The sequence below is a fragment of the Camelus dromedarius genome, unplaced genomic scaffold, assembly GCF_036321535.1.
Source record: "Camelus dromedarius isolate mCamDro1 unplaced genomic scaffold, mCamDro1.pat HAP1_SCAFFOLD_140, whole genome shotgun sequence".
Classification (NCBI taxonomy): Eukaryota; Metazoa; Chordata; class Mammalia; order Artiodactyla; family Camelidae; genus Camelus; species Camelus dromedarius.
The window spans coordinates 938,712-1,010,800 of NW_026989773.1; positions in this window are offsets into that span (position 1 = coordinate 938,712).

The following is a 72,089-nucleotide window of genomic DNA, read 5'->3' on the forward strand; positions in this document are numbered from 1 at the left end:
TTCATCTAGCACCAAGGGAACGTGTTGCAGGGGATACTTTTTCTCTGCTTTCTCAGTCTGTTTCCTAGTGCCGGTTTGAAGTTCCTTCAGTTTTCACTGTAAAACCGAGTTGGAGCTAGTACCTCCCCATATATACGTATGGAATGAAGTTTGCAACTGAAAACAAACTTTGTGTTCCCAACAAGCTAGGTGAAGGTCTGCTTTCACACACACTTATCTCTCGGAACTGAGCAAGTGGAGAGACGTTCGTTCATCTATCACCAAGGGAACGGGTTGCAGGAGACACTTTTTCTCTGCTTTCTCAGTCTGTTTCATAGTGCCGGTATGAAGTTCCTGCAGTTTTCACTGTAAAACCGAGTTGGAGCTAGTACCTCCACATATATATGTATGGAATGGAGTTTGCAACTGAAAACAAACTTTGTGTTCCCAACAAGCTAGGTGAAGGACGGCTTTCAAACACACATATCTCTCGGAACTGAGCTAGTGGAGTGACGTTCGTTCATCTAGCACCAAGGGAACGGGTTTCAGGAGACACTTTTTCTCTGCTTTCTCAGTCTGTTTCCTAGTGCCGTTTTGAAGTTCCTGCAGTTTTCACTGTAAAACCGAGTTGGAGCTAGTACCTCCCCATATATATGTATGGAATGGAGTTTGCAACTGAAAAAATACTTTGTGTTCCCAACAAGCTAGGTGAAGGATGGCTTTCACACACACTTATCTCTCGGAACTGAGCAAGTGGAGAGACGTTCGTTCATCTAGCACCAAGGGAACGGGTTGCAGGAGACACTTTTTCTCTGCTTTCTCAGTCTGTTTCCTAGTGCCGGTTTGAAGTTCCTTCAGTTTTCACTGTAAAACCGAGTTGGAGCTAGTACCTCCCCATATATATGTATGGAATGGAGTTTGCAACTGAAAAGAAACTTTGTGTTCCCAACAAGCTAGGTGAAGGACGGCTTTCACACACACTTATCTCTCAGAACTGAGCAAGTGGAGAGACGTTCGTTCATCTAGCACCAATGGAACGGGTTGCAGGAGACACTTTTTCTCTGCTTTCTCAGTCTGTTTCCTAGTGCCGGTTTGAAGTTCCTGCAGTTTTCACTGTAAAACCGAGTTGGAGCTTGTACCTCCCCATATATATGTATGGAATGGAGTTTGCAACTGAAAAGAAACTTTGTGTTCCCAACAAGCTAGGTGAAGGACGGCTTTCACACACAATTATCTCTCAGAACTGAGCAAGTGGAGAGACGTTCGTTCATCTAGCATCAAGGGAACGGGTTGCAGGAGACACTTTTTCTCTGCTTTCTTAGTCTGTTTCCTAGTGCCGGTTTGAAGTTCCTGCAGTTTTCACTGTAAAACCGAGTTGGAGCTAGTACCTCCCCATATATATGTATGGAATGGAGTTTGCAACTGAAAAGAAACTTTGTGTTCCCAACAAGCTAGTTGAAGGACGGCTTTCACACACACTTATCTCTCGGAACTGAGCAAGTGGAGAGACTTTCGTTCATCTAGCACCAAGGGAACGGGTTGCAGGAGATACTTTTTCTCTGCTTTCTCAGTCTGTTTCCTAGTGCCGGTTTAAAGTTCCTTCAGTTTTCACTGTAAAACCGAGTTGGAGCTAGTACCTCCCCATATATATGTATGGAATGGAGTTTGCAACTGAAAACAAACTTTGTGTTCCCAACAAGCTAGGTGAAGAACGGCTTTCAAACACACTTATCTCTCGGAACTGAGCAAGTGGAGTGACGTTCGTTCATCTAGCACCAAGGGAACGGGTTGCAGGAGACACTTTTTCTCTGCTTTCTCAGTCTGTTTCCTAGTGCCGGTTTGACGATCCCGCAGTTTTCACTGTCAAACCGAGTTGGAGCTAGTACGTCCCCATATATATGTGTGGAATGGAGTTTGCAACTGAAAAGAAACTTTGTGTTTCCAACAAGCTAGGTGAAGGACGGCTTTCACACACACTTATCTCTCAGAACTGAGCAAGTAGAGAGACGTTCGTTCATCTAGCACCAAGGGAACGGGTTGCAGGGGACACTTTTTCTCTGCTTTCTCAGTCTGTTTCCTAGTGCCGGTTTGAAGTTCCCGCAGTTTTCACTGTCAAACCGAGTTGGAGCTAGTACCTCCCCATTTATATGTATGGAATGGATTTTGCAACTGAAAACAAACTTTGTTTTCCCAACAAGCTAGGTGAAGGACGGCTTTCAAACACACTTATCTCTCGGAACTGAGCAAGTGGAGTGATGTTCGTTCATTTACCACCAAGGGAACGGGTTGCAGGAGACACTTTTTCTCTGTTTCTCAGTCTGTTTCCTAGTGCCGGTTTGAAGTTCCTGCAGTTCTCACTGTAAACCCGAGTTGGAGCTAGTACCTCCCCATATATATGTATGGAATGGAGTTTGCAACTGAAAACAAACTTTATGTTCCCAACAAGATAGGTGAAGGACGGCTTTCAAACACACGTATCTCTCGGAACTGAGCAAGTGGAGTGACTTTCGTTCATCTAGCACCAAGGGAACGTGTTGCATAAGACACTTTTTCTCTGCTTTCTCAGTCTGTTCCCTAGTGCCGGTTTGAAGTTCCTGCAGTTTTCACTGTAAAACCGATTTGGAGCTAGTACCTCCCCATATATATGTATGGAATGGAGTTTGCAACTGAAAAGAAACTTTGTGTTCCCAAAAAGCTAGTTGAAGGACGGCTTTCACACACACTTATCTCTCGGAACTGAGCAAGTGGAGAGACATTCGTTCATCTAGCACCAAGGGAACGTGTTGCAGGGGATACTTTTTCTCTGCTTTCTCAGTCTGTTTCCTAGTGCCGTTTTGAAGTTCCTGCAGTTTTCACAGTAAAACCGAGTTGGAGCTAGTACCTCCCCATATATATGTATGGAATGGAGTTTGCAACTGAAAAAATACTTTGTGTTCCCAACAAGCTAGGTGAAGGATGGCTTTCACACACACTTATATCTCGGAACTGAGCAAGTAGAGAGACGTTCGTTCATCTAGCACCAAGGGTACGGGTTGCAGGAGATACTTTTTCTCTGCTTTCTCAGTCTGTTTCCTAGTGCCGTTTTGAAGTTCCTGCAGTTTTCACAGTAAAACCGAGTTGGAGCTAGTACCTCCCCATATATATGTATGGAATGGAGTTTGCAACTGAAAAAATACTTTGTGTTCCCAACAAGCTAGGTGAAGGATGGTTTTCACACACACTTATCTCTCGGAACTGAGCAAGTGGAGAGACGTTCTTTCATCTAGCACCAAGGGAACGGGTTGCAGGAGACACTTTTTCTCTGCTTTCTCAGTCTGTTTCCTAGTGCCGGTTTGAAGTTCCCGCAGTTTTCACTGTAAAAACGAGTTGGAGCTAGTACCTCCCCATATATATGTATGGAATGGAGTTTGCAACTGAAAAGAAACTTTGTGTTCCCAACAAGCTAGGTGAAGGACGGCTTTCACCCACACTTATCTCTCAGAACTAAGCGAGTGGAGAGACTTTCATTCATCTATCACCAAGGGAACGGGTTGCTTGAGACACTTATTCTCTGCTTTCTCAGTCTGTTTCCTAGTGCCGGTTTGAAGTTCCCGCAGTTTTCACTGTCAAACCGAGTTGGAGCTAGTACCTCCCAATTTATATGTATGGAATGGAGTTTGCAACTGAAAACAAACTTTGTGTTCCCAACAAGCTAGGTGAAGGACGGCTTTCACACACACTTATCTCTCGGAACTGAGCAAGTGGAGAGACTTTCGTTCATCTACCACCAAGGGAACGGGTTGCAGGAGACACTTTTTCTCTGCTTTCTCAGTCTGTTTCCTAGTGCCGGTTTGAAGTTCCTGCAGTTTTCACTGTAAAACCGAGTTAGAGCAAGTACCTCCCCATATATATGTATGGAATGGAGTTTGCAACTGAAAAGAAACTTTGTGTTCCCAACAAGCTAGGTGAAGTACGGCTTTCACACACACTTATCTCTCGGAACTGAGCAAGTGGGGAGACGTTCGTTCATCTAGCACCAAGGGAACGGGTTGCAGGAGACACTTTTTCTCTGCTTTCTCAGTCTGTTTCCTAGTGCCGGTTTGAAGTTCCCGCAGTTTTCACTGTAAAAACGAGTTGGAGCTAGTACCTCCCCATATATATGTATGGAATGGAGTTTGCAACTGAAAAGAAACTTTGTGTTCCCAACAAGCTAGGTGAAGGACGGCTTTCACCCACACTTATCTCTCAGAACTAAGCGAGTGGAGAGACTTTCATTCATCTATCACCAAGGGAACGGGTTGCTGGAGACACTTATTCTGTGCTTTCTCAGTCTGTTTCCTAGTGCCGGTTTGAAGTTCCCGCAGTTTTCACTGTCAAACCGAGTTGGAGCTAGTACCTCCCAATTTATATGTATGGAATGGAGTTTGCAACTGAAAACAAACTTTGTGTTCCCAACAAGCTAGGTGAAGGACGGCTTTCACACACACTTATCTCTCGGAACTGAGCAAGTGGAGAGACTTTCGTTCATCTACCACCAAGGGAACGGGTTGCAGGAGACACATTTTCTCTGCTTTCTCAGTCTGTTTCCTAGTGCCGGTTTGAAGTTCCTGCAGTTTTCACTGTAAAACCGAGTTAGAGCAAGTACCTCCCCATATATATGTATGGAATGGAGTTTGCAACTGAAAAGAAACTTTGTGTTCCCAACAAGCTAGGTGAAGTACGGCTTTCACACACACTTATCTCTCGGAACTGAGCAAGTGGGGAGACGTTCGTTCATCTAGCACCAAGGGAACGGGTTGCAGGAGACACTTTTTCTCTGCTTTCTCAGTCTGTTTCCTAGTGCCGGTTTGAAGTTCCTGCAGTTTTCACTGTAAAACCGAGTTGGAGCTAGTACCTCCCCATATATATGTATGGAATGGAGTTTGCAACTGAAAAGAAACTTTGTGTTCCCAACAAGCTAGGTGAAGGACGGCTTTCACACACACTTATCTCTCAGAACTGAGCATGTGGAGAGACGTTCGTTCATCTAGCACCAAGTGAACGGGTTGCAGGAGATACTTTTTCTCTGCTTTCTCAGTCTGTTTCCTAGTGCCGGTTTGAAGTTCCTTCAGTTTTCACTGTAAAACCGAGTTGGAGCTAGTACCTCCCCATATATATGTATGGAATGGAGTTTGCAACTTAAAACAAACTTTGTGTTCCCAACAAGCTAGGTGAAGGACGGCTTTCAAACACACTTATCTCTCGGAACTGAGCAAGTGGAGTGACGTTCGTTCATCTAGCACCAAGGGAACGGGTTGCAGGAGACACTATTTCTCTGCTTTCTCAGTCTGTTTCCTAGTGCCGGTTTGAAGTTCCTGCAGTTTTCACTGTAAAACCGAGTTTGAGCTAGTACCTCCCCATATATATGTATGGAATGGAGTTTGCAACTGAAAAAAAACTTTGTGTTCCCAACAAGCTAGGTGAAGGACGGCTTTCACACACACTTATCTCTCGGAACTGAGCAAGGGGAGAGACGTTCGTTCATCTAGCACCAAGGGAACGGGTTGTAGGAAACACTTTTTGTCTGCTTTCTCAGTCTGTTTCCTAGTGCCGGTTTGAAGTTCCTGCAGTTTTCACTGTAAACCCGAGTTTGAGCTAGTACGTCCCCATATATATGTATGGAATGGAGTTTGCAACTGAAAACAAACTTTGTGTTCCCAACAAGCTAGGTGAAGGGCGGCTTTCACACACAATTATCTCTCGGAAGTGAGCAAGTGGAGTGACGTTCGTTCATCTATCACCAAGTGAACGGGTTGCAGGAGACACTTTTTCTCTGCTTTCTCAGTCTGTTTCCTAGTGCCGGTTTGAAGTTCCTGCAGTTTTCACTGTAAAACCGAGTTGGAGCTAGTACGTCCCCATATATATATTTGGAATGGAGTTTGCAACTGAAAAGAAACTTTGTGTTCCCAACAAGCTAGGTGAAGGACGGCTTTCACACACACTTATCTCTCAGAACTGAGCAAGTAGAGAGACGTTCGTTCATCTAGCACCAATGGAACGGGTTGCAGGAGACACCTTTTCTCTGCTTTCTCAGTCTGTTTCCTAGTGCCGGTTTGAAGTTCCTGCAGTTTTCACTGTAAAACCGATTTGGAGCTAGTACCTACCCATATATATGTATGGAAAGGTGTTTGCAACTGAAAAGAAACTTTGTGTTCCCAACAAGCTAGGTGAAGGACGGTTTTCACACACACTTATCTCTCAGAACTGAGCAAGTGGTGAGACTTTCATTCATCTAGCACCAAGGGAACGTGTTGCAGGAGACACTTATTCTCTGCTTTCTCAGTCTGTTTCCTAGTGCCGGTTTGAAGATCCCGCAGTTTTCACTGTCAAACCGAGTTTTAGCTAGTACCTCCCCATATATATGTATGGAATGGAGTTTGCAACTGAAAAGAAACTTTGTGTTCCCAACAATCTAGGTGAAGGACGGCTTTCACACACACTTATCTCTCAGAACTGAGCAAGTTTAGAGACGTTCGTTCATATAGCACCAATGGAACGGGTTGCAGGAGACACTTTTTCTCTGCTTTCTCAGTCTGTTTCCTAGTGCCGGTTTGAAGTTCCTGCAGTTTTCACTGTAAAACCGAGTTGGAGCTAGTACCTCCCCATATATATGTATGGAATGGAGTTTGCAACTGAAAACAAACTTTGTGTTCCCAACAAGCTAGGTGAAGGACGGCTTTCAAACACACTTATCTCTCGGTACTGAGCAAGTGGAGTGACGTTCGTTCATCTAGCACCAAGGGAACGGGTTGCAGGAGACACTTTTCCTCTGCTTTCTCAGTCTGTTTCCTAGTGCCGGTTTGAAGTTCCCGCAGTTTTCACTGTCAAACCGAGTTGGAGCTAGTACGTCCCCATATATATGTATGGAATGGAGTTTGCAACTGAAAAGAAACTTTGTGTTCCCAACAAGCTAGGTGAAGGACGGCTTTCACACACACTTATCTCTCAGAACTGAGCAAGTGGAGAGACGTTCGTTCATCTAGCACCAAGGGAAAAGGTTGCAGGAGACACTTTTTCTCTGCTTTCTCAGTCTGTTTCCTAGTGCCGGTTTGAAGTTCCCGCAGTTTTCACTGTAAAACCGAGTTGGAGCTAGTACCTCCCCATATATATGTTTGGAATGGAGTTTGCAACTGAAAAGAAACTTTGTGTTCCCAACAAGCTAGGTGAAGGACGGCTTTCACCCACACTTATCTCTCAGAACTGAGCGAGTGGAGAGACTTTCATTCATCTATCACCAAGGGAACGGGTTGCAGGAGACACTTTTTCTCTGCTTTCTCAGTCTGTTTCCTAGTGCCGGTTTGAAGTTCCCGCACTTTTCACTGTCAAACCGAGTTGGAGCTAGTACGTCCCCATATATATGTATGGAATGGAGTTTGCAACTGAAAAGAAACTTTGTGTTCCCAACAAGCTAGGTGAAGGACGGCTTTCACACACACTTATCTCTCAGAACTGAGCATGTGGAGAGACGTTCGTTCATCTAGCACCCAGTGAACGGGTTGCAGGAGATACTTTTTCTCTGCTTTCTCAGTCTGTTTCCTAGTGCCGGTTTGAAGTTCCTTCAGTTTTCACTGTAAAACCGAGTTGGAGCTAGTACCTCCCCATATATATATATTGAATGGAGTTTGCAACTGAAAACAAACTTTGTGTTCCCAACAAGCTAGGTGAAGGACGGCTTTCAAACACACTTATCTCTCGGAACTGAGCAAGTGGAGTGACGTTCGTTCATCTAGCACCAAGGGAACGGGTTGCAGGAGACACTATTTCTCTGCTTTCTCAGTCTGTTTCCTAGTGCCGGTTTGAAGTTCCTGCAGTTTTCACTGTAAAACCGAGTTTGAGCTAGTACCTCCCCATATATATGTATGGAATGGAGTTTGCAACTGAAAAAAAACTTTGTGTTCCCAACAAGCTAGGTGAAGGACGGCTTTCACACACACTTATCTCTCGGAACTGAGCAAGGGGAGAGACGTTCGTTCATCTAGCACCAAGGGAACGGGTTGTAGGAGACACTTTTTGTCTGCTTTCTCAGTCTGTTTCCTAGTGCCGGTTTGAAGTTCCTGCAGTTTTCACTGTAAAACCGAGTTGGAGCTAGTACCTCCCCATATATATGTATGGAATGGAGTTTGCAACTGAAAAGAAACTTTGTGTTCCCAACAAGCTAGGTGAAGGACGGCTTTCACACACACTTATCTCCCAGAACTTAGCAAGTGGAGAGATTTTCGTTCATCTAGCACCAATGGAACGGGTTGCAGGAGACACTTTTCCTCTGCTTTCTCAGTCTGTTTCCTAGTGCCGGTTTGATGTTCCTGCAGTTTTCACTGTAAAACCGGTTTGGAGCTAGTACCTCCCCATATATATGTATGGAATGGAGTTTGCAACTGAAAAGAAACTTTGTGTTCCCAACAAGCTAGGTGAAGGACGGCTTTCACACACACTTATCTCTCAGAACTGAGCAAGTGGAGAGACGTTCTTTCATCTAGCACGAAGGGAACGGGTTGCAGGAGACACTTTTTCTCTGCTTTCTCAGTCTGTTTCCTAGTGCCGGTTTGAAGTTCCCGCAGTTTTCACTGTAAAACCGAGTTGGAGCTAGTACCTCCCCATATATATGTATGGAATGGAGTTTGCAACTGAAAAGAAACTTTGTGTTCCCAACAAGCTAGGTGAAGGACGGCTTTCACCACACTTATCTCTCAGAACTAAGCGAGTGGAGAGACATTCATTCATCTATCACCAAGGGAACGGGTTGCTGGAGACACTTATACTCTGCTTTCTCAGTCTGTTTCCTAGTGCCGGTTTGAAGTTCCCGCAGTTTTCACTGTCAAACAGAGTTGGAGCTAGTACGTCCCCATAAATATGTATGGAATGGAGTTTGCAACTGAAAAGAAACTTTGTGTTCCCAACAAGCTAGGTGAAGGGCGGCTTTCACACACAATTATCTCTCGGAAGTGAGCAAGTGGAGTGACGTTCGTTCATCTATCACCAAGTGAACGGGTTGCAGGAGACACTTTTTCTCTGCTTTCTCAGTCTGTTTCCTAGTGCCGGTTTGAAGTTCCTGCAGTTTTCACTGTAAAACCGAGTTGGAGCTAGTACGTCCCCTTATATATGTTTGGAATGGAGTTTGCAACTGAAAAGAAACTTTGTGTTCCCAACAAGCTAGGTGAAGGACGGCTTTCACACACACTTATCTCTCAGAACTGAGCAAGTAGAGAGACGTTCGTTCATCTAGCACCAATGGAACGGGTTGCAGGAGACACCTTTTCTCTGCTTTCTCAGTCTGTTTCCTAGTGCCGGTTTGAAGTTCCTGCAGTTTTCACTGTAAAACCGATTTGGAGCTAGTACCTCCCCATATATATGTATGGAATGGAGTTTGCAAGTGAAAGGAATCTTTGTGTTCCCAACAAGCTAGGTGAAGGACGGCTTTCACACACACTTATCTCTCAGAACTGAGCAAGTGGTGAGACTTTCATTCATCTAGCACCAAGGGAACGTGTTGCAGGGGACACTTATTCTCTGCTTTCTCAGTCTGTTTCCTAGTGCCGGTTTGAAGATCCCGCAGTTTTCACTGTCAAACCGAGTTTGAGCTAGTACCTCCCCATATATATGTATGGAATGGATTTTGCAACTGAAAACAAACTTTGTGTTCCCAACAAGCTAGGTGAAGGACGGCTTTCACACACACTGATCTCTCGGTACTGAGCAAGTGGAGTGATGTTCGTTCATTTACCACCAAGGGAACGGGTTGCAGGAGACACTTTTTCTCTGTTTCTCAGACTGTTTCCTAGTGCCGGTTTGAAGTTCCTGCAGTTTTCACTGTAAACCCGAGTTGGACCTAGTACCTCCCCATATATATGTATGGAATGGAGTTTGCAACTGAAAACAAACTTTGTGTTCCCAACAAGCTAGGTGAAGGACGGCTTTCAAACACACGTATCTCTCGGAACTGAGCAAGTGGAGTGACGTTCGTTCATCTAGCACCAAGGGAACGTGTTGCATAAGACACTTTTTCTCTGCTTTCTCAGTCTGTTCCATAGTGCCGGTTTGAAGTTCCTGCAGTTTTCACTGTAAAACCGAGTTGGAGCTAGTACCTCCCCATATATATGTATGGAATGGAGTTTGCAACTGAAAAGAAACTTTGTGTTCCCAACAAGCTATTTGAAGGACGGCTTTCACACACACTTATCTCTCGGAACTGAGCAAGTGGAGAGACATTCGTTCATCTAGCACCAAGGGAACGTGTTGCAGGGGATACTTTTTCTCTGCTTTCTCAGTCTGTTTCCTAGTGCCGGTTTGAAGTTCCTTCAGTTTTCACTGTAAAACCGAGTTGGAGCTAGTACCTCCCCATATATACGTATGGAATGAAGTTTGCAACTGAAAACAAACTTTGTGTTCCCAACAAGCTAGGTGAAGGACTGCTTTCACACACACATATCTCTCGGAACTGAGCAAGTGGAGAGACGTTCGTTCATCTAGCACCATGGGAACGGGATGCAGGAGACACTTTTTCTCTGCTTTCTCAGTCTGTTTCCTAGTGCCGGTATGAAGTTCCTGCAGTTTTCACTGTAAAACCGAGTTGGAGCTAGTACCTCCACATATATATGTATGGAATGGAGTTTGCAACTGAAAACAAACTTTGTGTTCCCTACAAGCTAGGTGAAGGACGGCTTTCAAACACACTTATCTCTCGGAACTGAGCAAGTGGAGTGACGTTCGTTCATCTAGCACCAAGGGAACGGGTTGCAGGAGACACTTTTTCTCTGCTTTCTCAGTCTGTTTCCTAGTGCCGTTTTGAAGTTCCTGCAGTTTTCACTGTAAAACCGAGTTGGAGCTAGTACCTCCCCATATATATGTATGGAATGGAGTTTGCAACTGAAAAAATACTTTGTGTTCCCAACAAGCTAGGTGAAGGATGGCTTTCACACACACTTATCTCTCGGAACTGAGCAAGTGGAGAGACGTTCGTTCATTTAGCACCAAGGGAACGGGTTGCAGGAGACACTTTTTCTCTGCTTTCTCAGTCTGTTTCCTAGTGCCGGTTTGAAGTTCCTTCAGTTTTCACTGTAAAACCGAGTTGGAGCTAGTACCTCCCCATATATATGTATGGAATGGAGTTTGCAACTGAAAAGAAACTTTGTGTTCCCAACAAGCTAGGTGAAGGACGGCTTTCACACACACTTATCTCTCAGAACTGAGCAAGTGGAGAGACGTTCGTTCATCTAGCACCAATGGAACGGGTTGCAGGAGACACTTTTTCTCTGCTTTCTCAGTCTGTTTCCTAGTGCCGGTTTGAAGTTCCTGCAGTTTTCACTGTAAAACCGAGTTGGAGCTAGTACCTCCCCATATATATGTATGGAATGGAGTTTGCAACTGAAAAGAAACTTTGTGTTCCCAACAAGCTAGGTGAAGGACGGCTTTCACACACAATTATCTCTCAGAACAGAGCAAGTGGAGAGACGTTCGTTCATCTAGCACCAAGGGAACGGGTTGCAGGAGATACTTTTTCTCTGCTTTCTCAGTCTGTTTCCTAGTGCCGGTTTGAAGTTCCTTCAGTTTTCACTGTAAAACCGAGTTGGAGCTAGTACCTCCCCATATATATGTATGGAATGGAGTTTGCAACTGAAACAAACTTTGTGTTCCCAACAAGCTAGGTGAAGAACGGCTTTCAAACACACTTATCTCTCGGAACTGAGCAAGTGGAGTGACGTTCGTTCATCTAGCACCAAGGGAACGGGTTGCAGGAGACACTTTTTCTCTGCTTTCTCAGTCTGTTTCCTAGTGCCGGTTTGAAGTTCCTTCAGTTTTCACTGTAAAACCGAGTTGGAGCTAGTACCTCCCCATATATATGTATGGAATGGAGTTTGCAACTGAAAACAAACTTTGTGTTCCCAACAAGCTAGGTGAAGGACGGCTTTCACACACACTTATCTCTCAGAACTGAGCAAGTGGAGAGACGTTCTTTCATCTAGCACCAAGGGAACGGGTTGCAGGAGACACTTTTTCTCTGCTTTCTCAGTCTGTTTCCTAGTGCCAGTTTGAAGTTCCCGCAGTTTTCACTGTAAAACCGAGTTGGAGCTAGTACCTCCCCATATATATGTATGGAATGGAGTTTGCAACTGAAAAGAAACTTTGTGTTCCCAACAAGCTAGGTGAAGGACGGCTTTCACCCACACTTATCTCTCAGAACTAAGCGAGTGGAGAGACTTTCATTCATCTATCACCAAGGTAACGGGTTGCTGGAGACACTTATTCTCTGCTTTCTCAGTCTGTTTCCTAGTGCCGGTTTGAAGTTCCCGCAGTTTTCACTGTCAAACCGAGTTGGAGCTAGTACCTCCCAATTTATATGTATGGAATGGAGTTTGCAACTGAAAGCAAACTTTGTGTTCCCAACAAGCTAGGTGAAGGACGGCTTTCACACACACTTATCTCTCGGAACTGAGCAAGTGGAGAGACTTTCGTTCATCTACCACCAAGGGAACGGGTTGCAGGAGACACTTTTTCTCTGCTTTCTCAGTCTGTTTCCTAGTGCCGGTTTGAAGTTCCTGCAGTTTTCACTGTAAAACCGAGTTAGAGCAAGTACCTCCCCATATATATGTATGGAATGGAGTTTGCAACTGAAAAGAAACTTTGTGTTCCCAACAAGCTAGGTGAAGTACGGCTTTCACACACACTTATCTCTCGGAACTGAGCAAGTGGGGAGACGTTCGTTCATCTAGCACCAAGGGAACGGGTTGCAGGAGACACTTTTTCTCTGCTTTCTCAGTCTGTTTCCTAGTGCCGGTTTGAAGTTCCTGCAGTTTTCACTGTAAAACCGAGTTGGAGCTAGTACCTCCCCATATATATGTATGGAATGGAGTTTGCAACTGAAAAGAAACTTTGTGTTCCCAACAAGCTAGGTGAAGGACGGCTTTCACACACACTTATCTCTCAGAACTGAGCATGTGGAGAGACGTTCGTTCATCTAGCACCAAGTGAACTGGTTGCAGGAGATACTTTTTCTCTGCTTTCTCAGTCTGTTTCCTAGTGCCGGTTTGAAGTTCCTTCAGTTTTCACTATAAAACCGAGTTTGAGCTAGTACCTCCCCATATATATGTATGGAATGGAGTTTGCAACTGAAAAAAAACTTTGTGTTCCCAACAAGCTAGGTGAAGGACGGCTTTCACACACACTTATCTCTCGGAACTGAGAAAGGGGAGAGACGTTCGTTCATCTAGCACCAAGGAAACGGGTTGTAGGAAACACTTTTTGTCTGCTTTCTCAGTCTGTTTCCTAGTGCCGGTTTGAAGTTCCTGCAGTTTTCACTGTAAAACCGAGTTTGAGCTAGTACCTCCCCATATATATGTATGGAATGGAGTTTGCAACTGAAAAGAAACTTTGTGTTCCCAACAAGCTAGGTGAAGGACGGCTTTTACACACACTTATCTCTCAGAAATTAGCAAGTGGAGAGATTTTCGTTCATCTAGCACCAATGGAACGGGTTGCAGGAGACACTTTTCCTCTGCTTTCTCAGTCTGTTTCCTAGTGCCGGTTTGATGTTCCTGCAGTTTTCACTGTAAAACCGGTTTGGAGCTAGTACCTCCCCATATATATGTATGGAATGGAGTTTGCAACTGAAAAGAAACTTTGTGTTCCCAACAAGCTAGGTGAAGGACGGCTTTCACACACACTTATCTCTCAGAACTGAGCAAGTGGAGAGACGTTCTTTCATCTAGCACGAAGGGAACGGGTTGCAGGAGACACTTTTTCTCTGCTTTCTCAGTCTGTTTCCTAGTGCCGGTTTGAAGTTCCCGCAGTTTTCACTGTAAAACCGAGTTGGAGCTAGTACCTCCCCATATATAAGTATGGAATGGAGTTTGCAACTGAAAAGAAACTTTGTGTTCCCAACAAGCTAGGTGAAGGACGGCTTTCACCACACTTATCTCTCAGAACTAAGCGAGTGGAGAGACTTTCATTCATCTATCACCAAGGGAATGGGTTGCTGGAGACACTTATTCTCTGCTTTCTCAGTCTGTTTCCTAGTGCCGGTTTGAAGTTCCCGCAGTTTTCACTGTCAAACAGAGTTGGAGCTAGTACGTCCCCATATATATGTATGGAATGGAGTTTGCAACTGAAAAGAAACTTTGTGTTCCCAACAAGCTAGGTGAAGGGCGGCTTTCACACACAATTTTCTCTCGGAAGTGAGCAAGTGGAGTGACGTTCGTTCATCTATCACCAAGTGAACGGGTTGCAGGAGACACTTTTTCTCTGCTTTCTCAGTCTGTTTCCTAGTGCCGGTTTGAAGTTCCTGCAGTTTTCACTGTAAAACCGAGTTGGAGCTAGTACGTCCCCATATATATGTTTGGAATGGAGTTTGCAACTGAAAAGAAACTTTGTGTTCCCAACAAGCTAGGTGAAGGACGGCTTTCACACACACTTATCTCTCAGAACTGAGCAAGTAGAGAGACGTTCGTTCATCTAGCACCAATGGAACGGGTTGCAGGAGACACCTTTTCTCTGCTTTCTCAGTCTGTTTCCTAGTGCCGGTTTGAAGTTCCTGCAGTTTTCACTGTAAAACCGATTTGGAGCTAGTACCTCCCCATATATATGTATGGAATGGAGTTTGCAAGTGAAAGGAAACTTTGTGTTCCCAACAAGCTAGGTGAAGGACGGTTTTCACACACACTTATCTCTCAGAACTGAGCAAGTGGTGAGACTTTCATTCATCTAGCACCAAGGGAACGTGTTGCAGGGGACACTTATTCTCTGCTTTCTCAGTCTGTTTCCTAGTGCCGGTTTGAAGATCCCGCAGTTTTCACTGTCAAACCGAGTTTGAGCTAGTACCTCCCCATATATATGTATGGAATGGAGTTTGCAACTGAAAAGAAACTTTGTGTTCCCAACAAGCTAGGTGAAGGACGGCTTTCACACACACTGATCTCTCAGAACTGAGCAAGTGTAGAGACGTTCGTTCATCTAGCACCAATGGAACGGGTTGCAGGAGACACTTTTTCTCTGCTTTCTCAGTCTGTTTCCTAGTGCCGGTTTGAAGTTCCTGCAGTTTTCACTGTAAAACCGAGTTGGAGCTAGTACCTCCCCATATATATGTATGGAATGGAGTTTGCAACTGAAAAGAAACTTTGTGTTCCCAACAAGCTAGGTGAAGGACGGCTTTCACACACACTTATCTCTCAGAACTGAGCAAGTGGAGAGACGTTCGTTCATCTAGCACCAAGGGAACGGGTTGCAGGAGACACTTTTTCTCTGATTTCTCAGTCTGTTTCCTAGTGCCGGTTTGAAGTTCCTTCAGTTTTCACTGTAAAACCGAGTTGGAGCTAGTACCTCCCCATATATATGTATGGAATGGAGTTTGCAACTGAAAACAAACTTTGTGTTCCCAACAAGCTAGGTGAAGGACGGCTTTCAAACACACTTATCTCTCGGTACTGAGCAAGTGGAGTGACGTTCGTTCATCTAGCACCAAGGGAACGGGTTGCAGGAGACACTTTTCCTCTGCTTTCTCAGTCTGTTTCCTAGTGCCGGTTTGAAGTTCCCGCAGTTTTCACTGTCAAACCGAGTTGGAGCAAGTACGTCCCCATATATATGTATGGAATGGAGTTTGCAACTGAAAAGAAACTTTGTGTTCCCAACAAGCTAGATGAAGGACGGCTTTCACACACACTTATCTCTCAGAACTGAGCAAGTGGAGAGACGTTCTTTCATCTAGCACCAAGGGAACGGGTTGCAGGAGACACTTTTTCTCTGCTTTCTCAGTCTGTTTCCTAGTGCCAGTTTGAAGTTCCCGCAGTTTTCACTGTAAAACCGAGTTGGAGCTAGTACCTCCCCATATATATGTATGGAATGGAGTTTGCAACTGAAAAGAAACTTTGTGTTCCCAACAAGCTAGGTGAAGGACGGCTTTCACCCACACTTATCTCTCAGAACTAAGCGAGTGGAGAGACTTTCATTCATCTATCACCAAGGGAACGGGTTGCTGGAGACACTTATTCTCTGCTTTCTCAGTCTGTTTCCTAGTGCCGGTTTGAAGTTCCCGCAGTTTTCACTGTCAAACCGAGTTGGAGCTAGTACCTCCCAATTTATATGTATGGAATGGAGTTTGCAACTGAAAGCAAACTTTGTGTTCCCAACAAGCTAGGTGAAGGACGGCTTTCACACACACTTATCTCTCGGAACTGAGCAAGTGGAGAGACTTTCGTTCATCTACCACCAAGGGAACGGGTTGCAGGAGACACTTTTTCTCTGCTTTCTCAGTCTGTTTCCTAGTGCCGGTTTGAAGTTCCTGCAGTTTTCACTGTAAAACCGAGTTAGAGCAAGTACCTCCCCATATATATGTATGGAATGGAGTTTGCAACTGAAAAGAAACTTTGTGTTCCCAACAAGCTAGGTGAAGTACGGCTTTCACACACACTTATCTCTCGGAACTGAGCAAGTGGGGAGACGTTCGTTCATCTAGCACCAAGGGAACGGGTTGCAGGAGACACTTTTTCTCTGCTTTCTCAGTCTGTTTCCTAGTGCCGGTTTGAAGTTCCTGCAGTTTTCACTGTAAAACCGAGTTGGAGCTAGTACCTCCCCATATATATGTATGGAATGGAGTTTGCAACTGAAAAGAAACTTTGTGTTCCCAACAAGCTAGGTGAAGGACGGCTTTCACACACACTTATCTCTCAGAACTGAGCATGTGGAGAGACGTTCGTTCATCTAGCACCAAGTGAACTGGTTGCAGGAGATACTTTTTCTCTGCTTTCTCAGTCTGTTTCCTAGTGCCGGTTTGAAGTTCCTTCAGTTTTCACTGTAAAACCGAGTTTGAGCTAGTACCTCCCCATATATATGTATGGAATGGAGTTTGCAACTGAAAAAAAACTTTGTGTTCCCAACAAGCTAGGTGAAGGACGGCTTTCACACACACTTATCTCTCGGAACTGAGAAAGGGGAGAGACGTTCGTTCATCTAGCACCAAGGAAACGGGTTGTAGGAAACACTTTTTGTCTGCTTTCTCAGTCTGTTTCCTAGTGCCGGTTTGAAGTTCCTGCAGTTTTCACTGTAAAACCGAGTTTGAGCTAGTACCTCCCCATATATATGTATGGAATGGAGTTTGCAACTGAAAAGAAACTTTGTGTTCCCAACAAGCTAGGTGAAGGACGGCTTTTACACACACTTATCTCTCAGAAATTAGCAAGTGGAGAGATTTTCGTTCATCTAGCACCAATGGAACGGGTTGCAGGAGACACTTTTCCTCTGCTTTCTCAGTCTGTTTCCTAGTGCCGGTTTGATGTTCCTGCAGTTTTCACTGTAAAACCGGTTTGGAGCTAGTACCTCCCCATATATATGTATGGAATGGAGTTTGCAACTGAAAAGAAACTTTGTGTTCCCAACAAGCTAGGTGAAGGACGGCTTTCACACACACTTATCTCTCAGAACTGAGCAAGTGGAGAGACGTTCTTTCATCTAGCACGAAGGGAAAGGGTTGCAGGAGACACTTTTTCTCTGCTTTCTCAGTCTGTTTCCTAGTGCCGGTTTGAAGTTCCCGCAGTTTTCACTGTAAAACCGAGTTGGAGCTAGTACCTCCCCATGTATATGTATGGAATGGAGTTTGCAACTGAAAAGAAACTTTGTGTTCCCAACAAGCTAGGTGAAGGACGGCTTTCACACACACTTATCTCTCAGAACTGAGCAAGTGGAGAGACGTTCGTTCATCTAGCACCAAGGGAACGGGTTGCAGGAGCCACTTTTTCTCTGATTTCTCAGTCTGTTTCCTAGTGCCGGTTTGAAGTTCCTTCAGTTTTCACTGTAAAACCGAGTTGGAGCTAGTACCTCCCCATATATATGTATGGAATGGAGTTTGCAACTGAAAACAAACTTTGTGTTCCCAACAAGCTAGGTGAAGGACGGCTTTCAAACACACTTATCTCTCGGTACTGAGCAAGTGGAGTGACGTTCGTTCATCTAGCACCAATGGAACGGGTTGCAGGAGACACTTTTCCTCTGCTTTCTCAGTCTGTTTCGTAGTGCCGGTTTGAAGTTCCTGCAGTTTTCACTGTCAAACCGAGTTGGAGCTAGTACGTCCCCATATATATGTATGGAATGGAGTTTGCAACTGAAAAGAAACTTTGTGTTCCCAACAAGCTAGGTGAAGGACGGCTTTCACACACACTTATCTCTCAGAACTGAGCAAGTGGAGAGACGTTCGTTCATCTAGCACCAAGGGAAAGGGTTGCAGGAGACACTTTTTCTCTGCTTTCTCAGTCTGTTTCCTAGTGCCGGTTTGAAGTTCCCGCAGTTTTCACTGTAAAACCGAGTTGGAGCTAGTACCTCCCCATATATATGTTTGGAATGGAGTTTGCAACTGAAAAGAAACTTTGTGTTCCCAACAAGCTAGGTGAAGGACGGCTTTCACCCACACTTATCTCTCAGAACTGAGCGAGTGGAGAGACTTTCATTCATCTAGCAGCAAGGGAACGGGTTGCAGGAGACACTTTTTCTCTGCTTTCTCAGTCTGTTTCCTAGTGCCGGTTTGAAGTTCCTGCAGTTTTCACTGTAAAACCGAGTTGGAGCTAGTACCTCCCCATATATATGTATGGAATGGAGTTTGCAACTGAAAAGAAACTTTGTGTTCCCAACAAGCTAGGTGAAGGACGGCTTTCACACACACTTATCTCTCAGAACTGAGCATGTGGAGAGACGTTCGTTCATCTAGCACCAAGTGAACGGGTTGCAGGAGATACTTTTTCTCTGCTTTCTCAGTCTGTTTCCTAGTGCCGGTTTGAAGTTCCTGCAGTTTTCACTGTAAAACCGATTTGGAGCTAGTACCTCCCCATATATATGTATGGAATGGAGTTTGCAAGTGAAAGGAAACTTTGTGTTCCCAACAAGCTAGGTGAAGGACGGCTTTCACACACACTTATCTCTCAGAACTGAGCAAGTGGTGAGACTTTCATTCATCTAGCACCAAGGGAACGTGTTGCAGGGGACACTTATTCTCTTCTTTCTCAGTCTGTTTCCTAGTGCCGGTTTGAAGATCCCGCAGTTTTCACTGTCAAACCGAGTTTGAGCTAGTACCTCCCCATATATATGTATGGAATGGAGTTTGCAACTGAAAAGAAACTTTGTGTTCCCAACAAGCTAGGTGAAGGACGGCTTTCACACACACTGATCTCTCAGAACTGAGCAAGTGTAGAGACGTTCGTTCATCTAGCACCAATGGAACGGGTTGCAGGAGACACTTTTTCTCTGCTTTCTCAGTCTGTTTCCTAGTGCCGGTTTGAAGTTCCTGCAGTTTTCACTGTAAAACCGAGTTGGAGCTAGTACCTCCCCATATATATGTATGGAATGGAGTTTGCAACTGAAAAGAAACTTTGTGTTCCCAACAAGCTAGGTGAAGGACGGCTTTCACACACACTTATCTCTCAGAACTGAGCAAGTGGAGAGACGTTCGTTCATCTAGCACCAAGGGAACGGGTTGCAGGAGACACTTTTTCTCTGATTTCTCAGTCTGTTTCCTAGTGCCGGTTTGAAGTTCCTTCAGTTTTCACTGTAAAACCGAGTTGGAGCTAGTACCTCCCCATATATATGTATGGAATGGAGTTTGCAACTGAAAACAAACTTTGTGTTCCCAACAAGCTAGGTGAAGGACGGCTTTCAAACACACTTATCTCTCGGTACTGAGCAAGTGGAGTGACGTTCGTTCATCTAGCACCAAGGGAACGGGTTGCAGGAGACACTTTTCCTCTGCTTTCTCAGTCTGTTTCCTAGTGCCGGTTTGAAGTTCCCGCAGTTTTCACTGTCAAACCGAGTTGGAGCAAGTACGTCCCCATATATATGTATGGAATGGAGTTTGCAACTGAAAAGAAACTTTGTGTTCCCAACAACCTAGATGAAGGACGGCTTTCAAACACACTTATCTCTCGGAACTGAGCAAGTGGAGAGACGTTCGTTCATCTAGCACCAAGGGAACGGGTTGCAGGAGACACTTTTTCTCTGCTTTCTCAGTCTGTTTCCTAGTGCCGGTTTGAAGTTCCTGCAGTTTTCACTGTAAAACCGAGTTGGAGCTAGTACCTCCCCATATATAGGTAAGGAATGGAGTATGCAACCGAAAAGAAACTTTGTGTTCCCAACAAGCTAGATGAAGGACGGCTTTCACACACACTTATCTCACAGAACTGAGGAAGTGGAGAGATTTTCGTTCATCTAGCACCAAGGGAACGGGTTGCAGGAGACACTTATTCTCTGCTTTCTCAGTCTGTTTCCTAGTGCCGGTTTGAAGTTCCCGCAGTTTTCACTGTCAAACCGTGTTGGAGCTAGTACGTCCCCATATATATGTATGGAATGGAGTTTGCAACTGGAAAGAAACTTTGTGTTCCCAACAAGCTAGGTGAAGTACGGCTTTCACACACACTTATCTCTCAGAACTGAGCAAGTAGAGAGACGTTCGTTCATCTAGCACCAATGGAATGGGTTGCAGGGGACACTATTTCTCTGCTTTCTCAGTCTGTTTCCTAGTGCCGGTTTGAAGTTCCTGCAGTTTTCACTGTAAAACCGAGTTGGAGCTACTACCTCCCCATACATATGTATGGAATTGAGTTTGCAACTGAAAAGAAACTTTGTGTTCCCAACAAGCTAGGTGAAGGACGGCTTTCACACACACTTATCTCTCAGAACTGAGCAAGTGAAGAGACGTTCGTTCATCTAGCACCAAGGGAAAGGGTTGCAGGAGACACTTTTTCTCTGCTTTCTCAGTCTGTTTCCTAGTGCCGGTTTGAAGTTCCCGCAGTTTTCACTGTCAAACCGAGTTGGAGCTAGTACCTCCCCATATATATGTTTGGAATGGAGTTTGCAACTGAAAAGAAACTTTGTGTTCCCAACAAGCTAGGTGAAGGACGGCTTTCACCCACACTTATCTCTCAGAACTGAGCGAGTGGAGAGACTTTCATTCATCTATCACCAAGGGAACGGGTTGCAGGAGACACTTTTTCTCTGCTTTCTCAGTCTGTTTCCTAGTGCCGGTTTGAAGTTCCCGCAGTTTTCACTGTCAAACCGAGTTGGAGCTAGTACGTCCCCATATATATGTATGGAATGGAGTTTGCAACTGAAAAGAAACTTTGTGTTCCCAACAAGCTAGGTGAAGTACGGCTTTCACACACACTTATCTCTCGGAACTGAGCAAGTGTAGAGACGTTCGTTCATCTAGCACCAAGGGAACGGGTTGCAGGAGACACATTTTCTCTGCTTTCTCAGTCTTTTTCCTAGTGCCGGTTTGAAGTTCCCGCAGTTTTCACTGTCAAACCGTGTTGGAGCTAGTACGTCCCCATATATATGTATGGAATGGAGTTTGCAACTGGAAAGAAACTTTGTGTTCCCAACAAGCTAGGTGAAGTACGGCTTTCACACACAATTATCTCTCAGAACTGAGCAAGTAGAGAGACGTTCGTTCATCTAGCACCAATGGAATGGGTTGCAGGAGACACTATTTCTCTGCTTTCTAAGTCTGTTTCCTAGTTCCGGTTTGAAGTTCCTGCAGTTTTCACTGTAAAACCGAGTTGGAGCTACTACCTCCCCATACATATGTATGGAATGGAGTTTGCAACTGAAAAGAAACTTTGTGTTCCCAACAAGCTAGGTGAAGGACGGCTTTCACACACACTTATCTCTCAGAACTGAGCAAGTAGAGAGACGTTCGTTCATCTAGCACCAATGGAACGGGTTGCAGGAGTCACCTTTTCTCTGCTTTCTCAGTCTGTTTCCTAGTGCCGGTTTGAAGTTCCTGCAGTTTTCACTGTAAAACCGATTTGGAGCTAGTACCTCCCCATATATATGTATGGAATGGAGTTTGCAAGTGAAAGGAAACTTTGTGTTCCCAACAAGCTAGGTGAAGGACGGCTTTCACACACACTTATCTCTCAGAACTGAGCAAGTGGTGAGACTTTCATTCATCTAGCACCAAGGGAACGTGTTGCAGGAGACACTTATTCTCTTCTTTCTCAGTCTGTTTCCTAGTGCCGGTTTGAAGATCCCGCAGTTTTCACTGTAAAACCGAGTTTGAGCTAGTACCTCCCCATATATATGTATGGAATGGAGTTTGCAACTGAAAAGAAACTTTGTGTTCCCAACAAGCTAGGTGAAGTACGGCTTTCACACACACTTATCTCTCGGAACTGAGCAAGTGTAGAGACGTTCGTTCATCTAGCACCAAGGGAACGGGTTGCAGGAGACACTTTTTCTCTGTTTTCTCAGTATGTTTCCTAGTGCCGGTTTGAAGTTCCTGCAGTTTTCACTGTAAAACCGAGTTGGAGCTAGTACCTCCCCATATATATGTATGGAATGGAGTTTGCACCTGAAAAGAAACTTTGTGTTCCTAACAAGCTACTTGAAGGACGGCTTTCACACACACTTATCTCTCAGAACTGAGCGAGTGGAGAGACGTTCGTTCATCTAGCACCAAGGGAACGGGTTGCTGGAGATACTTTTTCTCTGCTTTCTCAGTCTGTTTCCAAGTGCCGGTTTGAAGTTCCTGCAGTTTTCACTGTAAAACCGAGTTGGAGCTAGTACCTCCCCATATATAGGTAAGGAATGGAGTATGCAACCGAAAAGGAACTTTGTGTTCCCAACAAGCTAGATGAAGGACGGCTTTCACACACACTTATCTCACAGAACTGAGGAAGTGGAGAGATTTTCGTTCATCTAGCACCAATGGAACGGGTTGCAGGAGACACTTATTCTCTGCTTTCTCAGTCTGTTTCCTAGTGCCGGTTTGAAGTTCCCACAGTTTTCACTGTCAAACCGTGTTGGAGCTAGTACGTCCCCATATATATGTATGGAATGGAGTTTGCAACTGGAAAGAAACTTTGTGTTCCCAACAAGCTAGGTGAAGTACGGCTTTCACACACACTTATCTCTCAGAACTGAGCAAGTAGAGAGACGTTCGTTCATCTAGCACCAATGGAATGGGTTGCAGGAGACACTATTTCTCTGCTTTCTCAGTCTGTTTCCTAGTGCCGGTTTGAAGTTCCTGCAGTTTTCACTGTAAAACCGAGTTGGAGCTACTACCTCCCCATACATATGTATGGAATGGAGTTTGCAACTGAAAAGAAACTTTGTGTTCCCAACAAGCTAGGTGAAGGACGGCTTTCACACACACTTATCTCTCAGAACTGAGCAAGTGGAGAGACGTTCGTTCATCTAGCACCAAAGGAAAGGGTTGCAGGGGACACTTTTTCTCTGCTTTCTCAGTCTGTTTCCTAGTGCCGGTTTGAAGTTCCCGCAGTTTTCACTGTCAAACCGAGTTGGAGCTAGTACCTCCCCATATATATGTTTGGAATGGAGTTTGCAACTGAAAAGAAACTTTGTGTTCCCAACAAGCTAGGTGAAGGACGGCTTTCACCCACACTTATCTCTCAGAACTGAGCGAGTGGAGAGACTTTCATTCATCTATCACCAAGGGAACGGGTTGCAGGAGACACTTTTTCTCTGCTTTCTCAGTCTGTTTTCTAGTGCCGGTTTGAAGTTCCCGCAGTTTTCACTGTCAAACCGAGTTGGAGCTAGTACGTCCCCATATATATGTAAGGAATGGAGTTTGCAACTGAAAAGAAACTTTGTGTTCCCAACAAGCTAGGTGAAGTACGGCTTTCACACACACTTATCTCTCGGAACTGAGCAAGTGTAGAGACGTTCGTTCATCTAGCACCAAGGGAACGGGTTGCAGGAGACACATTTTCTCTGCTTTCTCAGTCTGTTTCCTAGTGCCGGTTTGAAGTTCCCGCAGTTTTCACTGTCAAACCGTGTTGGAGCTAGTACGTCCCCATATATATGTATGGAATGGAGTTTGCAACTGGAAAGAAACTTTGTGTTCCCAACAAGCTAGGTGAAGTACGGCTTTCACACACACATATCTCTCAGAACTGAGCAAGTAGAGAGACGTTCGTTCATCTAGCACCAATGGAATGGGTTGCAGGAAACACTATTTCTCTGCTTTCTAAGTCTGTTTCCTAGTGCCGGTTTGAAGTTCCTGCAGTTTTCACTGTAAAACCGAGTTGGAGCTACTACCTCCCCATACATATGTATGGAATGGAGTTTGCAAGTGAAAGGAAACTTTGTGTTCCCAACAAGCTAGGTGAAGGACGACATTCACACACACTTATCTCTCAGAACTGAGCAAGTGGAGAGACGTTCGTTCATCTATCACCAATGGAACGGGTTGCAGGAGACACTTTTTCTCTGCTTTCTCAGTCTGTTTCCTAGTGCCGGTTTGAAGTTCCTGCAGTTTTCACTGTAAAACCGAGTTGGAGCTAGTACCTCCCCATATATATGTTTGGAATGGAGTTTGCAACTGAAAAGAACCTTTGTGTTCCCAACAAGCTAGGTGAAGGACGGCTTTCACACACACTTATCTCTCAGAACTGAGCAAGTAGAGAGACGTTCGTTCATCTAGCACCAATGGAACGGGTTGCAGGAGACACTTTTCCTCTGCTTTCTCAGTCTGTTTCCTAGTGCCGGTTTGAAGTTCCCGCAGTTTTCACTGTCAAACCGATTTGGAGCTAGTACGTCCCCATATATATGTATGGAATGGAGTTTGCAACTGAAAAGAAACTTTGTGTTCCCAAGAAGCTATGTGAAGGACGGCTTTCACACACACTTATCTTTCGGAACTGAGCAAGTGGAGAGACGTTCGTTCATCTAGCACCAAGGGAAAGGGTTGCAGGAGACACCTTTTCTCTGCTTTCTCAGTCTGTTTCCTAGTGCCGGTTTGAAGTTCCCGCAGTTTTCACTGTAAAACCGAGTTGGAGCTAGTACCTCCCCATATATATGTTTGGAATGGAGTTTGCAACTGAAAAGAAACTTTGTGTTCCCAACAAGCTAGGTGAAGGACGGCTTTCACCCACACTTATCTCTCAGAACTGAGCGAGTGGAGAGACTTTCATTCATCTATCACCAAGGGAACGGGTTGCAGGAGACACTTTTTCTCTGCTTTCTCAGTCTGTTCCCTAGTGCCGGTTTGAAATTCCCGCACTTTTCACTGTCAAACCGAGTTGGAGCTAGTACGTCCCCATATATATGTATGGAATGGAGTTTGCAACTGAAAAGAAACTTTATGTTCCCAACAAGCTAGGTGAAGTACGGCTTTCACACACACTTATCTCTCGGAACTGAGCAAGTGGAGAGACGTTCGTTCATCTAGCACCAAGGGAACGGGTTGCAGGAGACTCTATTTCTCTGCTTTCTCAGTCTGTTTCCTAGTGCCGGTTTGAAGTTCCTGCAGTTTTCACTGTAAAACCGAGTTGGAGCTAGTACCTCCCCATATATATGTATGGAATGGAGTTTGCACCTGAAAAGAAACTTTGTGTTCCCAACAAGCTAGTTGAAGGACGGCTTTCACACACACTTATCTCTCGGAACTGAGCAAGTGGAGAGACGTTCGTTCATCTAGCACCAAGGGAACGGGTTGCAGGAGATACTTTTTCTCTGCTTTCTCAGTCTGTTTCCTAGTGCCGGTTTGAAGTTCCTGCAGTTTTCACTGTAAAACCGAGTTGGAGCTAGTACCTCCCCATATATAGGTAAGGAATGGAGTATGCAACCGAAAAGAAACTTTGTGTTCCCAACAAGCTAGATGAAGGACGGCTTTCACACACACTTATCTCACAGAACTGAGGAAGTGGAGAGATTTTCGTTCATCTAGCACCAAGTGAACGGGTTGCAGGAGACACTTATTCTCTGCTTTCTCAGTCTGTTTCCTAGTGCCGGTTTGAAGTTCCCGCAGTTTTCACTGTCAAACCGTGTTGGAGCTAGTACGTCCCCATATATATGTATGGAATGGAGTTTGCAACTGAAAAGAAACTTTGTGTTCCCAACAAGCTAGGTGAAGGACGGCTTTCACACACACTTATCTCTCAGAACTGAGCAAGTAGAGAGACGTTCGTTCATCTAGCACCAATGGAACGGGTTGCAGGAGACACTTTTTCTCTGCTTTCTCAGTCTGTTTCCTAGTGCCGGTTTGAAGTTCCTGCAGTTTTCACTGTAAAACCGAGTTGGAGCTAGTACCTCCCCATATATATGTATGGAATGGAGTTTGCAACTGAAAAGAAACTTTGTGTTCCCAACAAGGTAGGTGAAGGACGGCTTTCACACACACTTATCTCTCAGAACTGAGCAAGTGGAGAGACGTTCGTTCATCTAGCACCAAGGGAACGGGTTGCAGGAGACACTTTTTCTCTGATTTCTCAGTCTGTTTCCTAGTGCCGGTTTGAAGTTCCTTCAGTTTTCACTGTAAAACCGAGTTGGAGCTAGTTCCTCCCCATGTATATGTATGGAATGGAGTTTGCAACTGAAAACAAACTTTGTGTTCCCAACAAGCTAGGTGAAGGACGGCTTTCAAACACACTTATCTCTCGGTACTGAGCAAGTGGAGTGACGTTCGTTCATCTAGCACCAAGGGAACGGGTTGCAGGAGACACTTTTCCTCTGCTTTCTCAGTCTGTTTCCTAGTGCCGGTTTGAAGTTCCCGCAGTTTTCACTGTCAAACCGAGTTGGAGCTAGTACGTCCCCATATATATGTATGGAATGGAGTTTGCAACTGAAAAGAAACTTTGTGTTCCCAACAAGCTAGGTGAAGAACGGCTTTCACACACACTTATCTCTCAGAACTGAGCAAGTGGAGAGACGTTCGTTCATCTAGCACCAAGGGAAAGGGTTGCAGGAGACACTTTTTCTCTGCTTTCTCAGTCTGTTTCCTAGTGCCGGTTTGAAGTTCCCGCAGTTTTAACTGTAAAACCGAGTTGGAGCTAGTACCTCCCCATATATATGTTTGGAATGGAGTTTGCAACTGAAAAGAAACTTTGTGTTCCCAACAAGCTAGGTGAAGGACGGCTTTCACCCACACTTATCTCTCAGAACTGAGCGAGTGGAGAGACTTTCATTCATCTATCACCAAGGGAACGGGTTGCAGGAGACACTTTTTCTCTGCTTTCTCAGTCTGTTTCCTAGTGCCGGTTTGAAGTTCCCGCAGTTTTCACTGTCAAACCGAGTTGGAGCTAGTACGTCCCCATATATATGTATGGAATGGAGTTTGCAACTGAAAAGAAACTTTGTGTTCCCAACAAGCTAGGTGAAGTACGGCTTTCACACACACTTATCTCTCGGAATTGAGCAAGTGTAGAGACGTTCGTTCATCTAGCACCAAGGGAACGGGTTTCAGGAGACACTTTTTCTCTGCTTTCTCAGTCTGTTTCCTAGTGCCGGTTTGAAGTTCCTGCAGTTTTCACTGTAAAACCGAGTTGGAGCTAGTACCTCCCCATATATATGTATGGAATGGAGTTTGCACCTGAAAAGAAACTTTGTGTTCCCAACAAGCTAGTTGAAGGACGGCTTTCACACACACTTATCTCTCGGAACTGAGCAAGTGGAGAGACGTTCGTTCATCTAGCACCAAGGGAACGGGTTGCAGGAGATACTTTTTCTCTGCTTTCTCAGTCTGTTTCCTAGTGCCGGTTTGAAGTTCCTGCAGTTTTCACTGTAAAACCGAGTTGGAGCTAGTACCTCCCCATATATAGGTAAGGAATGGAGTATGCAACCGAAAAGAAACTTTGTGTTCCCAACAAGCTAGATGAAGGACGGCTTTCACACACACTTATCTCACAGAACTGAGGAAGTGGAGAGATTTTCGTTCATCTAGCACCAAGTGAACGGGTTGCAGGAGACACTTATTCTCTGCTTTCTCAGTCTGTTTCCTAGTGCCGGTTTGAAGTTCCCGCAGTTTTCACTGTCAAACCGTGTTGGAGCTAGTACGTCCCCATATATATGTATGGAATGGAGTTTGCAACTGAAAAGAAACTTTGTGTTCCCAACAAGCTAGGTGAAGGACGGCTTTCACACACACTTATCTCTCAGAACTGAGCAAGTAGAGAGACGTTCGTTCATCTAGCACCAATGGAACGGGTTGCAGGAGACACTTTTTCTCTGCTTTCTCAGTCTGTTTCCTAGTGCCGGTTTGAAGTTCCTGCAGTTTTCACTGTAAAACCGAGTTGGAGCTAGTACCTCCCCATATATATGTATGGAATGGAGTTTGCAACTGAAAAGAAACTTTGTGTTCCCAACAAGGTAGGTGAAGGACGGCTTTCACACACACTTATCTCTCAGAACTGAGCAAGTGGAGAGACGTTCGTTCATCTAGCACCAAGGGAACGGGTTGCAGGAGACACTTTTTCTCTGATTTCTCAGTCTGTTTCCTAGTGCCGGTTTGAAGTTCCTTCAGTTTTCACTGTAAAACCGAGTTGGAGCTAGTTCCTCCCCATGTATATGTATGGAATGGAGTTTGCAACTGAAAACAAACTTTGTGTTCCCAACAAGCTAGGTGAAGGACGGCTTTCAAACACACTTATCTCTCGGTACTGAGCAAGTGGAGTGACGTTCGTTCATCTAGCACCAAGGGAACGGGTTGCAGGAGACACTTTTCCTCTGCTTTCTCAGTCTGTTTCCTAGTGCCGGTTTGAAGTTCCCGCAGTTTTCACTGTCAAACCGAGTTGGAGCTAGTACGTCCCCATATATATGTATGGAATGGAGTTTGCAACTGAAAAGAAACTTTGTGTTCCCAACAAGCTAGGTGAAGAACGGCTTTCACACACACTTATCTCTCAGAACTGAGCAAGTGGAGAGACGTTCGTTCATCTAGCACCAAGGGAAAGGGTTGCAGGAGACACTTTTTCTCTGCTTTCTCAGTCTGTTTCCTAGTGCCGGTTTGAAGTTCCCGCAGTTTTAACTGTAAAACCGAGTTGGAGCTAGTACCTCCCCATATATATGTTTGGAATGGAGTTTGCAACTGAAAAGAAACTTTGTGTTCCCAACAAGCTAGGTGAAGGACGGCTTTCACCCACACTTATCTCTCAGAACTGAGCGAGTGGAGAGACTTTCATTCATCTATCACCAAGGGAACGGGTTGCAGGAGACACTTTTTCTCTGCTTTCTCAGTCTGTTTCCTAGTGCCGGTTTGAAGTTCCCGCAGTTTTCACTGTCAAACCGAGTTGGAGCTAGTACGTCCCCATATATATGTATGGAATGGAGTTTGCAACTGAAAAGAAACTTTGTGTTCCCAACAAGCTAGGTGAAGTACGGCTTTCACACACACTTATCTCTCGGAATTGAGCAAGTGTAGAGACGTTCGTTCATCTAGCACCAAGGGAACGGGTTTCAGGAGACACTTTTTCTCTGCTTTCTCAGTCTGTTTCCTAGTGCCGGTTTGAAGTTCCTGCAGTTTTCACTGTAAAACCGAGTTGGAGCTAGTACCTCCCCATATATATGTATGGAATGGAGTTTGCACCTGAAAAGAAACTTTGTGTTCCCAACAAGCTAGTTGAAGGACGGCTTTCACACACACTTATCTCTCGGAACTGAGCAAGTGGAGAGACGTTCTTTCATCTAGCACCAAGGGAACGGGTTGCAGGAGATACTTTTTCTCTTCTTTCTCAGTCTGTTTCCTAGTGCCGGTTTGTAGTTCCTTCAGTTTTCACTGTAAACCCGAGTTGGAGCTAGTACCTCCCCATATATATGTATGGAATGGAGTTTGCAACTGAAAACAAACTTTGTGTTCCCAACAAGCTAGGTGAAGGACGGCTTTCAAACACACTTATCTCTCGGAACTGAGCAAGTGGAGTGACGTTCGTTCATCTAGCACCAAGGGAACGTGTTGCAGGAGACACTTTTTCTCTGCTTTCTCAGTCTGTTTCCTAGTGCCGGTTTGAAGTTCCTGCAGTTTTCACTGTAAAACCGAGTTGGAGCTAGTACCTCCCCATATATATGTATGGAATGGAGTTTGCAACTGAAAAGAAACTTTGTGTTCCCAACAAGCTAGTTGAAGGACGGCTTTCACACACACTTATCTCTCGGAACTGAGCAAGTGGAGAGACGTTCGTTCATCTAGCACCAAGGGAACGTGTTGCAGGAGATACTTTTTCTCTGCTTTCTCAGTCTGTTTCCTAGTGCCGGTATGAAGTTCCTGCAGTTTTCACTGTAAAACCGAGTTGGAGCTAGTACCTCCCCATATATATATATGGAATGGTGTTTGCAACTGAAAACAAATTTTGTGTTCCCAACAATCTAGGTGAAGGACGGCTTTCAAACACACTTATCTCTCGGAACTGAGCAAGTGGAGTGACGTTCGTTCATCTAGCACCAAGGGAACGGGTTGCAGGAGACACTTTTCTCTGCTTTCTCAGTCTGTTTCCTAGTGCCGTTTTGAAGTTCCTGCAGTTTTCACTGTAAAACCGAGTTGGAGCTAGTACCTCCCCATATATATGTATGGAATGGAGTTTGAAACTGAAAAATAACTCTGTGTTCCCAACAAGCTAGGTGAAGGATGGCTTTCACACACACTTATCTCTCGGAACTGAGCAAGTGGATAGACGTTCGTTCATCTAGCACCAAGGGAACGGGTTGCAGGAGACACTTTTTCTCTGCTTTCTCAGTCTGTTTCCTAGTGCCGGTTTGAAGTTCCTTCAGTTTTCACTGTAAAACCGAGTTGGAGCTAGTACCTCCCCATATATATGTATGGAATGGAGTTTGCAACTGAAAAGAAACTTTGTGTTCCCTACAAGCTAGGTGAAGGACGGCTTTCACACACACTTATCTCTCAGAACTGAGCAAGTGGAGAGACGTTCGTTCATCTAGCACCAATGGAACGGGTTTCAGGAGACACTTTTTCTCTGCTTTCTCAGTCTGTTTCCTAGTGCCGGTTTGAAGTTCCTGCAGTTTTCACTGTAAAACCGATTTGGAGCTAGTACCTCCCCTTATATATGTATGGAATGGAGTTTGCAACTGAAAACAAACTTTGTGTTCCCAACAAGCTAGGTGAAGGACGGCTTTAACACACAATTATCTCTCAGAACTGAGCAAGTGGAGAGACGTTCGTTCATCTAGCACCAAGGGAACGGGTTGCAGGAGACACTTTTTCTCTGCTTTCTCAGTCTGTTTCCTAGTGCCGGTTTGAAGTTCCTGCAGTTTTCACTGTAAAACCTAGTTGGAGCTAGTACCTCCCCATATATATGTATGGAATGGAGTTTGCAACTGAAAAGAAACTTTGTGTTCCCAACAAGCTAGTTGAAGGACGGCTTTCACACACACTTATCTCTCGGAACTGAGCAAGTGGAGAGACTTTCGTTCATCTAGCACCAATGGAACGGGTTGCAGGAGATACTTTTTCTCTGCTTTCTCAGTCTGTTTCCTAGTGCCGGTTTGAAGTTCCTTCAGTTTTCACTGTAAAACCGAGTTGAAGCTAGTACCTCCCCATATATATGTATGGAATGGAGTTTGCAACTGAAAACAAACTTTGTGTTCCCAACAACCTAGTTGAAGGACGGCTTACAAACACACTTATCTCTCGGAACTGAGCAAGTGGAGTGACGTTCGTTCATCTAGCACCAAGGGAACGGGTTGCAGGAGACACTTTTTCCCTGCTTTCTCAGTCTGTTTCCTAGTGCCGGTTTGAAGTTCCTTCAGTTTTCACTGTAAAACCGAGTTGGAGCTAGTACCTACCCATATATATGTATGGAATGGAGTTTGCAACTGAAAAGAAACTTTGTGTTCCCAACAAGCTAGGTGAAGGACGGCTTTCACACACACTTATATCTCGGAACTGAGCAAGTGGAGAGACGTTCGTTCATCTAGCACCAAGGGAACGGGTTGCAGGAGACACTTTTTCTCTGCATTCTCTGTCTGTTTCCTAGTGCCGGTTTGAAGTTCCTGCAGTTTTCACTGTAAAACCGAGTTGGAGCTAGAACCTCCCCATATATATGTATGGAATGGAGTTTGCAACTGAAAAGAAACTTTGTGTTCCCAACAAGCTAGGTGAAGGACGGCTTTCACACACAGTTATCTCTCAGAACTGAGCAAGTGGAGAGACTTTCATTCATCTAGCACCAAGGGAACGGGTTGCAGGAGACACTTATTCTATGCTTTCTCAGTCTGTTTCCTAGTGCCGGTTTGAAGATCCCGCAGTTTTCACTGTCAAACCGAGTTCGAGCTAGTACGTCCCCATATATATGTATGGAATGGAGTTTGCAACTGAAAAGAAACTTTGTGTTCCCAACAAGCTAGGTGAAGGACGGCTTTCACACACACTTATCTCTGAGAACTGAGCAAGTGGAGAGACGTTCGTTCATCTAGCACCAAGGGAACGGTTTGCAGGAGAGACTTTTTCTCTGCTTTCTCAGTCTGTTTCCTAGTGCCGGATTGAAGTTCCCGCAGTTGTCACTGTAAAACCGAGTTGGAGCTAGTACCTCCCCATATATATGTATGGAATGGAGTTTGTAACTGAAAAGAAACTTTGTGTTCCCAACAAGCTAGGTGAAGGACGGCTTTCACCCACACTTATCTCTCAGAACTGAGCGAGTGGAGAGACTTTCATTCATCTATCACCAAGGGAACGGGTTGCAGGAGACACTTATTCTCTGCTTTCTCAGTCTGTTTCCTAGTGCCGGTTTGAAGTTCCCGCAGTTTTCACTGTCAAACCGAGTTGGAGCTAGTACGTCCCCATAAATATGTATGGAATGGAGTTTGCAACTGAAAAGAAACTTTGTGTTCCCAACAAGCTAGGTGAAGGACGGCTTTCACACACAATTATCTCTTAGAACTGAGCAAGTGGAGAGACTTTCATTCATCTAGCACCAAGGGAACGGGTTGCAGGAGACACTTATTCTCTGCTTTCTCAGTCTGTTTCCTAGTGCCGGTTTGAAGATCCCGCAGTTTTCACTGTCAAACCGAGTTGGAGCTAGTACGTCCCCATATATATGTGTGGAATGGAGTTTGGAACTGAAAAGAAACTTTGTGTTTCCAACAAGCTAGTTGAAGGACGGCTTTCACACACACTTATCTCTCAGAACTTAGCAAGTAGAGCGACGTTCGTTCATCTAGCACCAAGGGAACGGGTTGCAGGGGACACTTTTTCTCTGCTTTCTCAGTCTGTTTCCTAGTGCCGGTTTGAAGTTCCTGCAGTTTTCACTGTAAAACTGTTTTTTAGCTAGTACCTCCCCATATATATGTATGGAATGGAGTTTGCAACTGAAAAGAAACTTTGTGTTCCCAACAAGCTAGGTGAAGGACGGCTTTCACACACACTTATCTCTGAGAACTGAGCAAGTGGAGAGACGTTCGTTCATCTAGCACCAAGGGAACGGTTTGCAGGAGACACTTTTTCTCTGCTTTCTCAGTCTGTTTCCTAGTGCCGGTTTGAAGTTCCCGCAGTTGTCACTGTAAAACCGGGTTGGAGCTAGTTCCTCCCCATATATATGTATGGAATGGAGTTTGCAACTGAAAAGAAACTTTGTGTTCCCAACAAGCTAGGTGAAGGACGGCTTTCACCCACACTTATCTCTCAGAACTGAGCGAGTGGAGAGACTTTCATTCATCTCTCAACGAGGGAACGGGTTGCAGGAGACACTTATTCTCTGCTTTCTCAGTCTGTTTCCTAGTGCCGGTTTGAAGTTCCCGCAGTTTTCACTGTCAAACCGAGTTGGAGCTAGTACGTCCCCATAAATATGTATGGAATGGAGTTTGCAACTGAAAAGAAACTTTGTGTTCCCAACAAGCTAGTTGAAGGACGGTTTTCACACACAATTATCTCTCAGAACTGAGCAAGTAGAAAGACGTTCGTTCATCTAGCACCAATGGAACGGGTTGTGGAGACACTATTTCTCTGCTTTCTCAGTCTGTTTCCTAGTGCCGGTTTGAAGTTCCTGCAGTTTTCACTCGAAAACCGAGTTGGAGCTAGTACCTCCCCATATATATGTATGGAATGGAGTTTGCACCTGAAAAGAAACTTTGTGTTCCCAACAAGCTAGGTGAAGGACGGCTTTCACACACACTTATCTCTCAGAAATGAGCAAGTGGAGAGACGTTCGTTCATCTAGCACCAATGGAACGGGTTGCAGGGGACACTTTTTCTCTGCTTTCTCAGTCTGTTTCCTAGTGCCGGTTTGAAGTTCCTGCAGTTTTCACTGTAAAACCGAGTTGGAGCTAGTACCTCCCCATATATATGTTTGGAATGGAGTTTGCAACTGAAAAGAAACTTTGTGTTCCCAACAAGCTAGGTGAAGGACGGCTTTCACCCACACTTTTCTCTCAGAACTGAGCGAGTGGAGAGACTTTCATACATCTATCACCAAGGGAACGGGTTGCAGGAGATACTTTTTCTCTGATTTCTCAGTCTGTTTCCTAGTGCCGGTTTGAAATTCCTTCAGTTTTCACTGTAAAACCGAGTTGGAGCTAGTACCTCCGCATATATATGTATGGAATGGAGTTTGCAACTGAAAACAAACTTTGTGTTCCCAACAAGCTAGGTGAAGGACGGCTTTCAAACACACTTATCTCTCGGAACTGAGCAAGTGGAGTGACGTTCGTTCATCTAGCACCAAGGGAACGGGTTGCAGGAGACACTTTTTCTCTGCTTTCTCAGTCTGTTTCCTAGTGCCGGTTTGAAGTTCCTGTAGTTTTCACTGTAAAACCGAGTTGGAGCTAGTACCTCCCCATATATATGTATGGAATGGAGTTTGCAACTGAAAAAAAACTTTGTGTTCCCAACAAGCTAGGTGAAGGACGGCTTTCACACACACTTATTTCTCGGAACTGAGCAAGTGCAGAGACGTTAGTTCATCTAGCACAAAGGGAACGGGTTGCAGGAGACACTTTTTCTCTTCTTTCTCAGTCTGTTTCCTAGTGCTGGTTTGAAGTTCCTTCAGTTTTCACTGTAAAACCGAGTTGGAGCTAGTACCTCCCCATATATATGTATGGAATGGAGTTTGCAACTGAAAAGAAACTTTGTGTTCCCAACAAGCTAGGTGAAGTACGGCTTTCACACACACTTATCTCTCGGAACTGAGCAAGTGGAGAGAATTTCGTTCATCTAGCACCAAGGGAACGGGTTGCAGGAGAAACTTTTTCTCTGCTTTCTCAGTCTGTTTCCTAGTGCCGGTTTGAAGTTCCTTCAGTTTTCACTGTAAAACCGAGTTGGAGCTACTACCTCCCCATATATATGTATGGAATGGAGTTTGCAACTGAAAAGAAACTTTGTGTTCCCAACAAGCTAGGTGAAGGACGGCTTTCAAACACACTTATCTCTCGGAACTGAGCAAGTGGAGTGAAGTTCGTTCATCTAGCACCAAGGGAACGGGTTGCAGGAGACACTTTTTCTCTGCTTTCTCAGTCTGTTTCCTAGTGCCGGTTTGAAGTTCCTTCAGTTTTCACTGTAAAACCGAGTTGGAGCTAGTACCTACCCATATATATGTATGGAATGGAGTTTGCAACTGAAAACAAACTTTGTGTTCCCAACAAGCTAAGTGAAGGACGGCTTTCACACACACATATCTCTCAGAACTGAGCAAGTGGAGAGACTTTCATTCATCTAGCACCAAGGGAACGGGTTGCAGGAGACACTTATTCTCTGTTTTCTCAGTCTGTTTCCTAGTGCCGGTTTGAAGATCCCGCAGTTTTCACTGTCAAACCGAGTTGGAGCTAGTACGTTCCCATATATATGTATGGAATGGAGTTTGCAACTGAAAAGAAACTTTGTGTTTCCAACAAGCTAGGTGAAGGACGGCTTTCACACACACTTATCTCTCAGAACTGAGCAAGTAGAGAGACGTTCGTTCATCTAGCACCAAGGGAACGGGTTGCAGGGGACACTTTTTCTCTGCTTTCTCAGTCTGTTTCCTAGTGCCGGTTTGAAGTTCCTGCAGTTTTCACTGTAAAACCGATTTGGAGCTAGCACCTCCCCATATATATGTATGGAATGGAGATTGCCACTGAAAAGAAACTTTGTTTTCCCAACAAGCTAGGTGAAGGACGGCTTTCACACACACTTATCTCTCAGAACTGAGCAAGTGGAGAGACGTTCGTTCATCTAGCACCAAGGGAACGGTTTGCAGGAGACACTTTTTCTCTGCTTTCTCAGTCTGTTTCCTAGTGCCGGTTTGAAGTTCCCGCAGTTGTCACTGTAAAACCGAGTTGGAGCTAGTACCTCCCCATATATATGTATGGAATGGAGTTTGCAACTGAAAAGAAACTTTGTGTTCCCAACAAGCTAGGTGAAGGACGGCTTTCACCCACAAATATCTCTCAGAACTGAGCGAGTGGAGAGACTTTCATTCATCTATCACCAAGGGAACGGGATGCAGGAGACACTTTTTGTCTGCTTTCTCAGTCTGTTTCCTAGTGCCGGTTTGAAGTTCCTGCAGTTTTCACTGTAAAACCGAGTTGGAGCTAGTACCTCCCCATATATATGTATGGAATGGAGTTTGCAACTGAAAAGAAACTTTGTGTTCCCAACAAGCTAGGTGAAGGACGGCTTTCACACACACTTATCTCTCGGAACTGAGCAAGTGGAGAGAATTTCGTTCATCTAGCACCAAGGGAACGGGTTGCAGGAGAAACTTTTTCTCTGCTTTCTCAGTCTGTTTCCTAGTGCCGGTTTGAAGTTCCTTCAGTTTTCACTGTAAAACCGAGTTGGAGCTACTACCTCCCCATATATATGTATGGAATGGAGTTTGCAACTGAAAAGAAACTTTGTGTTCCCAACAAGCTAGGTGAAGGACGGCTTTCAAACACACTTATCTCTCGGAACTGAGCAAGTGGAGTGAAGTTCGTTCATCTAGCACCAAGGGAACGGGTTGCAGGAGACACTTTTTCTCTGCTTTCTCAGTCTGTTTCCTAGTGCCGGTTTGAAGTTCCTTCAGTTTTCACTGTAAAACCGAGTTGGAGCTAGTACCTACCCATATATATGTATGGAATGGAGTTTGCAACTGAAAACAAACTTTGTGTTCCCAACAAGCTAGGTGAAGGACGGCTTTCACACACACATATCTCTCAGAACTGAGCAAGTGGAGAGACTTTCATTCATCTAGCACCAAGGGAACGGGTTGCAGGAGACACTTATTCTCTGTTTTCTCAGTCTGTTTCCTAGTGCCGGTTTGAAGATCCCGCAGTTTTCACTGTCAAACCGAGTTGGAGCTAGTACGTTCCCATATATATGTATGGAATGGAGTTTGCAACTGAAAAGAAACTTTGTGTTTCCAACAAGCTAGGTGAAGGACGGCTTTCACACACACTTATCTCTCAGAACTGAGCAAGTAGAGAGACGTTCGTTCATCTAGCACCAAGGGAACGGGTTGCAGGGGACACTTTTTCTCTGCTTTCTCAGTCTGTTTCCTAGTGCCGGTTTGAAGTTCCTGCAGTTTTCACTGTAAAACCGATTTGGAGCTAGCACCTCCCCATATATATGTATGGAATGGAGATTGCCACTGAAAAGAAACTTTGTTTTCCCAACAAGCTAGGTGAAGGACGGCTTTCACACACACTTATCTCTCAGAACTGAGCAAGTGGAGAGACGTTCGTTCATCTAGCACCAAGGGAACGGTTTGCAGGAGACACTTTTTCTCTGCTTTCTCAGTCTGTTTCCTAGTGCCGGTTTGAAGTTCCCGCAGTTGTCACTGTAAAACCGAGTTGGAGCTAGTACCTCCCCATATATATGTATGGAATGGAGTTTGCAACTGAAAAGAAACTTTGTGTTCCCAACAAGCTAGGTGAAGGACGGCTTTCACCCACAAATATCTCTCAGAACTGAGCGAGTGGAGAGACTTTCATTCATCTATCACCAAGGGAACGGGATGCAGGAGACACTTTTTGTCTGCTTTCTCAGTCTGTTTCCTAGTGCCGGTTTGAAGTTCCTGCAGTTTTCACTGTAAAACCGAGTTGGAGCTAGTACCTCCCCATATATATGTATGGAATGGAGTTTGCAACTGAAAAGAAACTTTGTGTTCCCAACAAGCTAGGTGAAGGACGGCTTTCACACACACTTATCTCTCGGAACTGAGCAAGTGGAGAGAATTTCGTTCATCTAGCACCAAGGGAACGGGTTGCAGGAGAAACTTTTTCTCTGCTTTCTCAGTCTGTTTCCTAGTGCCGGTTTGAAGTTCCTTCAGTTTTCACTGTAAAACCGAGTTGGAGCTACTACCTCCCCATATATATGTATGGAATGGAGTTTGCAACTGAAAAGAAACTTTGTGTTCCCAACAAGCTAGGTGAAGGACGGCTTTCAAACACACTTATCTCTCGGAACTGAGCAAGTGGAGTGAAGTTCGTTCATCTAGCACCAAGGGAACGGGTTGCAGGAGACACTTTTTCTCTGCTTTCTCAGTCTGTTTCCTAGTGCCGGTTTGAAGTTCCTTCAGTTTTCACTGTAAAACCGAGTTGGAGCTAGTACCTACCCATATATATGTATGGAATGGAGTTTGCAACTGAAAACAAACTTTGTGTTCCCAACAAGCTAGGTGAAGGACGGCTTTCACACACACATATCTCTCAGAACTGAGCAAGTGGAGAGACTTTCATTCATCTAGCACCAAGGGAACGGGTTGCAGGAGACACTTATTCTCTGTTTTCTCAGTCTGTTTCCTAGTGCCGGTTTGAAGATCCCGCAGTTTTCACTGTCAAACCGAGTTGGAGCTAGTACGTTCCCATATATATGTATGGAATGGAGTTTGCAACTGAAAAGAAACTTTGTGTTTCCAACAAGCTAGGTGAAGGACGGCTTTCACACACACTTATATCTCAGAACTGAGCAAGTAGAGAGACGTTCGTTCATCTAGCACCAAGGGAACGGGTTGCAGGGGACACTTTTTCTCTGCTTTCTCAGTCTGTTTCCTAGTGCCGGTTTGAAGTTCCTGCAGTTTTCACTGTAAAACCGATTTGGAGCTAGCACCTCCCCATATAAATGTATGGAATGGAGTTTGCCACTGAAAAGAAACTTTGTTTTCCCAACAAGCTAGGTGAAGGACGGCTTTCACACACACTTATCTCTCAGAACTGAGCAAGTGGAGAGACGTTCGTTCATCTAGCACCAAGGGAACGGTTTGCAGGAGACACTTTTTCTCTGCTTTCTCAGTCTGTTTCCTAGTGCCGGTTTGAAGTTCCCGCAGTTGTCACTGTAAAACCGAGTTGGAGCTAGTACCTCCCCATATATATGTATGGAATGGAGTTTGCAACTGAAAAGAAACTTTGTGTTCCCAACAAGCTAGGTGAAGGACGGCTTTCACCCACAAATATCTCTCAGAACTGAGCGAGTGGAGAGACTTTCATTCATCTATCACCAAGGGAACGGGTTGCAGGAGACACTTTTTGTCTGCTTTCTCAGTCTGTTTCCTAGTGCCGGTTTGAAGTTCCTGCAGTTTTCACTGTAAAACCGAGTTGGAGCTAGTACCTCCCCATATATATGTATGGAATGGAGTTTGCAACTGAAAAGAAACTTTGTGTTCCCAACAAGCTAGTTGAAGGACGGCTTTCACACACAATTATCTCTCGGAAGTGAGCAAGTGGAGAGACGTTCGTTCATGTAGCACCAAGGGAACGTGTTGCAGGAGATACTTTTTCTCTGCTTTCTCAGTTTGTTTCCTAGTGCCGGTTTGAAGTTCCTTCAGTTTTCACTGTAAAACCGAGTTGGAGCTAGTACCTCCCCATATATATGTATGGAATGGAGTTTGCAACTGAAAACAATCTTTCTGTTCCCAACAAGCTAGGTGAAGGACGGCTTTCAAACACACTTATCTCTCGGAACTGAGCAAGTGGAGTGACGTTCGTTCATCTAGCACCAAGGGAACGGGTTGCAGGAGACACTATTTCTCTGCTTTCTCAGTCTGTTTCCTAGTGCCGGTTTGAAGTTCCTGCAGTTTTCACTGTAAAACCGATTTGGAGCTAGCACCTCCCCATATATATGTATGGAATGGAGTTTGCCACTGAAAAGAAACTTTGTTTTCCCAACAAGCTAGGTGAAGGACGGCTTTCACACACACTTATCTCTCAGAACTGAGCAAGTGGAGAGACGTTCGTTCATCTAGCACCAATGGAACGGGTTGCAGGAGACACTTTTTCTCTGCTTTCTCAGTCTGTTTCCTAGTGCCGGTTTGATGTTCCCGCAGTTTTCACTGTCAAACCGAGTTGGAGCTAGTACGTCCCCATATATATGTATGGAATGGAGTTTGCAACTGAAAAGAAACTTTGTGTTCCCAACAAGCTAGGTGAAGGACGGCTTTCACACACACTTATCTCTCAGAACTGAGCAAGTGGAGAGACGTTCGTTCATCTAGCACCAAGGGAACGGGTTGCAGGAGACACTTTTTCTCTGCTTTCCCAGTCTGTTTCCTAGTGCCGGTTTGAAGTTCCCGCAGTTTTCACTGTCAAACCGAGTTGGAGCTAGTACGTCCCCATATATATGTATGGAATGGAGTTTGCAACTGAAAAGAAACTTTGTGTTCCCAAAAAGCTAGGTGAAGTACGGCTTTCACACACACTTATCTCTCGGAACTGAGCAAGTGTAGAGACGTTCGTTCATCTAGCACCAAGGGAACGGGTTGCAGGGGACACTTTTTCTCTGCTTTCTCAGTCTGTTTCCTAGTGCCGGTTTGAAGTTCCTGCAGTTTTCACTGTAAAACCGAGTTGGAGCTAGTACCTCCCCATATATATGTATGGAATGGAGTTTGCACCTGAAAAGTAACTTTGTGTTCCCAACAAGCTAGTTGAAGGACGGCTTTCACACACACTTATCTCTCGGAACTGAGCAAGTGGAGATACGTTCGTTCATCTAGCACTAAGGGAACGGGTTGCAGGAGATACTTTTTCTATGCTTTCTCAGTCTGTTTCCTAGTGCCGGTTTGAAGTTCCCGCAGTTTTCACTGTAAAACCGAGTTGGAGCTAGTACCTCCCCATATATATGTATGGAATGGTGTTTGCAACTGAAAAGAAACTTTGTGTTCCCAACAAGCTAGGTGAAGGATGGCTTTCACACACACTTATCTCTCGGAACTTAGGAAGTGGAGTGACGTTCGTTCATCTAGCACCAAGGGAACGGGTTGCAGGAGACAGTTTATCTCTGCTTTCTCAGTCTGTTTCCTAGTGCCGGTTTGAAGTTCCTGCAGTTTCAACTGTAAAACGAGTTGGAGCTTGTACCTCCCCATATATAGGTAAAGAATGGAGTATGCAACCGAAAAGAAACTTTGTGTTCCCAACAAGATAGATGAAGGACGGCTTTCACACACACTTATCTCTCAGAACTGAGGAAGTGGAGAGATTTTCGTTCATCTAGCATCAAGGGAAAGGGTTGCAGGAGACACTTATTCTCTTCTTTCTCAGTCTGTTTCCTAGTGCCGGTTTGAAGTTCCCGCAGTTTTCACTGTCAAACCGTGTTGGAGCTAGTACGTCCCCATATATATGTATGGAATGGAGTTTGCAACTGGAAAGAAACTTTGTGTTCCCAACAAGCTAGGTGAAGTACGGCTTTCACACACACTTATCTCTCAGAACTGAGCAAGTAGAGAGACTTTCGTTCATGTAGCACCAATGGAATGGGTTGCAGGAGACACTATTTCTCTGCTTTCTCAGTCTGTTTCCTAGTGCCGGTTTGAAGTTCCTGCAGTTTTCACTGTAAAACCGTGTTGGAGCTACTACCTCCCCATACATATGTATGGAATGGAGTTTGCAACTGAAAAGAAACTTTGTGTTCCCAACAAGCTAGGTGAAGGACGGCTTTCACACACACTTATCTCTCAGAACTGAGCAAGTGGAGAGACGTTCGTTCATCTAGCACCAATGGAACGGGTTGCAGGAGACACTTTTTCTCTGCTTTCTCAGTCTGTTTCCTAGTGCCGGTTTGAAGTTCCTGCAGTTTTCACTGTAAAACCGAGTTGGAGCTAGTACCTCCCCATATATATGTTTGGAATGGAGTTTGCAACTGAAAAGAAACTTTGTGTTCCCAACAAGCTAGGTGAAGGACGGCTTTCACACACACTTATCTCTCAGAACTGAGCAAGTGGAGAGACGTTCGTTCATCTAGCACCAATGGAACGGGTTGCAGGAGACACCTTTTCTCTGCTTTCTCAGTCTGTTTCCTAGTGCCGGTTTGAAGTTCCTGCAGTTTTCACTGTAAAACCGATTTGGAGCTTGTACCTCCCCATATATATGTATGGAATGGAGTTTGCAAGTGAAAGGAAACTTTGTGTTCCCAACAAGCTAGGTGAAGGACGGCTTTCACACACACTTATCTCTCAGAACTGAGCAAGTGGTGAGACTTTCATTCATCTAGCACCAAGGGAACGTGTTGCAGGAGACACTTATTCTCTGCTTTCTCAGTCTGTTTCCTAGTGCCGGTTTGAAGATCCCGCAGTTTTCACTGTCAAACCGAGTTTGAGCTAGTACCTCCCCATATATATGTATGGAATGGAGTTTGCAACTGAAAAGAAACTTTGTGTTCCCAACAAGCAAGGTGAAGGACGGCTTTCACACACACTTATCTCTCAGAACTGAGCAAGTAGAGAGACGTTCGTTCATCTAGCACCAATGGAACGGGTTGCAGGAGACACTTTTTCTCTGCTTTCTCAGTCTGTTTCCTAGTGCCGGTTTGAAGTTCCTGCAGTTTTCACTGTAAAACCGAGTTGGAGCTAGTATCTCCCCATATATATGTATGGAATGGAGTTTGCAACTGAAAAGAAACTTTGTGTTCCCAACAAGCTAGGTGAAGGACGGCGTTCACACACACTTATCTCTCAGAACTGAGCAAGTGGAGAGACGTTTGTTCATCTAGCACCAAGGGAACGGGTTGCAGGAGACACTTTTTCTCTGATTTCTCAGTCTGTTTCCTAGTGCCGGTTTGAAGTTCCTTTTTTTTTCACTGTAAAACCGAGTTGGAGCTAGTACCTCCCTATATATATGTATGGAATGGGGTTTGCAACTGAAAACAAACTTTGTGTTCCCAACAAGCTAGGTGAAGGACGGCTTTCAAACACACTTATCTCTCGGTACAGAGCAAGTGGAGTGACGTTCGTTCATCTAACACCAAGGGAACGGGTTGCAGGAGACACTTTTCCTCTGCTTTCTCAGTCTGTTTCCTAGTGCCGGTTTGAAGTTCCCGCAGTTTTCACTGTCAAACCGAGTTGGAGCTAGTACGTCCCCATATATATGTATGGAATGGAGTTTGCAACTGAAAAGAAACTTTGTGTTCCCAACAAGCTAGGTGAAGGACGGCTTTCACACACACTTATCTCTCAGAACTGAGCAAGTGGAGAGACGTTCGTTCATCTAGCACTAAGGGAAAGGGTTGCAGGAGACACTTTTTCTCTGTTTCTCAGTCTGTTTCCTAGTGCCGGTTTGAATTTCCCGCAGTTTTCACTGTAAAATCGAGTTGGAGCTAGTACCGCCCCATATATATGTTTGGAATGGAGTTTGCAACTGAAAAGAAACTTTGTATTCCCAACAAGCTAGGTGAAGGACGGCTTTCACCCACACTTATCTCTCAGAACTGAGCGAGTGGAGAGACTTTCATTCATCTATCACCAAGGGAACGGGTTGCAGGAGACACTTTTTCTCTGCTTTCTCAGTCTGTTTCCTAGTGCCGGTTTGAAGTTCCCGCACTTTTCACTGTCAAACCGTGTTGGAGCTAGTACGTCCCCATATATATGTATGGAATGGAGTTTGCAACTGAAAAGAAACTTTGTGTTCCCAACAAGCTAGGTGAAGTACGGCTTTCACACACACTTATCTCTCGGAACTGAGCAAGTGTAGAGACTTTCGTTCATCTAGCACCAAGGGAACGGGTTTCAGGAGACACGTTTTCTCTGCTTTCTCAGTCTGTTTCCTAGAGCCGGTTTGAAGTTCCTGCAGTTTTCACTGTAAAACCGAGTTGGAGCTAGTACCTCCCCATATATATGTATGGAATGGAGTTTGCACCTGAAAAGAAACTTTGTGTTCCCAACAAGCTAGTTGAAGGACGGCTTTCACACACACTTATCTCTCGGAACTGAGCAAGTGGAGAGACGTTCGTTCATCTAGCACCAAGGGAACGGTTTGCAGGAGATACTTTTTCTCTGCTTTCTCAGTCTGTTTCCTAGTGCCGGTTTGAAGTTCCTGCAGTTTTCACTGTAAAACCGAGTTGGAGCTAGTACCTCCCCATATATAGGTAAGGAATGGAGTATGCAACCGAAAAGAAACTTTGTGTTCCCAACAAGCTAGATGAAGGACGGCTTTCACACACACTTATCTCACAGAACTGAGGAAGTGGAGAGATTTTCATTCATCTAGCACCAAGGGAACGGGTTGCAGGAGACACTTATTCTCTGCTTTCTCAGTCTGTTTCCTAGTGCCGGTTTGAAGTTCCCGCAGTTTTCACTGTCAAACCGTGTTGGAGCTAGTACGTCCCCATATATATGTATGGAATGGAGTTTGCAACTGGAAAGAAACTTTGTGTTCCCAACAAGCTAGGTGAAGTACGGCTTTCACACACACTTATCTCTCAGAACTGAGCAAGTAGAGAGACGTTCGTTCATCTAGCACCAATGGAATGGGTTGCAGGAGACACTATTTCTCTGCTTTCTCAGTCTGTTTCCTAGTGCCGGTTTGAAGTTCCTGCAGTTTTCACTGTAAAACCGAGTTGGAGCTACTACCTCCCCATACATATGTATGGAATGGAGTTTGCAACTGAAAAGAAACTTTGTGTTCCCAACAAGCTAGGTGAAGGACGGCTTTCACACACACTTATCTCTCAGAACTGAGCAAGTGGAGAGACGTTCGTTCATCTAGCACCAATGGAACGGGTTGCAGGAGACACTTTTTCTCTGCTTTCTCAGTCTGTTTCCTAGTGCCGCTTTGAAGTTCCTGCAGTTTTCACTGTAAAACCGAGTTGGAGCTAGTACCTCCCCATATATATGTTTGGAATGGAGTTTGCAACTGAAAAGAAACTTTGTGTTCCCAACAAGCTAGGTGAAGGACGGCTTTCACACACACTTATCTCTCAGAACTGAGCAAGTAGAGAGACGTTCGTTCATCTAGCACCAATGAAACGGTTTGCAGGAGACACCTTTTCTCTGCTTTCTCAGTCTGTTTCCTAGTGCCGGTTTGAAGTTCCTGCAGTTTTCACTGTAAAACCGATTTGGAGCTAGTACCTCCCCATATATATGTATGGAATGGAGTTTGCAAGTGAAAGGAAACTTTGTGTTCCCAACAAGCTAGGTGAAGGACGGCTTTCACACACACTTATCTCTCAGAACTGAGCAAGTGGTGAGACTTTCATTCATCTAGCACCAAGGGAACGTGTTGCAGGAGACACTTATTCTCTGCTTTCTCAGTCTGTTTCCTAGTGCCGGTTTGAAGATCCCGCAGTTTTCACTGTCAAACCGAGTTTGAGCTAGTACCCCCCATATATATGTATGGAATGGAGTTTGCAACTGAAAAGAAACTTTGTGTTCCCAACAAGCTAGGTGAAGGACGGCTTTCACACACACTTATCTCTCAGAACTGAGCAAGTAGAGAGACGTTCGTTCATCTAGCACCAATGGAACGGGTTGCAGGAGACACTTTTTCTCTGCTTTCTCAGTCTGTTTCCTAGTGCCGGTTTGAAGTTCCTTCAGTTTTCACTGTAAAACCGAGTTGGAGCTAGTACCTCCCCATATATATGTATGGAATGGAGTTTGCAACTGAAAACAAACTTTGTGTTCCCAACAAGCTAGGTGAAATACGGCTTTCAAACACACTTATCTCTCGGTACTGAGCAAGTGGAGTGACGATCGTTCATCTAGCACCAAGGGAACGGGTTGCAGGAGACACTTTTCCTCTGCTTTCTCAGTCTGTTTCCTAGTGCCGGTTTGAAGTTCCCGCAGTTTTCACTGTCAAACCGAGTTGGAGCTAGTACGTCCCCATATATATGTATGGAATGGAGTTTGCAACTGAAAAGAAACTTTGTGTTCCCAACAAGCTAGGTGAAGGACGGCTTTCACACACACTTATCTCTCAGAACTGAGCAAGTGGAGAGACGTTCGTTAATCTAGCACCAAGGGAAAGGGTTGCAGGAGACACTTTTTCTCTGCTTTCTCAGTCTGTTTCCTAGTGCCGGTTTGAAGTTCCCGCAGTTTTCACTGTAAAACCGAGTTGGAGCTAGTACCTCCCCATATATATGTTTGGAATGGAGTTTGCAACTGAAAAGAAACTTTGTGTTCCCAACAAGCTAGGTGAAGGACGGCTTTCACCCACACTTATCTCTCAGAACTGAGCGAGTGGAGAGACTTTCATTCATCTATCACCAAGGGAACGGGTTGCAGGAGACACTTTTTCTCTGCTTTCTCAGTCTGTTTCCTAGTGCCGGTTTGAAGTTCCCGCAGTTTTCACTGTCAAACCGAGTTGGAGCTAGTACGTCCCCATATATATGTATGGAATGGAGTTTGCAACTGAAAAGAAACTTTGTGTTCCCAACAAGCTAGTTGAAGGACGGCTTTCACCCACACTTATCTCTCAGAACTGAGCGAGTGGAGAGACTTTCATTCATCTATCACCAAGGGAACGGGTTGCAGGAGACACTTTTTCTCTGCTTTCTCAGTCTGTTTCCTAGTTCCGGTTTGAAGTTCCCGCAGTTTTCACTGTCAAACCGAGTTGGAGCTAGTACGTCCCCATATATATGTATGGAATGGAGTTTGCAACTGGAAAGAATCTTTGTGTTCCCAACAAGCTAGGTGAAGTACGGCTTTCACACACACTTATCACTCAGAACTGAGCAAGTAGAGAGACGTTCGTTCATTTAGCACCAATGGAATGGTTTGCAGGAGACACTATTTCTCTGCTTTCTCAGTCTGTTTCCTAGTGCCGGTTTGAAGTTCCTGCAGTTTTCACTGTAAAACCGAGTTGGAGCTACTACCTCCCCATACATATGTATGGAATGGAGTTTGCAACTGAAAAGAAACTTTGTGTTCCCAACAAGCTAGGTGAAGGACGGCTTTCACACACACATATCTCTCAGAACTGAGCAAGTGGAGAGACGTTCGTTCATCTAGCACCAATGGAACGGGTTGCAGGAGACACTTTTTCTTTGCTTTCTCAGTCTGTTTCCTAGTGCCGGTTTGAAGTTCCTGCAGTTTTCACTGTAAAACCGAGTTGGAGCTAGTACCTCCCCATATATATGTATGGAATGGAGTTTGCAACTGAAAACAAACTTTGTGTTCCCAACAAGCTAGGTGAAGGACGGCTTTCAAACACACTTATCTCTCGGTACTGAGCAAGTGGAGTGACGTTCGTTCATCTAGCACCAAGGGAACGGGTTGCAGGAGACACTTTTCCTCTGCTTTCTCAGTCTGTTTCCTAGTGCCGGTTTGAAGTTCCCGCAGTTTTCACTGTCAAACCGAGTTGGAGCTAGTACGTCCCCATATATATGTATGGAATGGAGTTTGCAACTGAAAAGAAACTTTGTGTTACCAAAAATCTAGGTGAAGGACGGCTTTCACACACACTTATCTCTCAGAACTGAGCAAGTGGAGAGACGTTCGTTCATCTAGCACCAAGGGAAAGGGTTGCAGGAGACACTTTTTCTCTGCTTTCTTAGTCTGTTTCCTAGTGCCGGTTTGAAGTTCCCGCAGTTTTCACTGTAAAACCGAGTTGGAGCTAGTACCTCCCCATATATATGTTTGGAATGGAGTTTGCAACTGAAAAGAAACTTTGTGTTCCCAACAAGCTAGGTGAAGGACGGCTTTCACCCACACTTATCTCTCAGAACTGAGCGAGTGGAGAGACTTTCATTCAACTATTACCAAGGGAACGGGTTGCAGGAGACACTTTTTCTCTGCTTTCTCAGTCTGTTTCCTAGTGCCGGTTTGAAGTTCCCGCACTTTTCACTGTCAAACCGAGTTGGAGCTAGTACGTCCCCATATATATGTATGGAATGGAGTTTGCAACTGAAAAGAAACTTTGTGTTCCCAACCAGCTAGGTGAAGTACGGCTTTCACAACACTTATCTCTCGGAAATGAGCAAGTGGAGAGACGTTCGTTCATCTAGCACCAAGGGAACGGGTTGCAGGAGACACTTTTTCTCTGCTTTCTCAGTCTGTTTCCTAGTGCCGGTTTGAAGTTCCTGCAGTTTTCACTGTAAAACCGAGTTGGAGCTAGTACCTCCCCATATATATGTATGGAATGGAGTTTGCAACTAAAAAGAAACTTTGTGTTCCCAACAAGCTAGTAGAAGGACGGCTTTCACACACACTTATCTCTCGGAACTGAGCAAGTGGAGAGACTTTCGTTCATCTAGCACCAAGGGAACGTGTTGCAGGAGATACTTTTTCTCTGCTTTCTCAGTCTGTTTCCTAGTGCCGGTTTGAAGTTCCTTCAGTTTTCACTGTAAAACCGAGTTGGAGCTAGTACCTCTCCATATATATGTATGGAATGGAGTTTGCAACTGAAAACAAACTTTGTGTTCCCAACAAGCTAGGTGAAGGACGGCTTTCAAACACACTTATCTCTCGGAACTGAGCAAGTGGAGTGACGTTCGTTCATCTAGCACCAAGGGAACGGGTTGCAGGAGACACTTTTCTCTGCTTTCTCAGTCTGTTTCCTAGTGCCGGTTTGAAGTTCCTGCAGTTTTCACTGTAAAACCGAGTTAGAGCTAGTACCTCCCCATATATACGTATGGAATGAAGTTTGCAATTGAAAAGAAACTTTGTGTTCCCAACAAGGTAGGTGAAGTACAGCTTTCAAACACACTTATCTCTCGGAACTGAGCAATTGGAGTGACGTTCGTTCATCTAGCACCAAGGGAACGGGTTGCAGGAGACACTTTTTCTCTGCTTTCTCAGTCTGTTTCCTAGTGCCGTTTTGAAGTTCCTGCAGTTTTCACTGTAAAAGCGAGTTGGAGCTAGTACCTCCCCATATATATGTATGGAATGGAGTTTGCAACTGAAAAAAAACTTTGTGTTCCCAACAAGCTAGGTGAAGAATGGCTTTCACACACACTTATCTCTCGGAACTGAGCAAGTGGAGAGACGTTCGTTCATCTAGCACCAAGGGAACGGGTTGCAGGAGACACTTTTTCTCTGCTTTCTCAGTCTGTTTCCTAGTGCCGGTTTGAAGTTCCTTCAGTTTTCACTGTAAAACCGAGTTGGAGCTAGTACCTCCCCATATATATGTATGGAATGGAGTTTGCAACTGAAAAGAAACTTTGTGTTCCCAACAAGCTAGGTGAAGGACGGCTTTCACACACACTTATCTCTCAGAACTGAGCAAGTGGAGAGACGTTCGTTCATCTAGCACCAAGGGAACGGGTTGCAGGAGACACTATTTCTCTGCTTTCTCAGTCTGTTTCCTAGTGCCGGTTTGAAGTTCCTGCAGTTTTCACTGTAAAACCTAGTTGGAGCTAGTACCTCCCCATATATATGTATGGAATGGAGTTTGCAACTGAAAAGAAACTTTGTGTTCCCAACAAGCTAGGTGAAGGACGGCTTTCAAACACACTTATCTCTCGGTACTGAGCAAGTGGAGTGACGTTCGTTCATCTAGCACCAAGGGAACGGGTTGCAGGAGACACTTTTCCTCTGCTTTCTCAGTCTGTTTCCTAGTGCCGGTTTGAAGTTCCCGCAGTTTTCACTGTCAAACCGAGTTGGAGCTAGTACGTCCCCATATATATGTATGGAATGGAGTTTGCAACTGAAAAGAAACTTTGTGTTCCCAAGAAGCTAGGTGAAGGACGGCTTTCACACACACTTATCTCTCAGAACTGAGCAAGTGGAGAGACGTTCGTTCATCTAGCACCAAGGGAAAGGGTTGCAGGAGACACTTTTTCTCTGCTTTCTCAGTCTGTTTCCTAGTGCCGGTTTGAAGTTCCCGCAGTTTTCACTGTAAAACCGAGTTGGAGCTAGTACCTCCCCATATATATGTTTGGAATGGAGTTTGCAACTGAAAAGAAACTTTGTGTTCCCAACAAGCTAGGTGAAGGACGGCTTTCACCCACACTTATCTCTCAGAACTGAGCGAGTGGAGAGACTTTCACTCATCTATCACCAAGGGAACGGGTTGCAGGAGACACTTTTTCTCTGCTTTCTCAGTCTGTTTCCTAGTGCCGGTTTGAAGTTCCTGCAGTTTTCACTGTCAAAACGAGTTGGAGCTAGTACGTCCCCATATATATGTATGGAATGGAGTTTGCAACTGAAAAGAAACTTTGTGTTCCCAACAAGCTAGGTGAAGGACGGCTTTCACACACACTTATCTCTCAGAACTGAGCAAGTGTAGAGACGTTCGTTCATCTAGCACCAAGGGAACGGGTTGCAGGAGACACTTTTTCTCTGCTTTCTCAGTCTGTTTCCTAGTGCCGGTTTGAAGTTCCTGCAGTTTTCACTGTAAAACCGAGTTGGAGCTAGTACCTCCCCATATATATGTATGGAATGGAGTTTGCAACTGAAAAGAAACTTTGTGTTCCCAACAAGCTAGTTGAAGGACGGCTTTCACACACACTTATCTCTCGGAACTGAGCAAGTGGAGAGACGTTCGTTCATCTAGCACCAAGGGAACGTGTTGCAGGAGATACTTTTTCTCTGCTTTCTCAGTCTGTTTCCTAGTGCCGGTTTGAAGTTCCTTCAGTTTTCACTGTAAAACCGAGTTGGAGCTAGTACCTCTCCATATATATGTATGGAATGGAGTTTGCAACTGAAAACAAACTTTGTGTTCCCAACAAGCTAGGTGAAGGACGGCTTTCAAACACACTTATCTCTCGGAACTGAGCAAGCGGAGTGAAGTTCGTTCATCTAGCACCAAGGGAACGGGTTGCAGGAGACACTTTTCTCTGCTTTCTCAGTCTGTTTCCTAGTGCCGGTTTGAAGTTCCTGCAGTTTTCACTGTAAAACCGAGTTAGAGCTAGTACCTCCCCATATATACGTATGGAATGAAGTTTGCAATTGAAAAGAAACTTTGTGTTCCCAACAAGGTAGGTGAAGTACGGCTTTCAAACACACTTATCTCTCGGAACTGAGCAATTGGAGTGACGTTCGTTCATCTAGCACCAAGGGAACGGGTTGCAGGAGACACTTTTTCTCTGCTTTCTCAGTCTGTTTCCTAGTGCCGTTTTGAAGTTCCTGCAGTTTTCACTGTAAAAGCGAGTTGGAGCTAGTACCTCCCCATATATATGTATGGAATGGAGTTTGCAACTGAAAAAAACCTTTGTGTTCCCAACAAGCTAGGTGAAGAATTGCTTTCACACACACTTATCTCTCGGAACTGAGCAAGTGGAGAGACGTTCGTTCATCTAGCACCAAGGGAACGGGTTGCAGGAGACACTTTTTCTCTGCTTTCTCAGTCTGTTTCCTAGTGCCGGTTTGAAGTTCCTTCAGTTTTCACTGTAAAACCGAGTTGGAGCTAGTACCTCCCCATATATATGTATGGAATGGAGTTTGCAACTGAAAAGAAACTTTGTGTTCCCAACAAGCTAGGTGAAGGACGGCTTTCACACACACTTATCTCTCAGAACTGAGCAAGTGGAGAGACGTTCGTTCATCTAGCACCAAGGGAACGGGTTGCAGGAGACACTATTTCTCTGCTTTCTCAGTCTGTTTCCTAGTGCCGGTTTGAAGTTCCTGCAGTTTTCACTGTAAAACCTAGTTGGAGCTAGTACCTCCCCATATATATGTATGGAATGGAGTTTGCAACTGAAAAGAAACTTTGTGTTCCCAACAAGCTAGTTGAAGGACGTCTTTCACACACACTTATCCCTCGGAACTGAGCAAGTGGAGAGACTTTCGTTCATCTAGCACCAAGGGAACGGGTTGCAGGAGATACTTTTTCTCTGCTTTCACAGTCTGTTTCCTAGTGCCGGTTTGAAGTTCCTTCAGTTTTCACTGTAAAACCGAGTTGGAGCTAGTACCTCCCCATATATATGTATGGAATGGAGTTTGCAACTGAAAACAAACTTTGTGTTCCCAACAATCTAGGTGAAGAACTGCTTTCAAACACACTTATCTCTCGGAACTGAGCAAGTGGAGTGACGTTCGTTCATCTAGCACCAAGGGAACGGGTTGCAGGAGACACTATTTCTCTGCTTTCTCAGTCTGTTTCCTAGTGCCGGTTTGAAGTTCCTTCAGTTTTCACTGTAAAAACGAGTTGGAGCTAGTACCTACCCATATATATGTATGGAATGGAGTTTGCAACTGAAAAGAAACTTTGTGTTCCCAACAAGCTAGGTGAAGGACGGCTTTCACACACACTTATATCTCGGAACTGAGCAAGTGGAGAGACGTTCGTTCATCTAGCACCAAGGGAACGGGTTGCAGGAGACACTTTTTCTCTGCATTCTCTGTCTGTTTCCTAGTGCCGGTTTGAAGTTCCTGCAGTTTTCACTGTAAAACCGAGTTGGAGCTAGTACCTCCCCATATATATGTATGGACTGGAGTTTGCAACTGAAAAGAAACTTTGTGTTCCCAACAAGCTAGGTGAAGGACGGCTTTCACACACACTTATCTCTCAGAACTGAGCAAGTGGAGAGACTTTCATTCATCTAGCACCAAGGGAACGGGTTGCAGGGGACACTTTTTCTCTGCTTTCTCAGTCTGTTTCCTAGTGCCGGTTTGAAGTTCCTGCAGTTTTCACTGTCAAACCGAGTTGGAGCTAGTACCTCCCCATATATATGTATGGAATGGAGTTTGCAACTGAAAAGAAACTTTGTGTTCCCAACAAGCTAGGTGAAGGACGGCTTTCACACACACTTATCTCTGAGAACTGAGCAAGTGTAGAGACGTTCGTTCATCTAGCACCAAGGGAACGGTTTGCAGGAGACACTTTTTCTCTGCTTTCTCAATCTGTTTCCTAGTGCCGGTTTGAAGTTCCTGCAGTTGTCACTGTAAAAACGAGTTGGAGCTAGTACCTCCCCATATATATGTATGGAATGGAGTTTGCAACTGAAAAGAAACTTTGTGTTCCCAACAAGCTAGGTGAAGGACGGCTTTCACCCACACTTATCTCTCAGAACTGAGCGAGTGGAGAGACTTTCATTCATCTATCACCAAGGGAACGGGTTGCAGGAGACACTTATTCTCTGCTTTCTCAGTCTGTTTCCTAGTGCCGGTTTGAAGTTCCCGCAGTTTTCACTGTCAAACCGAGTTGGAGCTAGTATGTCCCCATAAATATGTATGGAATGGAGTTTGCAACTGAAAAGAAACTTTGTGTTCCCAACAAGCTAGATGAAGGACGGCTTTCACACACACTTATCTCTTAGAACTGAGCAAGTGGAGAGACTTTCATTCATCTAGCACCAAGGGAACGGGTTGCAGGAAACACTTATTCTCTGCTTTCTCAGTATGTTTCCTAGTGCCGGTTTGAAGATCCCGCAGTTTTCACTGTCAAACCGAGTTGGAGCTAGTACGTCCCCATATATATGTGTGGAATGGAGTTTGCAACTGAAAAGAAACTTTGTGTTTCCAACAAGCTAGGTGAAGGACGGCTTTCACACACACTTATCTCTCAGAACTGAGCAAGTAGAGCGACGTTCGTTCATCTAGCACCAAGGGAACGGGTTGCAGGGGACACTTTTTCTCTGCTTTCTCAGTCTGTTTCCTAGTGCCGGTTTGAAGTTCCTGCAGTTTTCACTGTCAAACCGAGTTGGAGCTAGTACCTCCCCATATATATGTATGGAATGGAGTTTGCAACTGAAAAGAAACTTTGTGTCCCCAACAAGCTAGTTGAAGGACGGCTTTCACACACACTTATCTCTCGGAACTGAGCAAGTGGAGAGACTTTCGTTCATCTAGCACCAAGGGAACGGGTTGCAGGAGATACTTTTTCTCTGCTTTCTCAGTCTGTTTCCTAGTGCCGGTTTGAAGTTCCTTCAGTTTTCACTGTAAAACCGAGTTGGAGCTAGTACCTCCCCATATATATGTATGGAATGGAGTTTGCAACTGAAAACAAACTTTGTGTTCCCAACAAGCTAGGTGAAGAACTGCTTTAAAACACACTTATCTCTCGGAACTGAGCAAGTGGAGTGACGTTCGTTCATCTAGCACCAAGGGAACGGGTTGCAGGAGACACTTTTTCTCTGCTTTCTCAGTCTGTTTCCTAGTGCCGGTTTGAAGTTCCTTCAGTTTTCACTGTAAAAACGAATTGGAGCTAGTACCTACCCATATATATGTATGGAATGGAGTTTGCAACTGAAAAGAAACTTTGTGTTCCCAACAAGCTAGGTGAAGGACGGCTTTCACACACACTTATATCTCGGAACTGAGCAAGTGGAGAGACGTTCGTTCATCTAGCACCAAGGGAACGGGTTGCAGGAGACACTTTTTCTCTGCATTCTCTGTCTGTTTCCTAGTGCCGGTTTGAAGTTCCTGCAGTTTTCACTGTAAAACCGAGTTGGAGCTAGTACCTCCCCATATATATGTATGGACTGGAGTTTGCAACTGAAAAGAAACTTTGTGTTCCCAACAAGCTAGGTGAAGGACGGCTTTCACACACACTTATCTCTCAGAACTGAGCAAGTGGAGAGACTTTCATTCATCTAGCACCAAGGGAACGGGTTGCAGGAGACACTTATTCTCTGCTTTCTCAGTCTGTTTCCTAGTGCCGGTTTGAAGATCCCGCAGTTTTCACTGTCAAACCGAGTTGGAGCTAGTACGTCCCCATATATATGTGTGGAATGGAGTTTGCAACTGAAAAGAAACTTTGTGTTTCCAACAAGCTAGGTGAAGGACGGCTTTCACACACACTTATCTCTCAGAACTGAGCAAGTAGAGAGACGTTCGTTCATCTAGCACCAAGGGAACGGGTTGCAGGGGACACTTTTTCTCTGCTTTCTCAGTCTGTTTCCTAGTGCCGGTTTGAAGTTCCTGCAGTTTTCACTGTAAAACCGATTTTTAGCTAGTACCTCCCCATATATATGTATGGAATGGAGTTTGCAACTGAAAAGAAACTTTGTGTTCCCAACAAGCTAGGTGAAGGACGGCTTTCACACACACTTATCTCTGAGAACTGAGCAAGTGGAGAGACTTTCGTTCATCTAGCACCAAGGGAACGGTTTGCAGGAGAAACTTTTTCTCTGCTTTCTCAATCTGTTTCCTAGTGCCGGTTTGAAGTTCCTGCAGTTGTCACTGTAAAACCGAGTTGGAGCTAGTACCTCCCCATATATATGTATGGAATGGAGTTTGCAACTGAAAAGAAACTTTGTGTTCCCAACAAGCTAGGTGAAGGACGGCTTTCACCCACACATATCTCTCAGAACTGAGCGAGTGGAGAGACTTTCATTCATCTATCACCAAGGGAACGGGTTGCAGGAGACACTTATTCTCTGCTTTCTCAGTCTGTTTCCTAGTGCCGGTTTGAAGTTCCCGCAGTTTTCACTGTCAAACCGAGTTGGAGCTAGTACGTCCCCATAAATATGTATGGAATGGAGTTTGCAACTGAAAAGAAACTTTGTGTTCCCAACAAGCTAGGTGAAGGACGGCTTTCACACACACTTATCTCTTAGAACTGAGGAAGTGGAGAGACTTTCATTCATCTAGCACCAAGGGAACGGGTTGCAGGAAACACTTATTCTCTGCTTTCTCAGTATGTTTCCTAGTGCCGGTTTGAAGATCCCGCAGTTTTCACTGTCAAACCGAGTTGGAGCTAGTACGTCCCCATATATATGTGTGGAATGGAGTTTGCAACTGAAAAGAAACTTTGTGTTTCCAACAAGCTAGGTGAAGGACGGCTTTCACACACACTTATCTCTCAGAACTGAGCAAGTAGAGCGACGTTCGTTCATCTAGCACCAAGGGAACGGGTTGCAGGGGACACTTTTTCTCTGCTTTCTCAGTCTGTTTCCTAGTGCCGGTTTGAAGTTCCTGCAGTTTTCACTGTCAAACCGAGTTGGAGCTAGTACCTCCCCATATATATGTATGGAATGGAGTTTGCAACTGAAAAGAAACTTTGTGTTCCCAACAAGCTAGTTGAAGGACGGCTTTCACACACACTTATCTCTCGGAACTGAGCAAGTGGAGAGACTTTCGTTCATCTAGCACCAAGGGAACGGGTTGCAGGAGATACTTTTTCTCTGCTTTCTCAGTCTGTTTCCTAGTGCCGGTTTGAAGTTCCTTCAGTTTTCACTGTAAAACCGAGTTGGAGCTAGTACCTCCCCATATATATGTATGGAATGGAGTTTGCAACTGAAAACAAACTTTGTGTTCCCAACAAGCTAGGTGAAGAACTGCTTTAAAACACACTTATCTCTCGGAACTGAGCAAGTGGAGTGACGTTCGTTCATCTAGCACCAAGGGAACGGGTTGCAGGAGACACTTTTTCTCTGCTTTCTCAGTCTGTTTCCTAGTGCCGGTTTGAAGTTCCTTCAGTTTTCACTGTAAAAACGAGTTGGAGCTAGTACCTACCCATATATATGTATGGAATGGAGTTTGCAACTGAAAAGAAACTTTGTGTTCCCAACAAGCTAGGTGAAGGACGGCTTTCACACACACTTATATCTCGGAACTGAGCAAGTGGAGAGACGTTCGTTCATCTAGCACCAAGGGAACGGGTTGCAGGAGACACTTTTTCTCTGCATTCTCTGTCTGTTTCCTAGTGCCGGTTTGAAGTTCCTGCAGTTTTCACTGTAAAACCGAGTTGGAGCTAGTACCTCCCCATATATATGTATGGACTGGAGTTTGCAACTGAAAAGAAACTTTGTGTTCCCAACAAGCTAGGTGAAGGACGGCTTTCACACACACTTATCTCTTAGAACTGAGCAAGTGGAGAGACTTTCATTCATCTAGCACCAAGGGAACGGGTTGCAGGAAACACTTATTCTCTGCTTTCTCAGTATGTTTCCTAGTGCCGGTTTGAAGATCCCGCAGTTTTCACTGTCAAACCGAGTTGGAGCTAGTACGTCCCCATATATATGTGTGGAATGGATTTTGCAACTGAAAAGAAACTTTGTGTTTCCAACAAGCTAGGTGAAGGACGGCTTTCACACACACTTATCTCTCAGAACTGAGCAAGTAGAGCGACGTTCGTTCATCTAGCACCAAGGGAACGGGTTGCAGGGGACACTTTTTCTCTGCTTTCTCAGTCTGTTTCCTAGTGCCGGTTTGAAGTTCCTGCAGTTTTCACTGTCAAACCGAGTTGGAGCTAGTACCTCCCCATATATATGTATGGAATGGAGTTTGCAACTGAAAAGAAACTTTGTGTTCCCAACAAGCTAGTTGAAGGACGGCTTTCACACACACTTATCTCTCGGAACTGAGCAAGTAGAGCGACGTTCGTTCATCTAGCACCAAGGGAACGGGTTGCAGGAGATACTTTTTCTCTGCTTTCTCAGTCTGTTTCCTAGTGCCGGTTTGAAGTTCCTTCAGTTTTCACTGTAAAACCGAGTTGGAGCTAGTACCTCCCCATATATATGTATGGAATGGAGTTTGCAACTGAAAACAAACTTTGTGTTCCCAACAAGCTAGGTGAAGAACTGCTTTAAAACACACTTATCTCTCGGAACTGAGCAAGTGGAGTGACGTTCGTTCATCTAGCACCAAGGGAACGGGTTGCAGGAGACACTTTTTCTCTGCTTTCTCAGTCTGTTTCCTAGTGCCGGTTTGAAGTTCCTTCAGTTTTCACTGTAAAAACGAATTGGAGCTAGTACCTACCCATATATATGTATGGAATGGAGTTTGCAACTGAAAAGAAACTTTGTGTTCCCAACAAGCTAGGTGAAGGACGGCTTTCACACACACTTATATCTCGGAACTGAGCAAGTGGAGAGACGTTCGTTCATCTAGCACCAAGGGAACGGGTTGCAGGAGACACTTTTTCTCTGCATTCTCTGTCTGTTTCCTAGTGCCGGTTTGAAGTTCCTGCAGTTTTCACTGTAAAACCGAGTTGGAGCTAGTACCTCCCCATATATATGTATGGACTGGAGTTTGCAACTGAAAAGAAACTTTGTGTTCCCAACAAGCTAGGTGAAGGACGGCTTTCACCCACACATATCTCTCAGAACTGAGCGAGTGGAGAGACTTTCATTCATCTAGCACCAAGGGAACGGGTTGCAGGAGACACTTATTCTCTGCTTTCTCAGTCTGTTTCCTAGTGCCGGTTTGAAGATCCCGCAGTTTTCACTGTCAAACCGAGTTGGAGCTAGTACGTCCCCATATATATGTGTGGAATGGAGTTTGCAACTGAAAAGAAACTTTGTGTTTCCAACAAGCTAGGTGAAGGACGGCTTTCACACACACTTATCTCTCAGAACTGAGCAAGTAGAGAGACGTTCGTTCATCTAGCACCAAGGGAACGGGTTGCAGGGGACACTTTTTCTCTGCTTTCTCAGTCTGTTTCCTAGTGCCGGTTTGAAGTTCCTGCAGTTTTCACTGTAAAACCGATTTTTAGCTAGTACCTCCCCATATATATGTATGGAATGGAGTTTGCAACTGAAAAGAAACTTTGTGTTCCCAACAAGCTAGGTGAAGGACGGCTTTCACACACACTTATCTCTGAGAACTGAGCAAGTGGAGAGACGTTCGTTCATCTAGCACCAAGGGAACGGTTTGCAGGAGAAACTTTTTCTCTGCTTTCTCAATCTGTTTCCTAGTGCCGGTTTGAAGTTCCTGCAGTTGTCACTGTAAAACCGAGTTGGAGCTAGTACCTCCCCATATATATGTATGGAATGGAGTTTGCAACTGAAAAGAAACTTTGTGTTCCCAACAAGCTAGGTGAAGGACGGCTTTCACCCACACATATCTCTCAGAACTGAGCGAGTGGAGAGACTTTCATTCATCTATCACCAAGGGAACGGGTTGCAGGAGACACTTATTCTCTGCTTTCTCAGTCTGTTTCCTAGTGCCGGTTTGAAGTTCCCGCAGTTTTCACTGTCAAACCGAGTTGGAGCTAGTACGTCCCCATAAATATGTATGGAATGGAGTTTGCAACTGAAAAGAAACTTTGTGTTCCCAACAAGCTAGGTGAAGGACGGCTTTCACACACACTTATCTCTTAGAACTGAGCAAGTGGAGAGACTTTCATTCATCTAGCACCAAGGGAACGGGTTGCAGGAAACACTTATTCTCTGCTTTCTCAGTATGTTTCCTAGTGCCGGTTTGAAGATCCCGCAGTTTTCACTGTCAAACCGAGTTGGAGCTAGTACGTCCCCATATATATGTGTGGAATGGAGTTTGCAACTGAAAAGAAACTTTGTGTTTCCAACAAGCTAGGTGAAGGACGGCTTTCACACACACTTATCTCTCAGAACTGAGCAAGTAGAGCGACGTTCGTTCATCTAGCACCAAGGGAACGGGTTGCAGGGGACACTTTTTCTCTGCTTTCTCAGTCTGTTTCCTAGTGCCGGTTTGAAGTTCCTGCAGTTTTCACTGTAAAACCGAGTTGGAGCTAGTACCTCCCCATATATATGTATGGAATGGAGTTTGCAACTGAAAAGAAACTTTGTGTTCCCAACAATCTAGTTGAAGGACGGCTTTCACACACACTTATCTCTCGGAACTGAGCAAGTGGAGAGACTTTCGTTCATCTAGCACCAAGGGAACGGGTTGCAGGAGATACTTTTTCTCTGCTTTCTCAGTCTGTTTCCTAGTGCCGGTTTGAAGTTCCTTCAGTTTTCACTGTAAAACCGAGTTGGAGCTAGTACCTCCCCATATATATGTATGGAATGGAGTATGCAACTGAAAACAAACTTTGTGTTCCCAACAAGCTAGGTGAAGAACTGCTTTAAAACACACTTATCTCTCGGAACTGAGCAAGTGGAGTGACGTTCGTTCATCTAGCACCAAGGGAACGGGTTGCAGGAGACACTTTTTCTCTGCTTTCTCAGTCTGTTTCCTAGTGCCGGTTTGAAGTTCCTTCAGTTTTCACTGTAAAAACGAGTTGGAGCTAGTACCTACCCATATATATGTATGGAATGGAGTTTGCAACTGAAAAGAAACTTTGTGTTCCCAACAAGCTAGGTGAAGGACGGCTTTCACACACACTTATATCTCGGAACTGAGCAAGTGGAGAGACGTTCGTTCATCTAGCACCAAGGGAACGGGTTGCAGGAGACACTTTTTCTCTGCATTCTCTGTCTGTTTCCTAGTGCCGGTTTGAAGTTCCTGCAGTTTTCACTGTAAAACCGAGTTGGAGCTAGTACCTCCCCATATATATGTATGGACTGGAGTTTGCAACTGAAAAGAAACTTTGTGTTCCCAACAAGCTAGGTGAAGGACGGCTTTCACACACACTTATCTCTCAGAACTGAGCAAGTGGAGAGACTTTCATTCATCTAGCACCAAGGGAACGGGTTGCAGGAGACACTTATTCTCTGCTTTCTCAGTCTGTTTCCTAGTGCCGGTTTGAAGATCCCGCAGTTTTCACTGTCAAACCGAGTTGGAGCTAGTACGTCCCCATATATATGTGTGGAATGGAGTTTGCAACTGAAAAGAAACTTTGTGTTTCCAACAAGCTAGGTGAAGGACGGCTTTCACACACACTTATCTCTCAGAACTGAGCAAGTAGAGAGACGTTCGTTCATCTAGCACCAAGGGAACGGGTTGCAGGGGACACTTTTTCTCTGCTTTCTCAGTCTGTTTCCTAGTGCCGGTTTGAAGTTCCTGCAGTTTTCACTGTAAAACCGATTTTTAGCTAGTACCTCCCCATATATATGTATGGAATGGAGTTTGCAACTGAAAAGAAACTTTGTGTTCCCAACAAGCTAGGTGAAGGACGGCTTTCACACACACTTATCTCTGAGAACTGAGCAAGTGGAGAGACGTTCGTTCATCTAGCACCAAGGGAACGGTTTGCAGGAGAAACTTTTTCTCTGCTTTCTCAATCTGTTTCCTAGTGCCGGTTTGAAGTTCCTGCAGTTGTCACTGTAAAACCGAGTTGGAGCTAGTACCTCCCCATATATATGTATGGAATGGAGTTTGCAACTGAAAAGAAACTTTGTGTTCCCAACAAGCTAGGTGAAGGACGGCTTTCACACACACATATCTCTCAGAACTGAGCGAGTGGAGAGACTTTCATTCATCTATCACCAAGGGAACGGGTTGCAGGAGACACTTATTCTCTGCTTTCTCAGTCTGTTTCCTAGTGCCGGTTTGAAGTTCCCGCAGTTTTCACTGTCAAACCGAGTTGGAGCTAGTACGTACCCATAAATATGTATGGAATGGAGTTTGCAACTGAAAAGAAACTTTGTGTTCCCAACAAGCTAGGTGAAGGACGGCTTTCACACACACTTATCTCTTAGAACTGAGCAAGTGGAGAGACTTTCATTCATCTAGCACCAAGGGAACGGGTTGCAGGAAACACTTATTCTCTGCTTTCTCAGTCTGTTTCCTAGTGCCGGTTTGAAGATCCCGCAGTTTTCACTGTCAAACCGAGTTGGAGCTAGTACGTCCCCATATATATGTGTGGAATGGAGTTTGCAACTGAAAAGAATCTTTGTGTTTCCAACAAGCTAGGTGAAGGACGGCTTTCACACACACTTATCTCTCAGAACTGAGCAAGTAGAGCAACGTTCGTTCATCTAGCACCAAGGGAACGGGTTGCAGGGGACACTTTTTCTCTGCTTTCTCAGTCTGTTTCCTAGTGCCGGTTTGAAGTTCCTGCAGTTTTCACTGTAAAACCGATTTTTAGCTAGTACCTCCCCATATATATGTATGGAATGGAGTTTGCAACTGAAAAGAAACTTTGTGTTTCCAACAAGCTAGGTGAAGGACGGCTTTCACACACACTTATCTCTGAGAACTGAGCAAGTGGAGAGACGTTCGTTCATCTAGCACCAAGGGAACGGTTTGCAGGAGACACTTTTTCTCTGCTTTCTCAATCTGTTTCCTAGTGCCGGTTTGAAGTTCCTGCAGTTGTCACTGTAAAACCGAGTTGGAGCTAGTACCTCCCCATATATATGTATGGAATGGAGTTTGCAACTGAAAAGAAACTTTGTGTTCCCAACAAGCTAGGTGAAGGACGGCTTTCACCCACACTTATCTCTCAGAACTGAGCGAGTGGAGAGACTTTCATTCATCTATCACCAAGGGAACGGGTTGCAGGAGACACTTATTCTCTGCTTTCTCAGTCTGTTTCCTAGTGCCGGTTTGAAGTTCCGCAGTTTTCACTGTCAAACCGAGTTGGAGCTAGTACGTCCCCATAAATATGTATGGAATGGAGTTTGCAACTGAAAAGAAACTTTGTGTTCCCAACAAGCTAGGTGAAGGACGGCTTTCACACACACTTATCTCTTAGAACTGAGCAAGTGGTGAGACTTTCATTCATCTAGCACCAAGGGAACGGGTTGCAGGAAACACTTATTCTCTGCTTTCTCAGTCTGTTTCCTAGTGCCGGTTTGAAGATCCCGCAGTTTTCACTGTAAAACCGAGTTGGAGCTAGTACGTCCCCATATATATGTGTGGAATGGAGTTTGCAACTGAAAAGAAACTTTGTGTTTCCAACAAGCTAGGTGAAGGACGGCTTTCACACACACTTATCTCTCAGAACTGAGCAAGTAGAGCGACGTTCGTTCATCTAGCACCAAGGGAACGGGTTGCAAGGGACAATTTTTCTCTGCTTTCTCAGTCTGTTTCCTAGTGCCGGTTTGAAGTTCCTGCAGTTTTCACTGTAAAACCGATTTTTAGCTAGTACCTCCCCATATATATGTATGGAATGGAGTTTGCAACTGAAAAGAAACTTTGTGTTCCCAACAAGCTAGGTGAAGGACGGCTTTCACACACACTTATCTCTGAGAACTGAGCAAGTGGAGAGACGTTCGTTCATCTAGCACCAAGGGAACGGTTTGCAGGAGACACTTTTTCTCTGCTTTCTCAGTCTGTTTCCTAGTGCCGGTTTGAAGTTCCCGCAGTTGTCACTGTAAAACCGAGTTGGAGCTAGTACCTCCCCATATATATGTATGGAATGGAGTTTGCAACTGAAAAGAAACTTTGTGTTCCCAACAAGCTAGGTGAAGTACGGTTTTCACCCACACTTATCTCTCAGAACTGAGCGAGTGGAGAGACTTTCATTCATCTATCACCAAGGGAACGGGTTGCAGGAGACACTTATTCTCTGCTTTCTCAGTCTGTTTCCTAGTGCTGGTTTGAAGTTCCCGCAGTTTTCACTGTCAAACCGAGTTGGAGCTAGTACGTCCCCATAAATATGTATGGAATGGAGTTTGCAACTGAAAAGAAACTTTGTGTTCCCAACAAGCTAGTTGAAGGACGGTTTTCACACACAATTATCTCTCAGAACTGAGCAAGTAGAGAGACGTTCGTTCATCTAGCACCAATGGAACGGGTTGCAGGAGACACTTTTTCTCTGCTTTCTCAGTCTGTTTCCTAGTGCCGGTTTGAAGTTCCTGCAGTTTTGACTGTAAAACCGAGTTGGAGCTAGTACCTCCCCATATATATGTATGGAATGGAGTTTGCAACTGAAAAGAAACTTTGTGTTACCAACAAGCTAGGTGAAGGACGGCTTTCACACACACTTATCTCTCAGAAATGAGCAAGTGGAGAGACGTTCGTTCATCTAGCACCAAGGGAACGGGTTGCAGGAGACACTTTTTCTCTGCTTTCTCAGTCTGTTTCCTAGTGCCGGTTTGAAGTTCCTGCAGTTTTCACTGTAAAACCGAGTTGGAGCTAGTACCTCCCCATATATATGTTTGGAATGGAGTTTGCAACTGAAAAGAAACTTTGTGTTCCCAACAAGCTAGTTGAAGAACGGCTTTCACCCACACTTATCTCTCAGAACTGAGCGAGTGGAGAGAGTTTCATTCATCTATCACCAAGGGAACGGGTTGCAGGAGATACTTTTTCTCTGCTTTCTCAGTCTTTTTCCTAGTGCCGGTTTGAAGTTCCTTCAGTTTTCACTGTAAAACCGAGTTGGGGCTAGTACCTCCCCATATATATGTATGGAATGGAGTTTGCAACTGAAAAAAAACTTTGTGTTCCCAACAAGCTAGTTGAAGGATGTCTTTCACACACACTTATCTCTCAGAACTGAGCAAGTGGAGAGACGTTCGTTCATCTAGCACCAAGGGAACGGGTTGCAGGAGACACTTTTTCTCTGCTTTCTCAGTCTTTTTCCTAGTGCCGGTATGAAGTTCCTGAAGTTTTCACTGTAAAACCGAGCTGGAGCTAGTACCTCCCCATATATATGTATGGAATGGAGTTTGCAACTGAAAAGAAACTTTGTGTTCCCAACAAGCTAGGTGAAGGACGGCTTTCACACACACTTATCTCTCAGAACTGAGCAAGTGGAGAGACGTTAGTTCATCTAGCACCAAGGGAACGGGTTGCAGGAGATACTTTTTCTCTGCTTTCTCAGTCTGTTTACTAGTGCCGGTTTGAAGTTCCTGCAGTTTTCACTGTAAAACCGAGTTGGAGCTAGTACCTCCCCATATATATGTATGGAATGGAGTTTGCAACTGAAAAGAAACTTTGTGTTCCCAACAAGCTTGGTGAAGGACGGCTTTCACACACACTTATCTCTCAGAACTGAGCAAGTGGAGAGACGTTCGTTCATCTAGCACCAATGGAACGGGTTGCAGGAGACACTTATTCTCTGCTTTCTCAGTCTGTTTCCTAGTGCCGGTTTGAAGTTCCTGCAGTTTTCACTGTAAAACCGATTTGGAGCTAGTACCTCCATATATATATGTATGGAATGGAGTTTGCAACTGAAAAGAAACTTTGTGTTCCCAACAAGCTAGGTGAAGGACGGTTTTCACACACAATTATCTCTCGGAACTGAGCAAGTGGAGAGACGTTCGTTCATCTAGCACCAAGGGAACGGGTTGCAGGAGACACTTTTTCTCTGCTTTCTCAGTCTGTTTCCTAGTGCCGGTTTGAAGTTCCTGCAGTTTTCTCTGTAAAACCGAGTTGGAGCTAGTACCTCCCCAAATATATGTATGGAATGGAATTTGCAACTGAAAAGAAACTTTGTGTTCCCAACAAGCTAGTTGAAGGACGGCTTTCACACACACTTATCTCTCGGAACTGAGCAAGTGGAGAGACTTTCGTTCACCTAGCACCAAGGGAACGGGTTGCAGGAGAAACTTTTTCTCTGCTTTCTCAGTCTGTTTCCTAGTGCCGGTTTGAAGTTCCTTCAGTTTTCACTGTAAAACCGAGTTGGAGCTACAACCTCCCCATATATATGTATGGAATGGAGTTTGCAACTGAAAAGAAACTTTGTGTTCCCAACAAGCTAGGTGAAGGACGGCTTTCAAACACACTTATCTCTCGGAACTGAGCAAGTGGAGTGAAGTTCGTTCATCTAGCACCAAGGGAACGGGTTGCAGGAGACACTTTTTCTCTGCTTTCTCAGTCTGTTTCCTAGTGCCGGTTTGAAGATCCAGCAGTTTTCACTGTGAAACCGAGTTGAAGCTAGTACGTTCCCATATATATGTATGGAATGGAGTTTGCAACTGAAAAGAAACTTTGTGTTCCCAACAAGCTAGGTGAAGGACGGCTTTCACACACACTTATCTCTCAGAACTGAGCAAGTAGAGAGACGTTCGTTCATCTAGCACCAAGGGAACGGGTTGCAGGGGACACTTTTTCTCTGCTTTCTCAGTCTGTTTCCTAGTGCCGGTTTGAAGTTCCTGCAGTTTTCACTGTAAAACCGATTTGGAGCTAGCACCTCCCCATATATATGTATGGAATGGAGTTTGCAACTGAAAAGAAACTTTGTTTCCAAAACAAGCTAGGTGAAGGACGGCTTTCACACACACTTATCTCTCAGAACTGAGCAAGTGGAGAGACGTTCGTTCATCTAGCACCAAGGGAACGGTTTGCAGGAGACACTTTTTCTCTGCTTTCTCAGTCTGTTTCCTAGTGCCGGTTTGAAGTTCCCGCAGTTGTCACTGTAAAACCGAGTTGGAGCTAGTACCTCCCCATATATATGTATGGAATGGAGTTTGCAACTGAAAAGAAACTTTGTGTTCCCAACAAGCTAGGTGAAGGACGGCTTTCACCCACACATATCTCTCAGAACTGAGCGAGTGGAGAGACTTTCATTCATCTATCACCAAGGGAACGGGTTGCAGGAGACACTTATTCTCTGCTTTCTCAGTCTGTTTCCTAGTGCCGGTTTGAAGTTCCCGCAGTTTTCACTGTAAAACCGAGTTGGAGCTAGTACGTCCCCATAAATATGTAGGGAATGGAGTTTGCAACTGAAAAGAAACTTTGTGTTCCCAACAAGCTAGGTGAAGGACGGTTTTCACACACAATTATCTCTCAGAACTGAGCAAGTGGAGAGACGTTCGTTCATCTAGCACCAATGGAACGGGTTGCAGGAGACACTTTTTCTCTGATTTCTCAGTCTGTTTCCTAGTGCCGGTTTGAAGTTCCTGCAGTTTTCACTGTAAAATCGATTTGGAACTAGTACCTCCCCATATATATATATGGAATGGAGTTTGCAACTGAAAAGAAACTTTGTGTTCCCAACAAGCTAGGTGAAGGACGGCTTTCACACACACTTATCTCTCAGAACTGAGCAAGTGGAGAGACGTTCGTTCATCTAGCACCAAGGGAACGGGTTGCAGGAGACACTTTTTCTCTGCTTTCTCAGTCTGTTTCCTAGTGCCGGTTTGAAGTTCCTGCAGTTTTCACTGTAAAACCGAGTTGGAGCTAGTACCTCCCCATATATATGTATGGAATGGAGTTTGCAACTGAAAAGAAACTTTGTGTTCCCAACAACCTAGTTGAAGGACGGCTTTCACACACACTTATCTCTCGGAACTGAGCAAGTGGAGAGACGTTCGTTCATGTAGCACCAAGGGAACGTGTTGCAGGAGATACTTTTTCTCTGCTTTCTCAGTCTGTTTCCTAGTGCCGGTTTGAAGTTCCTTCAGTTTTCACTGTAAAACCGAGTTGGAGCTAGTACCTCCCCATATATATGTATGGAATGGAGTTTGCAACTGAAAACAAACTTTGTGTTCCCAACAACCTAGGTGAAGGACGGCTTTCAAACACACTTATCTCTCGGAACTGAGCAAGTGGAGTGACGTTCGTTCATATAGCACCAAGGGAACGGGTTGCAGGAGACACTTTTTCTCTGCTTTCTCAGTCTGTTTCTTAGTGCCGGTTTGAAGATCCCACAGTTTTCACTGTCAAACCGAGTTGAAGCTAGTACGTTCCCATATATATGTATGGAATGGAGTTTGCAACTGAAAAGAAACTTTGTGTTTCCAACAAGCTAGATGAAGGACGGCTTTCACACACACTTATCTCTCAGAACTGAGCAAGTAGAGAGACGTTCGTTCATCTAGCACCAAGGGAACGGGTTGCAGGGGACACTTTTTCTCTGCTTTCTCAGTCTGTTTCCTAGTGCCGGTTTGAAGTTCCTGCAGTTTTCACTGTAAAACCGATTTGGAGCTAGCACCTCCCCATATATATGTATGGAATGGGGTTTGCAACTGAAAAGAAACTTTGTTTTCCCAACAAGCTAGGTGAAGGACGGCTTTCACACACACTTATCTCTCAGAACTGAGCAAGTGGAGAGACGTTCGTTCATCTAGCACCAAGAGAACGGTTTGCAGGAGACACTTTTTCTCTGCTTTCTCAGTCTGTTTCCTAGTGCCGGTTTGAAGTTCCCGCAGTTTTCACTGTCAAACCGAGTTGGAGCTAGTACCTCCCCATATATATGTATGGAATGGAGTTTGCAACTGAAAAGAAACTTTGTGTTCCCAACAAGCTAGGTGAAGGACGGCTTTCACCCACACATATCTCTCAGAACTGAGCGAGTGGAGAGATTTTCATTCATCTATCACCAAGGGAACGGGTTGCAGGAGACACTTATTCTCTGCTTTCTCAGTCTGTTTCCTAGTGCCGGTTTGAAGTTCCCGCAGTTTTCACTGTAAAACCGAGTTGCAGCTAGTACGTCCCCATAAATATGTATGGAATGGAGTTTGCAACTGAAAAGAAACTTTGTGTTCCCAACAAGCTAGGTGAAGGACGGTTTTCACACACAATTATCTCTCAGAACTGAGCAAGTGGAGAGACGTTCGTTCATCTAGCACCAATGGAACGGGTTGCAGGAGACACTTTTTCTCTGATTTCTCAGTCTGTTTCCTAGTGCCGGTTTGAAGTTCCTGCAGTTTTCACTGTAAAACCGATTTGGAGCTAGTACCTCCCCATATATATGTATGGAATGGAGTTTGCAACTGAAAAGAAACTTTGTGTTCCCAACAAGCTAGGTGAAGGACGGCTTTCACACACACTTATCTCTCAGAACTGAGCAAGTGGAGAGACGTTCGTTCATCTAGCACCAAGGGAACGGGTTGCAGGAGACACTTTTTCTCTGCTTTCTCAGTCTGTTTCCTAGTGCCGGTTTGAAGTTCCTGCAGTTTTCACTGTAAAACCGAGTTGGAGCTAGTACCTCCCCATATATATGTATGGAATGGAGTTTGCAACTGAAAAGAAACTTTGTGTTCCCAACAAGCTAGTTGAAGGACGGCTTTCACACACACTTATCTCTCGGAACTGAGCAAGTGGAGAGACGTTCGTTCATGTAGCACCAAGGGAACGTGTTGCAGGAGATACTTTTTCTCTGCTTTCTCAGTCTGTTTCCTAGTGCCGGTTTGAAGTTCCTTCAGTTTTCACTGTAAAAACGAGTTGGAGCTAGTACCTCCCCATATATATGTATGGAATGGAGTTTGCAACTGAAAACAAACTTTGTGTTCCCAACAACCTAGGTGAAGGACGGCTTTCAAACACACTTATCTCTCGGAACTGAGCAAGTGGAGTGATGTTCGTTCATATAGCACCAAGGGAACGGGTTGCAGGAGACACTTTTTCTCTGCTTTCTCAGTCTGTTTCCTAGTGCCGGTTTGAAGTTCCTGCAGTTTTCACTGTAAAACCGAGTTGGAGCTAGTACCTCCGCATATATATGTATGGAATGGAGTTTGCAACTGAAAACAAACTTTGTGTTCCCAACAAGCTAGGTGAAGGACGGCTTTCACACATACTTATCTCTCGGAACTGAGCAAGTGGAGAGACGTTCGTTCATCTAGCACCAAGGGAACGGGTTGCAGGAGACACTTTTTCTCTGCTTTCTCAGTCTGTTTCCTAGTGCCGGTTTGAAGTTCCTGCAGTTTTCACTGTAAAACCGAGTTGGAGCTAGTACGTCCCCATATATATGTATGGAATGGAGTTTGCAACTGAAAAGAAACTTTGTGTTCCCAACAAGCTAGTTGAAGAACGGCTTTCACACACACTTATCTCTCGGAACTGAGCAAGTGGAGAGACCTTCGTTCATCTAGCACCAAGGGAACGGGTTGCAGGAGATACTTTTTCTCTGCTTTCTCAGTCTGTTTCCTATTGCCGGATTGAAGTTCCTTCAGTTTTCACTGTAACACCGAGTTGGAGCTAGTACCTCCACATATATATGTATGGAATGGAGTTTGCAACTGAAAAGAAACTTTGTGTTCCCAACAAGCTAGGTGAAGGACGGCTTTCACCCACACATATCTCTCAGAACTGAGCGAGTGGAGAGATTTTCATTCATCTATCACCAAGGGAACGGGTTGCAGGAGACACTTATTCTCTGCTTTCTCAGTCTGTTTCCTAGTGCCGGTTTGAAGTTCCCGCAGTTTTCACTGTAAAACCGAGTTGCAGCTAGTACGTCCCCATAAATATGTATGGAATGGAGTTTGCAACTGAAAAGAAACTTTGTGTTCCCAACAAGCTAGGTGAAGGACGGTTTTCACACACAATTATCTCTCAGAACTGAGCAAGTGGAGAGACGTTCGTTCATCTAGCACCAATGGAACGGGTTGCAGGAGACACTTTTTCTCTGATTTCTCAGTCTGTTTCCTAGTGCCGGTTTGAAGTTCCTGCAGTTTTCACTGTAAAACCGATTTGGAGCTAGTACCTCCCCATATATATGTATGGAATGGAGTTTGCAACTGAAAAGAAACTTTGTGTTCCCAACAAGCTAGGTGAAGGACGGCTTTCACACACACTTATCTCTCAGAACTGAGCAAGTGGAGAGACGTTCGTTCATCTAGCACCAAGGGAACGGGTTGCAGGAGACACTTTTTCTCTGCTTTCTCAGTCTGTTTCCTAGTGCCGGTTTGAAGTTCCTGCAGTTTTCACTGTAAAACCGAGTTGGAGCTAGTACCTCCCCATATATATGTATGGAATGGAGTTTGCAACTGAAAAGAAACTTTGTGTTCCCAACAAGCTAGTTGAAGGACGGCTTTCACACACACTTATCTCTCGGAACTGAGCAAGTGGAGAGACGTTCGTTCATGTAGCACCAAGGGAACGTGTTGCAGGAGATACTTTTTCTCTGCTTTCTCAGTCTGTTTCCTAGTGCCGGTTTGAAGTTCCTTCAGTTTTCACTGTAAAAACGAGTTGGAGCTAGTACCTCCCCATATATATGTATGGAATGGAGTTTGCAACTGAAAACAAACTTTGTGTTCCCAACAACCTAGGTGAAGGACGGCTTTCAAACACACTTATCTCTCGGAACTGAGCAAGTGGAGTGATGTTCGTTCATATAGCACCAAGGGAACGGGTTGCAGGAGACACTTTTTCTCTGCTTTCTCAGTCTGTTTCCTAGTGCCGGTTTGAAGTTCCTGCAGTTTTCACTGTAAAACCGAGTTGGAGCTAGTACCTCCGCATATATATGTATGGAATGGAGTTTGCAACTGAAAACAAACTTTGTGTTCCCAACAAGCTAGGTGAAGGACGGCTTTCACACATACTTATCTCTCGGAACTGAGCAAGTGGAGAGACGTTCGTTCATCTAGCACCAAGGGAACGGGTTGCAGGAGACACTTTTTCTCTGCTTTCTCAGTCTGTTTCCTAGTGCCGGTTTGAAGTTCCTGCAGTTTTCACTGTAAAACCGAGTTGGAGCTAGTACGTCCCCATATATATGTATGGAATGGAGTTTGCAACTGAAAAGAAACTTTGTGTTCCCAACAAGCTAGTTGAAGAACGGCTTTCACACACACTTATCTCTCGGAACTGAGCAAGTGGAGAGACCTTCGTTCATCTAGCACCAAGGGAACGGGTTGCAGGAGATACTTTTTCTCTGCTTTCTCAGTCTGTTTCCTATTGCCGGATTGAAGTTCCTTCAGTTTTCACTGTAACACCGAGTTGGAGCTAGTACCTCCACATATATATGTATGGAATGGAGTTTGCAACTGAAAACAAACTTTGTGTTAACAACAAGCTAGGTGAAGGACGGCTTTCAAACACACTTATCTCTCGGAACTGAGCAAGTGGAGTGACGTTCGTTCATCTAGCACCAAGGGAACGGGTTGCAGGAGACACTTTTTCTCTGCTTTCTCAGACTGTTTCCTAGTGCCGGTTTGAAGTTCCTGCAGTTTTCACTGTAAAACCGAGTTGGAGCTAGTACCTACCCATATATATGTATGGAATGGAGTTTGCAACTGAAAAGAATCTTTGTGTTCCCAACAAGCTAGTTGAAGGACGGCTTTCACACACACTTATCTCTCGGAACTGAGCAAGTGGAGAGACGTTCGTTCATCTAGCACCAAGGGAACGGGTTGCAGGTGATACTATTTCTCTGCTTTCTCAGTCTGTTTCCTATTGCCGGATTGAAGTTCCTTCAGTTTTCACTGTAACACCGAGTTGGAGCTAGTACTTCCCCATATATATGTATGGAATGGAGTTTGCAACTGAAAACAAACTTTGTGTTCCCAACCAGCTAGGTGAAGGACGGCTTTCAAACACACTTATCTCTCGGAACTGAGCAAGTGGAGTGACGTTCGTTCATCTAGCACCAAGGGAACGGGTTGCAGGAGACACTTTTTCTCTGCTTTCTCAGTCTGTTTCCTAGTGCCGGTTTGAAGTTCCTGCAGTTTTCACTGTAAAACCGAGTTGGAGCTAGTACCTCCCCATATATATGTATGGAATGGAGTTTGCAACTGAAAAGAAACTTTGTGTTCCCAACAAGCTAGTTGAAGGACGGCTTTCACACACACTTATCTCTCGGAACTGAGCAAGTGGAGAGAAGTTCGTTCATCTAGCACCAAGGGAACGGGTTGCAGGAGACACTTTTTCTCTGCTTTCTCAGTCTGTTTCCTAGTGCCGGTTTGAAGTTCCCGCAGTTGTCACTGTAAAACCGAGTTGGAGCTAGTACCTCCCCATATATATGTATGGAATGGAGTTTGCAACTGAAAAGAAACTTTGTGTTCCCAACAAGCTTGGTGAAGGACGGCTTTCACACACACTTATCTCTCAGAACTGAGCAAGTGGAGAGACGTTCGTTCATCTAGCACCAAGGGAACGGGTTGCAGGAGACAAATTTTCTCTGCTTTCTCAGTCTGTTTCCTAGTGCCGGTTTGAAGTTCCCGCAGTTGTCACTGTAAAACCGAGTTGGAGCTAGTACCTCCCCATATATATGTATGG